Source organism: Nothobranchius furzeri, chromosome 5, assembly GCF_043380555.1.
Source record: "Nothobranchius furzeri strain GRZ-AD chromosome 5, NfurGRZ-RIMD1, whole genome shotgun sequence".
Classification (NCBI taxonomy): domain Eukaryota; kingdom Metazoa; phylum Chordata; class Actinopteri; order Cyprinodontiformes; family Nothobranchiidae; genus Nothobranchius; species Nothobranchius furzeri.
This window is the reverse complement of record NC_091745.1, coordinates 59708383-59780471: the sequence shown is the minus strand read 5'-3', so window position 1 is coordinate 59780471 and position 72089 is coordinate 59708383. Positions and strand designations below refer to the sequence as shown.

General features: G+C 42.0%; 4 protein-coding genes across 5 annotated transcripts in view; 3 read left to right on the top strand and 1 right to left on the bottom strand.

Annotated features, from left to right (window-relative positions):
* Positions 1-2311: 2311 nt before the first annotated feature.
* LOC129156801 (uncharacterized) lies at positions 2312-4046 on the top strand. Its single transcript, XM_054736033.2, has 2 exons — positions 2312-2498; positions 2593-4046. Exons 1-2 carry the CDS (start codon positions 2388-2390, stop codon positions 3160-3162), a joined length of 681 nt encoding a protein of 226 aa, XP_054592008.2. The 5' UTR covers positions 2312-2387; the 3' UTR covers positions 3163-4046.
* Positions 4047-14053: 10007 nt separating this feature from the next.
* Positions 14054-40864, top strand: si:dkey-7j14.6 (membrane-spanning 4-domains subfamily A member 4A). Its single transcript, XM_054740810.2, has 7 exons — positions 14054-14279; positions 32845-33072; positions 33139-33240; positions 33343-33399; positions 35880-36053; positions 36350-36475; positions 40466-40864. The coding sequence occupies exons 2-7, from the start codon at positions 32869-32871 to the stop codon at positions 40517-40519; spliced, it is 717 nt and encodes a 238-aa protein (XP_054596785.2). The 5' UTR covers positions 14054-14279; positions 32845-32868; the 3' UTR covers positions 40520-40864.
* A 5908-nt stretch (positions 40865-46772) lies between these two features.
* On the top strand, positions 46773-49632 carry nudt17 (nudix (nucleoside diphosphate linked moiety X)-type motif 17). 2 transcript variants are annotated; one of them, XM_015949631.3, is made up of 9 exons: positions 46773-46853; positions 47451-47554; positions 47976-48092; positions 48160-48343; positions 48421-48446; positions 48535-48627; positions 48843-48941; positions 49037-49170; positions 49274-49632. In XM_015949631.3, exons 2-9 carry the CDS (start codon positions 47480-47482, stop codon positions 49440-49442), a joined length of 897 nt encoding a protein of 298 aa, XP_015805117.1. In that variant the 5' UTR covers positions 46773-46853; positions 47451-47479; the 3' UTR covers positions 49443-49632. The 2 variants fall into 2 exon arrangements, with proteins under 2 accessions (XP_015805117.1, XP_015805118.1); XM_015949632.3 differs by having other exon boundaries at positions 46808-46889.
* Positions 49633-69059: 19427 nt separating this feature from the next.
* The window catches only part of tg (thyroglobulin), a 19722-nt gene continuing 16692 nt past the window's right edge, over positions 69060-72089 (bottom strand). Inside the window, exons 43-46 of the mRNA XM_054741247.2 lie at positions 71234-71338; positions 70887-71027; positions 70624-70805; positions 69060-69227 (exon numbers count right to left, since the gene is read on the bottom strand). Of these exons, the coding sequence (XP_054597222.2) occupies positions 69160-69227; positions 70624-70805; positions 70887-71027; positions 71234-71338 (496 nt within the window). The 3' untranslated portion in view covers positions 69060-69159. The remainder of the gene's footprint in view (positions 69228-70623; positions 70806-70886; positions 71028-71233; positions 71339-72089) is intronic.

Sequence of the window (72089 nt, the reverse complement as noted above, 5' to 3'; positions counted from 1 at the left end):
ATGTCAGTTATGTAACCTTTCAGTCCTGCAAAACACATCTTTTTACCACTAAATCTTTAGCATTTTTAACTAAATCTGTACATAACAGCTTGAATATGTTGGAACTTTGCCATACAGCTGTTTAGCTGAAATCATCTGGCATATTTCTTTTTCTATTAGTGGGAAACCTGGCATTGCATGCTGTTCACCAGTTTACTGTAATCTGGGGTGTAACTTGATACTGCAACTCTGACTGAGTTGTGTAGATGAGCATCAGTAAGGCGTGTTCTGTGTTTGCTCTTTATGAAGTTCATGTCAGAAAAGGCTGATTCACAGAGATAAGTTGAACCAAACATGCAGGCAACCTTCATAGCTGCTGTGCACACACCTTTGTACTTCTCTGTATACACAAGGCACCAAAAGTTTGGTTCACTTTGATAGGCTTTGAGATGGAGGTCGTTTTGCAGTGTTATAATTTCTATCTCCACCTCCCCAGCATTCAAGCTGAATGTTGCACTTAGCTGCTCAGCAATGCATGCAATGTCTACTTGCACAAAAGGATTGGAGATGAATGACACACATGGCTCAAGTTGATCAAAGTCACGAAACCTATTCTCAAACTCTTGTCCAAGTCTGTTAATGACTTCAGAGTATTTGTCCACAACTTTGTCATAAGTCTCAGATGCAGAAGCATGGTCATTCAGCACTGACTGCACAGAAGAAAAGTGCAGCACCCTTTTTTTCTGTAAATGCAGAGAAAATGTTCATCTTGGCTTTGAATGCATTTACAGCACTCATCATGTCAGCAACAGTTTTACCTTTGCCTTGCAGCTCACAGTTCTAATGGTTAAGTTTCCCAGTGAGGTCTGTTAAAAATGCAAGGTCAAGAATCCATTCAATGTCCTCCAGCAACGAGATGTCTTCACCTTTGGATTGCATGAACTTCTTGATTTCACACAAAAGTGAAAAAAACCGTTGCAAAACCCGTCCCCTGCTGAGCCATCGGATTTCTGTGTGTAGTAACAGGTCGCCATATTCCACTGACAGCTCCTCCAATAGCACTTTGAATATCCTGTGCTGTTTGGCTTTGGAGCGGATGCTATTTATGATCTTCACAACAGGAGTCATCACATGCTCAAATCCGGTCACTTTTGAACATATCGCCTGCTGATGAATGATGCAGTGGTAATGTAGAAATGTTGGGAAGTCTGTGTCACCTTTGCAGTGCGCGATGAAACCTGCATGCCGGTGTTGTGTCAGAACAGCATACCTGTCAGAGGAGCATACCTGCAGATAATGCGCATGTGCGCGCATGCGCATTACTCGACAACTCCAGTACATTCTACAGAGGCGTCAGATGAGCATACGGACTAGAAAAGATCGGCGAAAAAGTTAAACTACGACTAAAATGTAAGTAATTCATTTATATTCTTTAATGTTAACACATTATTTGATATATTTTGTACTTTAGTCACAGTTTTCAGTGTGCAGTGCATTTTTTTGACTGCCAATTTCTGCACGTAATTTAATGAAACAACTAAACTTTGATGCCTGAACGTCATGTAACGGCTATGAAACATATTAATAGTAACAAGAAGTAAAAAAAAACAATACAAGACCAACAATTATACAGTCCGTGAGGAAATTAAAGTCAGCATTTTAAAGACGAAAGGGGCTATTTTAATAGATTCATATAATATGAACATGTTTCTAATTCGGTGTTCCTCCTGAAAAAGTTTTGTTTTTGACTAGAAATATGATGAAATAACATGTCTGACTACTATGTTAGTGAGTTTTTTTATACTTTTTTTCTGCTTGCTTAAACTATTTTGCTACTTGTTTAACACTAGAAGTCCCAAAATTTTCAACATCCAAAAGACCCTTAGTCCACACAGATGACTCTGATAGCTCCAATTAGCATCCCTTCATTTGCAAATGTGGCCATTGCCAGAGGAATCAGCAGGGGGGAGGAGAGATGAATTCACACAAAAGTCACATGATGTTGTACCGCATTATCCAGGTCATTTAGCCAAATGTGAGAGGACTAGAAACATGAGACATGAAAACATAAGAGAAGTTTTCACAGTTTTGGTAGAGATATGGCATTTTGCTGCTGTTCCATGGTGCTTCGCTAAACCATATAGAGGATTTTGCCAAATACACCTTGAATTTTGAGAATGTCATCTCAGTTTCGAGAAATGAGCCAAACTAATTGAAAAAAAACTGTAAATCAACTTAAACTTGTTCAAATGTTGGAGATAAGTTAGTTCAAAATGACAGTGGCTGCTCCTGAGAGTGTCTGCCCATCCCCCAGCAGCATTTTTTGCAGGGCCATCCTGCAACAGCTACAGAAATTTGCATGCAGCCTTTAGTGCTGTGGAGGACCTATTTTGTTGACAAGAAACAAAATGCAAAGGAGGCTAACCACTCAACAGGCATTGGAACTGATCGTGAGCAAGGCCAACCCTTGTGACTCAGAAGGAGAAGACAACCAGATTCGGACTCTGAGCTGTCTTCAGGTTAGATTTCTCAAACTACCTATTTTCATTTCCTTGCTATCTCTTTTTATTTAGAACCAAACAAAAAGTTAATTTAAAATTGTTTATCTTGCAGATGAGGAGACGACTCCACCAAAAAAAGAGAGCTCGGTTGGGGAGTGAGCTGACAGAGACCTCAAAAGATGGCACTGTGTGGTGTGAAAAACAAGTGGGGACATGTCTCCATATCACTCCAAAAGAACCTTACGCCACAGCTGGAGAGCCAATGGCTAAGGCCATTGTGGATGTGATGGACCAAATGGTGCGGGAGTACAGCGTGCGTGCAGGAACACGGAGATGGCCAGTCGGCGTGTTCTACAACATGATTGACATGGCAGCACTGAATGCACATGTGCTTTATCAGGCATGCATTGAGGTGCAGGAGAGACGGGTGGACTTCCTGGTTGAGCTTGCAAAAGAGTTGGGTGACGGTCATGTGAGTGAGAAGAAGGCACGCAAGGACAAACTGCTTTTGCTAAAACCTTCCACACCCAGCCCTGGCAAAAGGGCAAAGTGTCAGGTCAACCATCGTTGCACAAACAATTGTGCAACTGTGAGATGTGCTGGCTGCTACAAATATACATGTGGCAAATGTACCAGAGTCATACCATGGCAGTGCCAGGTATGTTCCGACAGTGCAGACTAATGCACTCACTCGCACGCACACACACACACACACATGCAGCGCCCCACTGCAGCTTAGTGTAAATATGTGTGAAATTGTTTTATTCCTTGTATTTTTTTGTATCATTTTTATGACAAAAATAAAAAGCATGGAAACTAATAAAAGTTGTTCTTTGTATTTTTCTCATGTTGAAATTTCAGTCCTCTTGACTTAGACACAAACGCTTCTGGTCTTTGCTCACAGCTGGACCTGGAAACCCTTATTTACAAAACAAAAGTGGCTGTTCATAACTCATTATACAATGTTAGCTAAAATCCTTCAGGTCACTCGACCCATCTCTGGGTTCCAAAGGTAGAAATGTTAAATGACCCTTCTCTGGGACTTCTAGTGTTAAAAATGCAGGAATGTGATTCAAAATTACAAACCAGGAAGCAGAAAAATATCTAGACATAAACCAACACATAAAAAGATTTGTCTCTGTTAAAGTGAAACATGTTAAAAACCAAATTTCTTTTATGTATCTACCCATAAATCATAATTTTGTAAGGAAGCACACAGATAAGAATGGTATAAGTATGGAAATACCTCACAGACAGAGAGGAAAGCTCTACAAAGAGCCATAAAGTCTGCAGAGAGGATCATAGGAATAACACTTCCTTCCATGGACTATGTGCACATACAACACTGAATTCCAATGTGCAGGGACTGTTGATCCGTGTGCAAATGGCAAATAAATGTCTTAAGTCTTGAGATAAGAAACATTTTAGAAGTAAATTGTTTGAATGCTGCCTCATCATATTTATAATAATTTACTTCCTCAACATGCGGTTGTTTTGAGTGTATATGAACATAATTGACTGTATAATTATTTTTTTTAAATCAGAAGTTTTAATTTTCAAATTACTTCCTTGTTTGCATTTTTTACAGTAAAATGGAAGGCAGATGGGATGAGATATTTAATCTCCTTACCAAGGGTTCCTATCCGCTGCACTACACCAAAGGACAAAGGCAAAGCCTAAGGAAATATGCCTCTAAATTCAGCATTCATGGTAAGTTGTTAAGATTTAAGCATACACCACATTTTCTGATAATACGCCATGTGACTAATGTGTAAATTCTTTCAATAAAGATGGGGGTCTATTCTTTGGACCCCTGCCTAGGCGAAAAGCCATTAAATCAAAAGAGGAGGCTTGGACCAACTTTAGGGAAATCCATTCTTCAAAAATGGGAGGACACAGTGGCATTGTGAAAACTCGCAAATCATTGTGTTCGAAATTTTATTGGCATGGTATGACTGCAGACATTGAGAAATGGGTATGTTCCCTCATTGTTAGCAATCTCTAATATACAATATTTATAAATTTCATAAAACAAAATACCTTTTCTAGCTGTCTGAATGTGACCATTGCCAAAGAGTTGGACCTCCACTGAAGGTAGTCGAAACACTGGATTGCATCAAGGTGACTGTCCATTGTAATTCTGTTGGTTTATTACTTCTATGTTACTTCTGTTCATAAACATTTAATCTATCACCAACAGGTATCTGGTGTGTGGGAGCTGGTCGGAATGGATCTGACAGGTCCGCTTCCCCAGACCCCTTCTGGCTACAAGTATATATTGACAGCCACAGATTATTTTTCAAAGTGGGTGGAGGCTTTCCCTCTGAAAACCAAGTCTGCAGAGGAAGTCTCCCAAAATTTATGCACGATTTTTTATCGGCATGGCTGTCCTCTGCGCATTCTTACAGACCAAGGGCGAGAGTTTGTGAATCAAGTAAGTTGTGTTTAATATAAATTTTTATTTGGCCTAAAAGTCAAATCTGTAAAATAACTAATTATAATGTGCCTCATTGTTTTTTTTAGATCAACAGCAAACTATGTGAGCTCCTTTCAATTGAGAGGAGTGTGACAGCAGCATATCACCCGCAGACTAATGGATTGGATGAAAAAACAAATGACAACATTAAACGGTGAGAAAACAATTACAGCAGTGTCTTGTTTTAACTTCTTTTGACAATTGCTTTGAAGCAAGGTTGAGAAACAAGGGCCCGGGCGGAATTCGATCCCCAGACTCCCGGGTGAGAGTCATGCGCGCTAACCAGTCAGCCAAAGGGACATCTGTTTGGCTGACTGGTTAGCACGCATGACTCTCACCCGGGAGTCTGGGGATCAAATCCCGCCCGGGCCCTTGTTTCACCACCTTGCCACAGCTTAACATGTCCTGTATTTGTACTTTGTAAAGTTAGGTCTCAGACTTCACTGAGTTAAAATAATTTGCATGTATTCATTCATCTATGGCTTTGTGACTAGAAAATGAGAATAAATATTCCAAAGATGTATTGAAATTCAAGTATTTCTTATTGAAGCATGAAACTCTTTTTTTCTAGGGCCCTCAGAAAAGTTGTTAATGAAAGGCAGGATGATTGGGATCTGTATCTAGATGCCACTTTGTTTTCACTGAGGTCCAAAATGCACACCACAACAAAATTCTCACCATTCTACCTAATGTATGGAAGAGAGGCAAGGTTCCCATGTGAACTTCCTGTTGAAATGCCGGTAAGTCTGCCTGTCATGAGTTATGTTGGAATCTTCCTTTGTACTAACATATTAATATACATGCTGATTTTGTAAATACTTGAAATCGTTTTCAGACATAGAATCTTTTGACAGTAATGTTTTTATAACAGTGTCTAAATGTGTAACATTTGTATTGCAAAAACATGATCTGTTTTTGCAATGTAGCTGTCATCTATTATCCTTCCAATGGAATACAGTGAATATGTAAATGAGCAAGAAAAAGTACAAAAGGACCGAGATGAGAAGGTAAAAGAAAATGTGGAAGTGGCTCAACAGAAAATGAAGGAAGCATATGCAAATAGGGCAAACAAAAAATACAAACATTTTACATTCAAAGAAGGGGATGAGGTGCTGTTGTACAATGTAAGAAAAAGAAGTAGAAAAGGAGCCAGGATGGAGCGTGACTATTCTGGCCCATACACAATCCAGCAACTCTTGGGCAAGACTGCTATGCTGACAACTATGACAGGGAAACACTTGAAAACAAAGCACAGCATCACTCACCTAAAGCCCTACAAAAGAGGCAATGTGGGACACAAGGAAGCTGGGCCAGATGAACCACCAACAAAAATTCAAAAACTTGAATCAAGTGAGAATCAAGAGAGGGAGTCAGTTATTAAGTACGTGGGCAAAACACATCTGGTGGGGAAAACTCAAAATCAGCACTCCGACAAGGTGATTCCTCCCTTTTCCAAGTTGTCTCCCTCGCCCCCTCCCAAGACATCTCCCTCACCCCCTCTGAGCATGTCTCCCTCGCCCCCTCCTGAGACATCACCCTCACCCCCTTTAAACATGTCTCCCTCGTTCTCTCCCTGGAGGGTTCCTTCACCCCCTCCCGAGACATCTCCCTCACCCCCTCTGAGCATGTCTCCCTCGCCCCCTCCCAGGATGTCTCCCTCACACCCTCACATAATATCTCCCTCGCCCCCTCCTGAGACATCACCCTCACCCCCTTCAAACATGTCTCCCTCGTTCTCTCCCTGGAGGGTTCCTTCACCCCCTCCCAAGACATCTCCCTCACCCCCTCTGAGCATGTCTCCCTCGCCCCATTCCAAGACAACTCCCTCACCACCTCTTTGCACATCTCCCTCACCCCATCCCAAGACTCCGCCCTCACTCCCTTTCAAGACATCTCCTTCGCCCCCTCCCATGATGTCCCAGAAAACATTGCAGCGACAAGGTGCAGTAGTACTGCAAACCAAAAAAAGTTTTTGGCCCTGTTGGCCATTGGTTCAGACCGGTTGGTCAGTTATTTGCATGTTCGTTCACTGCATGTTTGTTTACTGCCTGCTACTGCTCACAAATTCCCTTTGTTCCTAAAAAATGTGTGTGTGAATGTATATATATATGTATGTATATATGTATATATATATATATATATACATATATATATATATGTATGTATATATATGTATGTGTATATATATATATATATATATATATATATATATATATATATATATATATATATATATATACATACATACATATATATACATACATATATATATATATATATATATATATATATATATACCTTTTTTTTTTTTTTTTTTTTTTTTTTTGCAGTACTTAAACTTTGGTCTTTGAAAGACTCTGGCCAAATAGAAGCCCTGGTTGGTCCATACAAACTGTATGATACATCTTTTCGTACACTATGTGGACATGGGTGGCTGTCAGATGAAGTAAGACTACTTTCTCTTGGAAATACACATTTTTCCAATGCTGTGGATCTAGAAAATAATTTAAAGCTGCTATTTTTTTAAAAGATCCTAGATGCTTATCTCCACCTCATTGTGGAAAAAGGCAAGGTATAGATATTTTGTTCATAAAATATATATCCATTATTTGCATTTTGTAATGATTAAATCATACACAATTATGTTTTATTTCAGATACCAATATACCGCATGGATGCAGTAATTGGATCATCTTTATTTCATCTAGGGCAGCACAGGGTTTTTCGAAAAGTAAGTATTTGCTATGCTATACTCCTGTCTAAGTAAAAATTAATCAAAACTAACAATGTTTTTTGTCATTTATAAAGATGGCGTTCCCAGAAGCCTCGATTTGGTTGTGCCCTGTAAATGTCGGTGGTCATTGGATTTTAGTGGTATGTTATCTTTGTTCCCAGAACTACATCAATCAATATTCATGTGGATACTTTTAAAAAGTAACAGATGTCATACTTAATGAACAGCTTGTCAGGATGGATCACAAGGAGGTTATTGTGATTGACCCCCTTGGCCATGAGAGGATTTACCAAAGAAGAATTCTCCGTAATTGGAGGTAGTGTGAATCGGGTCACCATAAGTCGGTTCCTAAGTTGCTTTTATTGTGCTAACAATGTCACTAATTCAAGTTTTTATGCTACTACATAGGAATTTCTTGAGAGCCAAAGATGCCAGACAGGCCAACTGGAAGGTCAAAACTCTGCCGCATGGCCTGCAGCCCGATGCCAGCAGTTGCGGGGTCTTGATTTTGAGGGTACCAAGAATACAAATGCAATAATTTTTGTAAATAAGATTTGAAATTTAAGATAAAATTTTTGTGTAGTTTGCAGAAAGCTTCTTGCAGGTGGGAGATCTGCAATCTGTTAGTACTGCACCTGCTCAAATGTTCCAGGACAGGATGGACATTGCAACAAAACTGCTGCAATGCAAAGGTGAAAAATACATATAGCATACATTTTCTGTCATTTACACATTCTTATTTTTTAATATTGTCTCTTTAACCCTCTGGGATTAAGCTAAGATGTTTGGACATGGTGTATGGCAGACAAGACTTAGTTTGTGCATGCACAAAGGATACATTTTGAGATGTAATAGAATATTGGATTACAGGTATGGTATATGGATGTGTTAAATGAGGACATGGTAAGTGTCACGATTACTACACATTATTCAAAACGAGCAATTTTTTTAGTTAAAATTCAAGCTAGACAGTTGGGTTGAAGCAGAACAGTTTGGCACTTTTAAATCATGAAGCCCTGGTAATGGGGGGAAAACCCTAGCCTACCAGAGGCATGAACAACTTGCCCTTCATGTAGTCAGTGAAAACAGACATGAAGACTCAGCACAGTCATGGGTGACCTGGAAGCAGTGGCAGCAAGAAGGAGCATGTGCCATGGGGCAAACGCAATACCCTTTGCTGATAATTAGACAATTCATTGAAATCAGGTGTGGGTGAGACCATCCTGCTACATTTACCTAGCTATATTTAGTCTGATTGTGTTCAAAGAAATTCTCATTTGTCTATCTTTATATTACAGATAAGGTGGAAGACTACTGTGTTTCATGCAACATGTTGCACTATGACACATGGTAAAAACACAGCCATAGAATTTTATACTTCCAATGCTTTAAACATGAACTTATAACTAATTTTTTTCCATTCTGCCTTATAGATAGATACAGTGCGACTTCTGTCCAAGATGGACTCACAAAGAGTGTGCCACCCATTTTGTTGACCTTTTCAAATGTAAAAAGTGTGAATTGCAATAAGTGTGTGTGTGTGTGTGTGTGTGTGTGTGTGTTTTACTTGGAAATAAAGTTTGTATTCCCTTTCTTATAACTTAAGTTCTTCATGTTCAGTTTTTTATTCAAATGGAGACTGCTCTTTATAACAGGAATCAGTGAATCAACTATTCTGCTTTCTTTTGCCATTGCACCAACTTGGTGAGCTTCATTGGAAAAAAAAATGTACTGATGAATGTGTATCGCAAATTTATTTTCACCTAATTCTAAAAAAAATGCATTGAGCATCGAGGATGTCATACTGTTGTCAAAAACAAAAGGTATGACATCTGACTGAACAACCCACCCATCAGGGTGCCATACCGTTGTCAAAAACAGAAAGTATGACGATCTGACAGGTAAAACCACCCATCAGGATGTCATACCGTTGTCAAAAACAGAAAGTATGACGATCTGACAGGTAAAACCACCCATCAGGATGTCATACCTTTGTCAAAAACAGAAAGTATGACGATCTGACAGGTAAAACCACCCATCAGGATGTCATACCGTTGTCAAAAACAGAAAGTATGACGATCTGACAGGTAAAACCACCCATCAGGATGTCATACTGTTGCAAGTCCGAGCAATCGGTCAAGGCTTAGAAACAGTGGTCAGAGACAAGGGTCACACAAGGGTCAAGAGGACAATAGTTCAGGACTTGCTGGTGAGGACAGAACTAGGCAAAGGGTCAAAAGACAGCCTGTCCTCTCTGGATCCACCCATGGACACACCCCTGGGCCCGCCCCTAACTCCACCTCTGGCGGGAAAAGAAGGACTGGCATGGAGTGAGGAAGGTCTAACTGGACCCAGAAGCTCTCAGGAATGCTGGAGGAAGATCTACAATTTGCTACCAACATGAAGATTTATGACCTGTGCTCTCATTCCAGGAGTGCAGAATGTAACTTTTGTGCCCTCATGTGAATACTGCATGTATTGAAAATGATACCAAATGTCTTATGTAGAGCTAAAAAAGTGTATCTGGTAAATGACCCCTTGACCTAAACTGTCAGGAGAGAATGACTTGTGACTCTTACATTGTTTAGAGCAGTCTCAGAAGTGATATAAAAGGATGCAGCTCAGATCGAGCGGGGCTTGGTTCTTGGGGAGATTCTGAGAAGACAAGAGCTGGTGTAAACTAACTCTTATTTAATCATTTTGAACTAATTCCTCCGTGGGGGATAGCAGTTGTTTTTCACTTTACCCAATTTTTGTATTTTGATTTTGTAATAAACCTTTTTTGAAAAAGAAACATAATCCTGATTCTTTCAGGTTTTCTCTAAAGCTTCACGTTTGGGGCCCTGACCATAATTGCACAGAGGTAAGCATGTCGAAGATCGGACTCTGAATTATCAGGACTTACTTTACAGTTTATAACAGAATAATATAAAGAAACCTTAAGATAAGGGAAGTTTTAACTTCCCCCTCCTTGCGAGTAACGAGTTGTCTTAAGGGCGATAAAAGCAAAATATTCGAGGTTATTTTGGCTCTGATTGCAGGTTGAAAAAGTCTCTAATCAGCTGGAAGGTTGGATTAATAAATAAATTGATAAACTTATGATAGCCTGATCAACTAGCATAAATCATTTTATAGTTACCAACCTCCCACATAAGCTGTTAGAGGCGCAATTAATTCCGGGTAATCCAAACAATTGCTGAGAGGCTTGGCTTGCCTCCAGACTTCTCTCTAGTATCTTAACCAAAAGGTAACGAGTTTAAAAGAAGTGTAGTACTCTGGGGCTGGCTATTCGTGCAAGTCATTTCACCTTTAAAATAAAAGACAAGATTCTAATTAGGTAGTCCAAACCCGGATCTAGTACAATTATACTCGTCGATACACCCCCGAACCCTGATGGATGCACCGTCTCATAAGTTCTAACGGAACTGGGTTTTAAAGGAACCGGTAAATGGGACGGGCACACGACAATACCGTTGTCAAAAACAGAAAGTATGACGATCTGACAGGTAAAACCACCCATCAGGATGTCATACCGTTGTCAAAAACAGAAAGTATGACGATCTGACAGGTAAAACCACCCATCAGGATGTCATACCGTTGTCAAAAACAGAAAGTATGACGATCTGACAGGTAAAACCACCCATCAGGATGTCATACCGTTGTCAAAAACAGAAAGTATGACGATCTGACAGGTAAAACCACCCATCAGGATGTCATACCGTTGTCAAAAACAGAAAGTATGACGATCTGACAGGTAAAACCACCCATCAGGATGTCATACCGTTGTAGAAAAAAAAGGTATGACGATCTGACAGGTAAAACCACCCATCAGGATGTCATACCGTTGTCAAAAACAGAAAGTATGACGATCCGACAGGTAAAACCACCCATCAGGATGTCATACCGTTGTCAAAAACAGAAAGTATGACGATCTGACAGGTAAAACCACCCATCAGGATGTCATACCGTTGTAGAAAAAAAAGGTATGACGATCTGACAGGTAAAACCACCCATCAGGATGTCATACCGTTGTAAAAAAAAAGGTATGATGATCTGACAGGTAAAACCACCCATCAGGATGTCATACCGTTGTAAAAAAAAAGGTATGACGATCTGACAGGTAAAACCACCCATCAGGATGTCATACCGTTGTAAAAAAAAAAGGTATGACGATCTGACAGGTAAAACCACCCATCAGGATGTCATACCGTTGTAAAAAAAAAAAAGGTATGACGATCTGACAGGTAAAACCACCCATCAGGATGTCATACCTTTGTAAAAAAAAAAAGGTATGACGATCTGACTGGTAAACCACCCATCAGGATGTCATACCGTTGTAAAAAAAAAAAAAAAGGTATGACGATCTGACAGAGTATGCCTGTCTGACTGACAACATCTGTCAGACAGGCATACTGTGTAATCCGGGTATGCCAGTCTGACAAGGTATGGCGACTGGACAGAACACCGGCCGACCATGGCAGGAGCCCCGTCTGTAGTCATGGACACCAGCTTTTCTAGTGGTACTTTTTTTTCCACAAGAAAACTCTTAACTGCGTTGTAGATATCAACCCCCCTTGTAGTTGTCTGAAGGGCAGTAATGTCAGAGGTTCCTCTTTTGTGGAGAAGTCATCAAAAACCATACGAATAAAGACCATCAGCTGTGCTGAACTGCTGCAGTCCACAGACTCGTCACACTGGATGCATGTTGCCAAATCCTGTTGCAGCTGCTCTGTTAAGTTCTCTGACATAGCCGTCACTCTTCTTACCGTTGTACTTGTGCCCAGTTGGACGTTGGAGAGAGTGGAGATGACATCGGTTCCATTCTTCTCATCTTTAAATACAGTCTTTGCGATTATCATCATTGCTTCTTTGAAAACTTCTCCATCTGAAAATGTCTTCTTGTTCTTAATCAAAAAATGTGTGGCTCTAAATGACGCTTCTGTCGTTTTTTGTGACTTTTCCACCGGCTTCTTGAATAAAGACGGCTGTTTGCCCAAAGCTGCCTTTAACTCACGTGCTTTTTCTGTCCGTAGTGCGCTGCTAGGTGGGTAGCTAGCATTGTAGCTTTTATGACAAGTACTGAAGTGTCTCTCCACGTTGTGCCGCTTTGCTGTCGCCACAGTCATTCCACAAATGAGACACACACATTTTTCTCTCACAAGTGTAAAAAAGAACTGCTCCTCCCAGTCACTATGAAAATTATATGTTTTCTTCCATTTTCGGTTGGTATCCAGCTCCTCATTGGAACAGCACCCGCCGCCCGCTAGCTTAACGCCGAATCGAACTAGTAGGTCAAAGAAAGTTCATGTTTACGTCTTCTTCTTCTTCTACGGTTTTTAACGGCAGCTTGCAGCCTGTGTGATTGCACTACTGCCACATTCACGTACGGTAAAGTACTATTTATATGTTGATGGTAAAATATAAAAAAATACAAAATATAAAATATTTTTGTTCTTAAAAATTATTCGTTAATAATTTCATTTTCAAATAAGCATTGATGCAACTGTGACTCAAAAAGAAAAGCAACACACACACAAAAAAGGAGATATCAAGTCAAGTTCAGTGGTGACTAGTGCTATTTTTAGAACATAGCGTGCGGGCACCCCGTGGTTACCCCGAGAGCACCTTGGTGCCCGCGGGCACCACGTTGGTGACCCCTGGCCTACGCTAATGCATTATTAGTTGGAACTCCTGTCTCTGCCCTGAACTGCTTGCAGGTTGTCCAAAACGCCGCTGCTAGGTTTTTAACAAACACAAGTCGACATAGCCATATCACACCAGTCCTGAAATGTCTTCAATGGCTCCCCATCACATTTCGTGTGCGTTTTAAAATATTGATGTTTGTTTTTAAAGCCCTACACGACCTAGCTCCTCCTTATCTGTCCGACCTGCTGACTCCCTATGTACCTACTGTTATGTTGAGGTCAGCTGACCGCCTTCTGCTTTGCATTCCCCGGATGGCCTACAAATCACGAGGTGAACGTGCGTTTGTCCATGCTGCCCCCATGCTCTGGTACTTGTTGCCCATTACAGTTAGGCTGGTATCCTCTCTGCCTGTTTTTAAATCTAGTTTAAATACCTACCTTTATGACTTGGTTATCATATTATAATTTTATAGTTTTTATTGTTGTGTTTTATCTTATTGTTTTTACTTTTGTTTTAATTGGTCCTGCCTGTTCAGCACTTTGGTCAGCTCTCACGCTGTGTCTTAAATTGTGCTATAGAAATAAAGTTGGTATGGTATGGTAAGAAGCTGAAAATCTAGATGGAATTGCCCTTTCCTAAACGGGAACCATAAATGGAGGTTCGTTGGAATGATTTGGGTTTGTGATGCATTCATATACGGTTGGAATTCTAACATTCACTGCAGAATGGCAGTCCCATAACCCACACTGCAACATACGGTCCTCTATTTTATTTCAGTCATTTTCCTCACTTGTATCTTACTTTTTACACGTAAATATTAATCTTTCTTTTGTTTGTTTCATTTTGTGAGTTTCGTATTTCAGTGGTGTTCATGAACGCAGCGTAACTGAAACCAACAAGGTTTCGGTTCGGTGACGGTCCTGAAAGCTGAAAACACCAACGGGTAAGACGACCTAATGTCGATATTTATGTTGTTTTTAAACGTAATACACGGCTTTTGAAAAGTTTTCTGCTTTTCAAAGTTTCACGTTGTTGTAGAAACAGAAATCTGCTTCACAGATTTCTTATATGTCTGTTTTATAATATCTTCAACCACTCTCTTTATTCTGCTCTCCCCACCTATTCCACCTTCCTCATGATCCACTGGTTTCCCTCTTTCCTATTCACTCTCTCTTTCTTAACATTTTTCTTTTAAATCGCAATTGCTTATTCTGGCTCATTTTAAATATATTTTTAAACATTTTCTACGTGCTTATTTATATTTTTACAATTTTTTTATATTTCATGTTTTTGTGAAGCGCCTCGTGATTTTTATCTTGAGAGGCGCTATAGAAATGATATTTTCTTCATCTTCTATTTTATTTCTCAGAACGCTTTGGGCTTGGGGGGCAAAGGGCAAAGGTCAAGAAAAGGACCAGATAATATAAGTGGTCGATTACTAAAGTCTAGCTATTTGTTTTATTTTTAATCATTCCCTAGAAGTCTAGCTTGTTCTCAAAACCCGGAAGTGTTGTTAGATTTAGTTCCTGATGGCATTCTTCCTCCAACGTGAGATGATATCAGTCCAGCAGCTTTAACCAGTTTGAAGCCATACTATACAACGTTTTTATATTTTTAAATACTTTTTTGAACCAGTATGTGCTAAAACGAGCCTTTACAGGGTTAATTATATGTGTCACTCGGACCCCACCATTCTCTGTGGCCCTCACTTGCAACTTCAGAGAATTAAAGTGAAGCTGATGTGCTGGCGCTGCAGTCTGCTTCCAGCACGTTTCCTGCATGTTTCAGATCGTGAACACAGCTGATTTGATTGATTTAGTGAAAACCCACTTCTGTAGAAATGAAAGAAGTCTGTGGAGACATTTCATCAGTTAGATTAAGGTGTTAAAAAGACGAACACACAGCAAGGAGATTGTTTTCACTGTCGGTTTAACATTGAATTAATAACATGCTCTGTGGGATGCTAAAAGCAAGTCAAAACTGTGTCGTTTCCCCTTGAAAACCACTGGAATGGTGAAAAAGGTCTTGGTGGGGCTGATATGCCAGTACTGGTCTGGTTAAGTGCTCTTCAGCATGAGTGTTGAAGGTCCAACATGTCTGTATATTCAGCTTTTAGGTTTTCTGGGAGGAGACCATTTTCATGGCAGACATGTTGTATAGTTGGAGCAAGCCAGGATCTCCAACTCCAACTCTTGCCAGCATACATACATTAATTACAAACTTTATACAGACATAAGAGTTACTCTAACCCAGCCTTTCCACTGGAGGTATAAGATACATGTAACATGATGGATGTGTTTTACCTGCAAGCCAAGCTCTGTCCCACTGGGACACAAAAAGGCAGCTAAAGTGTTTCATGCAACTCATTACGAAATCACTGGAACCACGTGTGATTTGGCAATTTGCCCAACAACAAGCAAGTAGAAACACAAATATCCAAAAAAAAGTCAGGTTTATTTTCTGTTGTTTACCTCGGCCATGGACGTTTCACAGGAAACAACATACGTTTTTTTACTAGTTAAGTAACAGGAAATCTGCACATTACATTAAAAAGTTTTACTGCTTTTGTGTTTGACTTCCTGTCTTGCTCAATCTGAACTGCTGAGCCTAATGCATTCTGGAAGCATAGCACATAAGAAATCAATCAATCAATCAAAGCTTTATTTATATAGCGCCTTCCGCAACCCTGTCGGGTAGCCCAAGGCGCTGAAATAGACTTGATGTGTAAGCAATGTGCGCAAAACAAAAGATCCTGGTGATAATTGAAATTTCATGATTTACTGTCCTCATTCTCTGCCAGCATTACTGATGCAAAGAAAGCTTTCTACACTGACAAAATTCTCAGCTCTACTAACTCTCAGAAACTATTTTCGACATTCAAAACTCTGCTCAACCCTCCATCTCCACCTCCTACCAATAATCTATCAGCTGACACCTTTGCCTTATTCTTCACTGACAAAGTGGCAGCCAGGGTCCGAAATTAAATTTTTTACTCACCGGCCAAGTTGGCTGGTAGATGATGAAAATCTACCGGCCAAGCATATTTTTTACAGGCCAAAATTCTAAATGATTTAGATCTACCTAAAGCATGTTATTCTATATTATGTTGATTCCAAACAGAGTGACAAAATAATTAAAACATCAATTAATAAGAAAAACAACTCTTTTGTCATTTTTACTATTTATTTATTTATTTTTAGAGATTTTTTATGAACTCTTTCATTGAAATCTAGTCAGACTCCTTGTTTTCTCTGTCCATGAAGTCTGGCCTCCTGCTTCTGACACCGTCTTTGTGCCAAAGCATTACAGCCTCATTTGGGTCCTAGTCCTTGATCTCTGGAGAACACAGCTGCACCATAAGAATATCTGAAAGTGTGTCAGGGCTAGGGTTGTCACGGTAACCGGTGTAGCAGTAAACCCCGGTAAAAAAGTTGACAATAATAATAACCGTTTTGTTTTAAAAAAAAATTATCTCGGTGGATTACCGTGGCTGCGATGTAGGCGCGGTGACCCTTACCAGCCACCGTATCATATGCTAAAGTTGCCGGGATAGGCGGAAATGATGTTGGATGCGGCGCTCACGTTTCGCGTACGTTTGTGTTTGTTGCCTGCAGGCGGGAGGAGTATCAGAAATCCATGGAAGATGACTGATAAACATAACTAATTTGGTGCAAACATTTACTTGCTATGTGGCAGATAGAGCTAAAAAATTTACTCGCCAAATGGAGCTATTTGCTCGCATGTGGCGAGTGTTAATTTCGGACCCTGGTGGCAGCTATAAGCAAACAGTTTACTCAACTGGCCACTCCTGAACATTCGCTACCACAAACTCCTTCTAGCCCAACCATCTCAGGCCCTACTGCTTCATTTTCCTCTTTTTCCACTCTCACTGAGAACTGTGTGTCCAAGCTTCTCACGTGCAGCCGCCCTACTACATGCCCACTCAACCCCATTCCGACTAAGCTGCTCCAAGCTATTGCTCCTACAGTAGCCACAGCAGTCACACATGTGATCAACGCTTCCCTGACATTCCCACCTCTCAAGCATGCTCAGGTTAAACCGCTGTTAAAAAAACCCAACTCTTCCTCCAAATCATGTGGAGATTTACCGACCTATCTCTTTCCTCCCTTTTCTGTCAAAAATCATTGAAAAGGTGGCTTTCAAGCAGATCACAGAATACCTCTCACAAAACTGTCTGCTTGACCCTTACCAATCTGGGTTCAAAAAGGGCTACTCCACTGAAACTGCTCTGTTAGCAGTGACTGAATCCTTAAAAGAAGCTAGAGCAACAGGCAAATCCTCAGTGCTTATCCTGCTCGACTTCTCGGCTGCATTTGACACTGTCAACCATGGCTTCCTTTTGTCCACACTCTCTAGCATGGGCATCACAGAGAAAGCACATGCCTGGTTTGAATCGTACCTCACAGGACAATCATTCAGTGTATCTTGGCTTGGACAATCCTCTACCGTGCACCATCTTGCCACAGGAGTCCCCAGGGCTCTGTACTAGGACCTCTTTTTGCCATATACACCACCTCACTGGGTGAGATCATTCGATCACATGCAGATGACACCCAGCTCTATCTGTCATTTCCACCGGATGACCACACTGTCTCTGCAGTCTGCACGAATATCAAACCGTCTCTCTGACATATCAAAATGGATGAAATCCCACCATCTCCAACTCAACCTCTCTAAAACTGAACTACTTGTCGTCCCAGCAAAACCATCCATACAGCACAATATCTCAATCCAAAATGACTTCCTAGCTCTGGCTCCTTCAAAGACAGTTCAAAATCTGGGTGTTGTGATTGATGAACACCTGAGCTTTAAAGATCATGTTGCCTCTGTTGCTCGTTCATGCTGCTTTACGCTGTATAACATACGAAAGATCAGACCATACCTAACACAACATGCCACCCAGCTCCTGGTGCAATCTACTGTCATCTCCCGCCTCGATTACTGCAATGCCCTTCTAACTGGTCTTCCAGGCAGTACTGTGAGACCTCTTCAAATGGTCCAGAACGCAGTGGCACGTCTGGTCTTCAATCAGCCAAAAAGGGCACACGTCACCCCTCTGTTCATTGAGCTCCACTGGCTATCGCTAGCAGCACGCATCAAATTCAAATTGCTAACACTAGCATACAAAGTCTGAGATGGTACGGGTCCCATCTACTAGGGCTGTCGCGGTAACCGCAAGAAGCAAATATCGCGATATTAAGAAACCCACCGCGCTGCATGATGTGCCACCACCATTACTGCACTTGATTAAATCTCACGACAGCGCATGCTGAGAAGGATGGCTGCACTGGTATCAAAACGAAATGTTACTTCGCCCCTTTGGGAACATTTCGACTTTCAGCCAAATGAAAAGGGGGAGCCAGAGAATTTAAATGAGGCAGTCTGTAAAATCTGCGGCAAAACGGTTCAAGTAAAACGAGGAAACGCAACTAATTTAAGGGCTCACCTTGCGACCTACCATCCAGCTAACAAGGCGCGGCTGCCATCGCCTCCTGCCACACAGAGCTGCGGGGCAGCTCATGCCGGTGCCAGCCGACAGCTTGGACTCGGCGAAGCCTTTTCTCGAGTCGGCAAGTACAGCAGAGACAGTGACAGACATAAACACCTGACAGGCGGTGTTACACGGTATCTGGTGGAGGAGATGGTGCCATTTTCTACTGTGGAGAAACCTGCATTCAAGTCGCTTCTTCAGAAAACTGTACAGACTGGACTGTTAAATCACGCTGCCTCGAAACAGTGTTTATGCCCCAGAATCACACATCTGACAACATTGCAGATGCTCTACTCAGCGTGTTTGATGAGTGGTCCCTGGATGAGAAGAAGCTGGCGTGCATAACAACTGATAACGGGGCAAACATCGCCGCAGCAGTGAGACAATTGAGCTGGACTTGGCTGAACTGCTTCGGACATAATTTACACCTGGCAGTGACAAACGCAATGACAAGTGGTAAAGATCGCACATCCCGAGCAATGGGTCTGTGCCACACCTTAGTGGGTGCGTTCTCCCACAGCTGGGTGAAGAGGAGGGATCTGGCAAAAGCACAAGTGGAGCTCCGCCTCCCGCAGCATACGCTCATAATGGTAAAATAGTTTTCAGAAGTTATATTTATGATCTAATTGTATCCCACTGTAATTTCACTTACTAACACAGATAGGCCCAATAAGTCTATGAAAAAATATGAATACTGTGAATAGGATTTATTTTATTTTTTGCCCGAAATTCATAAAACATATATGCAGCCTTAAATAGCAATTGGTGGCTTTATGTGATGCTTAAAAAACATGTTTTGTTTAGAAAGAAATACACTGAAACGAATAAATATTGTTATATATTGACTTTTAATTTAAAAAGAATAGGCAGATTTAATTCATGTTTAAATAATAATATGCCATTACTACGTCCAACCAGGACTGTCCAACAAGATGGGGTTCCAAACAGAAAATGGTGGACCGAGTCTTGGAGCAAATCCCCGCTATTAAAAGGGTTCTGGATGATCGGCGGCATCAGCATCTCATCCCCAGCTGGCAGGACATTGCTGTTTTAGTCAGTGAACGCAGCGTTAAAGCCAGCGGCTGAATTTACGGATCTGCTGTCGGGCGAAAGCTATGTCACGGTTTCATCTATTAAACCTGTCCTTAAACTCCTCACTGAAGAGGTGTTCTAAAATAAAATGTTTTATTTTATTTTAATTACCTTAAAAGACTCAAAGTCTCTTTTTACACTTTATATTTATTTAATCAGGATCGTTGTCAAGTCGACGCCAGAAACAATGAAACACAACTTGAATATCAGATGAACAACAAGGCTTTATTCAACCGGCATTCATACAAGTTATCAATCATGAACGAAACATTTCTCTTACCGTTGCTTATGGGTGGAGAGCTGAACACCCCAGTTAGAAAACGTAATCCATGAACCTCGTCAAATAGAATCCTTCAAACAGCTCTAACAGCTCTGAGCTCTGCTCTGCTCCTTATACATTCCCTGATGTGCGTGCAAAGCTGCACACCTCCACCAAGATTACCTTGATTACATCCTCATGATCACATTATGTTCGGCTCTACCATGATTATCCTCATGATAAGTGTGATTGACAAACAGTAGTGATCAATAACTTGTATAAAGCAATTATACAACAGATGACAAGTTCATTTTTATTACATTCCACTCTTGAACTTTTCATCTAATTTATGTAACATCATGGATCCATCACCATTTCCCCATCAAAACCAACGTCATTTATAACATACCTTGTAGTTCCACTTTAATTTTCATCGTAGTCTTTGCATTATTACCCAATTTATTTCTCTTCTTAATCGAATAACATACACAATGTTAGAATGCTGATTATAATTAATGCTGCAATCATAGGTGGAATTAGCACTTTATTAGCGGTACTTGACATGCCTGTAAATATATCCCACCAATGATGAGCGGAAGCCTGTTCAATCAATGTAGCAACATGTTTTATTTCCCCTTGTGCCACAAGAGTAGACACCATGAGCCTGGAAAGGTTGGACCTATGAGAGTCAATCAATTTTGCCACTTCAGTGGAACCATCCAATGCGCATTTGAATTGTTCCAGTGAGAGTGTCCAAGGGGAGTGTAAAACCTCCCATTGTATCTTAGTCAGCCGACTAGATACAGTGTAATTACTCAACCAATAGGTCACGTTATTCCATTCCCACATATGTATACCCTTGAGACAACCTGAAAAGGGAACTGAAGGTACCTGTGGGGAATTGGTCATTGTAGCCACGCATAAGGTGTTAGGACCCACCTGCCAAAACTGTTCCTCTGGGGGTGTGACCGTCCAATCACAGAGTACGACCCTTGAATCAGTGAAACATGGATTGCTATGTCCTTTTACCAATGGGCAGGCTAAACCCTTATCAGTCTCATCACAGTGTTTTACTTCATATGTTCGATTTGTTTTAACATCCCACCACTCTCCACTAACATGGAGATACCAAAACCCTTTAGTGGTTATCACCGGCAGTATCTGATATCTACACACAGTCATTACTGATGTCATATTATACTGATCCCAGTATCCAGTACACATAGATTTATTACAAATCGTCATTTCTGCATGTAGCTGTAGCCATAATGAACTACTGATGTTCCATAATGTTCGCCATGCATGATAGTTATTACTCATTACCTGTATTTGAAACCTATTTCTCTGTGTCTCAGCATGAATAGTCTGCAAGGAACAGACTGTCCAATTACCTATGTGTGACAAATTATGCAATGCATCATAAGTTTCATTCCAAAGCTTTAGATTCCATTTAAATACACTTTTCCACACATCACTTCCTTCTAACTGACTAGATACAGTCGAAGGCATCCATCTTGCAGTCTTGGTGACAGCTTGTGCGGTGTATTCTCCAGTGTTGGACAGCATAGTTCGTGTCACCTCATTGTCTGCTGTGTTAGCCAGACCATACAAAGTTCCAGTTCCTCCTAGCACGGTGTCATACCATGCTCGCCTCCTCCTGTTACAAGGCGGAATAGGAGGGAATTTCACAGTCCATCGCACATATTCGGCTACCCTTATTTGTCCCATTTGTTGACAAGTGTGAACCAGGGGAGCTACAGCTGTCTGCGTAGCTCTAGCTGTGTCGGGCAGCACCCAGAATATGTACAAATAGGCGTATCCTCCTGTGATTACAGTTCCATTCCTGATCCGGAAATCGCGATCAACCTTCATACTCCAATTTGTGCCATTTTGTATGCAAGTACCATTCCCCTGATGGTATGCACAGATGCGCGCTGCAGAATTAAAGGTTACTGTTGATCCTTGAACCAACACCCCTGGGCTGATCACCCTTCCTCGGATTTTAAGACATCCTCTGCACCGATACATCTTACCGGTAGATGTTAGGTTTCCCAAGTAGCAAGCGTCATTTGCTCTGCATGTGAATGTGCCTTGAGTGCGGTTGGACATACTGCTAACCAATTCCAGATGGCCCATGACCCCTTCTTCCAACACTTGTCCTTCCGTGAGCCCCCAACAGAAATGTGCCCTCAGTGCGATGACAGCGAGGACATGGAGGACGATGACCAAACATCCGACACCACCAGGTCCGTGGAGCCCATCCATCGCCTCGACAAGGGTTCAATCCTTTTGTAGGGGAAGGGGACCCAGTCAACCACCGTCACTCAGACACCCGCCTATGGGATACATACAAAACTGCAGATAGAATGACAAGCATTAATTTTCTCTCCTGTAACATTTGTTTATCGGAATATTAATCCATTTTTCCTCTCCGGGGAACAATACACTTACCACAGCATCTTTTCCCTGTGCAATAATCTCTCCAGCTCTGGGAGGACCATTGAGCTGCTCCACCCACACTTTTGCCCCCGCAGTAAAGTCTGATGATCCAAACCCAGTTTCACCCCTCTGAGTGATAGTGGTAGGTTTAGTAATCTCTTCAACTTTGGACATTACACACCGTTTGATTACTAACTGAGCTATCTTGTCTCCTTTTTCCAGTACCAACGGTTCTTTACCTGTATGCTGACACACCACACCTATTTCCCCTTGATAGTCTGAGTCTATTACCCCAGCTAAAATGGTTAGACCCCTCAAAGCTAAACCACTTCTTGGACACACATGAGCATAAGTTCCTGGTGGACATTGAATTCCCAATCCTGTTTTTACCACTGTCACTTTATTGGTTACTAAAGTGATGCTTTCCAAGATTTTAAGATCTAATCCCACAGAGCCCGCAGTTGCTCTAACAGGGAGTTCTGCCTCAGAAGTTAGTTTCCACATTCGTATAGGAGGGTCAGTAGAAGTTGTTTCCCTTCCTGCCCTGGCAACCATTAGCATCAGTGGAGTAACTCCATCCCCCACGGGTCTGTTATTTAACTGATGTACTGCCCTAGTCAGATTTTCTCTCCATTTGTCCAAAGAATTAGTAACCGATAGTTTCCTTAGTTTCTCTTTCAGTAACCCATTCATTCTCTCAATGAGTCCACTAGCTTTCGGGTGATATGCTACATGATAGATCCATTCTACCGCGTTGTTCTCTGCCCATTCTTTGATCTTATTTCCAGTGAAATGGGTACCATTATCAGTCTGAACCTGCAAAGGTAGTCCATAATAGGTCTCTATTAATGACAGACATTTCAATGTAGCCTCCTGATTGGCGTTATGACACGGATGCACCACCAGTACCCCTGACACCGTATCCACGGCTGTGCATGCATACTTACAGTTTTTACTTTTTGGCAATGGTCCAATGAAATCAATCTGCCAACACTGTCCCGCTTGTTTACCTCGATGTATCTGTCCCTGTATATGTCGAGGGATTCTCTTTTTCTGATGTTGACAAGGTTCACAATCTTCTATGGCAGTTTTAATATCATCAATGATGAGATCTATTCCTCTGTCCCTCGCCCATTTCAATGTTCCCTGCACACCCCAATGTCCAGCAGTAACGTGAGCCCATTTGGCTAATCCAGGACTTGATTGTCTTACAGCCTGAATTTTCACTATCTTATCTACAGTCTGATTATGCAGGGATTCAGGATCATTGTTATTAGTATGAGCATCCACATGTAATACTGACACAGGAATATTTTGGCATTTCTCCCAAATGTCCTTCCATAGGTCAGCTCCCCAAACCTCTTTTGAATGTATCTTCCATTGTGTAGCATGCCAAGTTGGCATCCAAGTTAACATTCCTTGGGCTACTGACCAGGAGTCAGTATAAATACTTACTCCCTGCACCCCAGCCGCCATTATTACCATGTGTACTGCTTTCAACTCCGCCCATTGACTACTCTTTCCTGTCCCTGTGAGTTCCATAACTTGTTGTGTACCAGGGTTAAATGCCCCAGCCTTCCATTTCCTGGTTCCTGCCACATATTGACAGGAACCATCAGTGAACCAGGCTCGCTCCTGCTGCTCTGGGGTGAGTTCGCTCCATCTTACCCCCAGTTTCACAGGAGAATCCTGGATTGGTTTTACCTCAAAAGGCACTTCATCCATTTCTGGAACGTCTGCCACTTGCTCGTGGAGCATTGATACTCCTTTTTCTCCAATGTTTCCCTTTATTTTATCAGGATTGCCATGAATTACCGAGGCCTCCGCCCCAGTGTCAACCAATGCCATTACTGTCTGTACTGATTTTTTCCAATAAATCTGTAATTCCACATGTGGTCTGATATCATTTATTGACCATCCTGAGGCACTGGCAACAACCCGAGCTTGACCTTCATCCTATTCATCATCATGTTCCCTTCGGTGCTGTTTTTTCTTTCTACGCTTCACTGCCGCCACCTGATAACACTCATCTGAACTCTCCTCCTCTGAAGATTCCTTGGGAGGGGCGGAAGGTTCAGCAGGCTTCGACGCCACCTCCCTGATCACATTCTGCAACATTCCAACCAATTCTGACACAGACATCCTGTCGTCCTTTTCAGGACAATGTCTGAACTGACAATGGACCTTCAGTCCCATTTGTCTGCATTTCTCCATCAATGCATTAGTGGGCAATCCATCAATCTCCTCAAACGGCACTCCCGCTTGTCGCAGTGCCCTCCACAGATCTGTTCTAGAGGGGCCCATTGCCCCCCCTTTACGACCCCTTGAATGTGGATCAATCCTGGGTTTATTTTCAGTTCTAGCTCCCTCTCTCCTCGTCTCAGACCAATCACCCAGCGTGGTGAGTTCGCCAAGACGATCTTTTATCGCGGCAAAAGTCTGGTCTGCCGCGCCAAACAACAAGCTGGTCACCATGGGTTTATAATGTGGTGGGGCATGTCTGATGAGGTGATCTCTAGTTGCCTTAGAGATGTTACAGTCCACCACTCCAGCTCCCCCGTTTCGAGCCACTTGCTCTCTAATAGTGAGTCTGGTGAGCCGCTGAATGGCATCTCTCACTGTCTGCCATTGCCCTTTAATCTCAGACCAGTCCGCCGTGGTAGGATAGATTACATGACATGCCAGAGCATATGCATCCCCCACATTGAAATCTTCATCAGCTGGCAATGCCCGGACTGTAGCCCGGTATTCAGCATTTATCTGTGCATCAGTACTTAATCCTGAAAATCTCATGGCATCACCGGCATCTATGGCTATATCACACGCGCCATCCTCCATAAGGCGATTAAGCCAGGAGTCAGTTGGTTCGCCTGGGCGCTGTTTCAGCTTCCCATTCATGTGATTTAACTCATCTTGTGAATAATCCTCTAGCGTTGTTAGCAGCCTAGGGGCGGGTTGTGGCTGCTGTTGTAACATCCTTCTTATATTACCCGCCTCATCGAGTTCCGGCCGTCCCTGATCATCCACCATATCTACCAGTATTGGTGGAATAATTTGCTGTTCTCGCCGACGCCTAGTAATAGGTCTTTGTTCTGACATCTTTATCCCCTGTAATGATGGATACAAGGGCTGAGGTGGTGGGTCAGGTTTAATCGCCCACTCCTCCTCCTCATCATCCCCCCAAAGATCCCCGTTCCATTTCTCTGGGTTCCAATCTTCACCAACATTCTTTACAAACGCCCGGATCTGAGCAGGACCTGCTCTACGAGGTCGCTTCTTTTCCTTCCTTTGCGCTCGAGACACAAAAGTCAGCGTTTTATCCAAAACATTCTGAGCATGCTTTAGCTCTTTCCCCATCACACACACTCTCTGCTCAAACTCTGAGCATGATTTTTCAACTTCTTCAGCATGGATTTTCTCCTGCGCCGCTCGCTCTCTACAACTGCTCAATTCTAACTCCTGTTTTTTCCATGCTTCTGCAAAAAGCCACATCATATCTCTCACTCCTGCCAGCGGCGCTTTTTCTTTAACTTCTATCCGCGTCAAACGGTCCAGCACCACGGCGGGGCTGACCACTCCATTTAACTCTCCCCACGGCCCAGGGCGTCCACCGCGCTGCCTTAACATATCACCAATGGTTCGGAACTCCTCCGTTTCCCAGCCGGGAATCGGCACGGGAATCGGCGTTCCCTCCCCAGAAGCACTCGGCTCCTTTTTGCTTCTCCAAAAACACTTCATTGTTGCTGGAATAGCTTGACTGATCCTGTTCGTGACGCCAAAAAATGTTCTAAAATAAAATGTTTTATTTTATTTTAATTACCTTAAAAGACTCAAAGTCTCTTTTTACACTTTATATTTATTTAATCAGGATCGTTGTCAAGTCGACGCCAGAAACAATGAAACACAACTTGAATATCAGATGAACAACAAGGCTTTATTCAACCGGCATTCATACAAGTTATCAATCATGAACGAAACATTTCTCTTACCGTTGCTTATGGGTGGAGAGCTGAACACCCCAGTTAGAAAACGTAATCCATGAACCTCGTCAAATAGAATCCTTCAAACAGCTCTAACAGCTCTGAGCTCTGCTCTGCTCCTTATACATTCCCTGATGTGCGTGCAAAGCTGCACACCTCCACCAAGATTACCTTGATTACATCCTCATGATCACATTATGTTCGGCTCTACCATGATTATCCTCATGATAAGTGTGATTGACAAACAGTAGTGATCAATAACTTGTATAAAGCAATTATACAACAGATGACAAGTTCATTTTTATTACAAGAGGTTTTAAAACCATCAGACGAAGACACCACTCTGACCTCGGACATCAAGCAGAAGATGTGCGGTGTTCTCGAGGAGAAGTACAGACCAGCAGCTCTACAAAAAACGTTGGCAAGGTCCTGCTTGCTGGACCCAAGATATCGAGGCAACAATTCTGATGATGATGGTGAGGTAAAGTACGCACTGATCGAGGAGATAGTACACATGGAAGATGGAGGGAGCGATGCCAGTGCGTCAGCTGCAGCCCAGCCAGAGACCTTGGAGCAGGCAGTGCTGCCACCAGCGGCAAAGAAAAAAACGCTTGGAGACCTGCTGAAGTCACGGACAAGCACGTCTTCTGCAACCGTCCCGAAGAGAGTTATGGGCCATTCCCATCTGTACCGGGTCGGCCCGGGCCGGATAGTGTAGGTTGTTTACATATCTGGGTGGCCTGGTATTTTTCCGGGCCAACCAAGGCTCATTCTCAGCCCTCTTCTCGAGGGGGTCTGCTTCAGGCCGACCAGGGCCAACACACCCACTGCTGACAGCAAATTCACACCTTCCATTAGAGCAAGCCTCTGATTGGTGGGTAGAATCAGCCCACATGGGCTTAAGGCAAGGATGTGTGGAATCAACCGGGCCATGCTGGGGCCGACTGGGGCTACCCGGCCCGGGCCGACCCGGTACAGATGGGAATGGCCCATTAGAGCCGAGCTGGAGCTCACTCGCTACCTGCAGGAGGAACCCATTGACCCTAATGAAAACCCTCTGACATGGTGGCGCAACAACCATGAGAGATTTCCATTGCTCTCTATAGTCGCACACAAGTACATGTGTATTTGCACAACAAGCGCACCATCCAAGAGGGTTTTTAGTGTCGCTGGAATTGTTGCCACCCCTCTCAGATCCTCTCTCAAACCGCATAAGGTTAACATGCTGGTTTTCCTTGCGCGTAACAAGGACTTGACCGAGTTATAAATCACAGTTATTCTTGTGTGTGAAAGTGAAATGACCGTGCCTGGGACATCTCATTTTGTATACTTTATTTTAAACTACAAAACAAAACGGGCACTTTTTTATTTCTGTTAGATGTTGCAGCCAAATTTGCATTTCAAAGTTAAACCTCCTGAATGTTGTTTTTAAGTTCAGTCAGAGAATGCCGTTACTGCCCTTTGATCTGCATTCAATAAAGTGTTAAAAATGGCCATGTATTTTTTCTAACATTTTTTAAATGTGTAAGCACAATGTTTCAAAGGAAATATTGCCATGAGTTTAGTAATTAACAAACAAATTTGCTAAGTACATTACAGTTTTTCTCGATTGGTTTGGCTCTATTCCTGAAACCGAGATGACATTCTCAAAACCATAAGGTCATTTGGCCAAACAGTCTGACAGTGCTGCCCAACATTATAGCTCACTAGCAAAATCAAATATCTTTCCCCAAACTCTTCGTCCATGCTTCAAAAGCAGATTCCTTTCCCATATAAAAGGTCAGTACAGTCAAAATAGCACAGATCCTTCTCAATTGCCTTGGCACATGTGCATTCATTTAGTGCTTTTGTCAAAATAACCTGGATGGTTTAGCACAACACCATGGATCCCCTGCAAAAGCTCATTTCTCTCCCAAAAGAGTTTATCCATGTGTCAAAACTAAATATCCTTCCCATATAAATAGTTAATGCCCCCAAAATGCATTATACCTTTGGCATTGTTTAAGCACTGCAAGTCAAAATGCTCAGACGTTGTGTCACTGAGGCACAGGTCTAGCAACAGAATACCACTATGAATAAAACCAATAGATTTCACAGTAAAATCGGCCTCCAATTAACCACTCGTACTCAAGGAAACTGTAAACATTTTCATTTGTACAAAGAAATGTTAACATTAGAGAACATACTGTGAAAAGAAAACATATACAGGATTCTGTAAATGTGAACAGTTATAAACACAAACAAAAAACAAAACAAAAAACAAAACAAAAAACAAAAACAACTCTAGCCTACCATACTGTAAATAAGGTTTCAGAACTATAGTACAGTACTATTTTCAGTGGTCGCCATTGTCACCCTCTCTTTCTTGGCCACCATCCTCATCCTCCTGGCCATCGACGCGCTGCTCTCTGTCAGGCCATAAATTCTCATCCACATCACGACAGATATTTTCTCGTGCGATGCAGCGAGGGAAGAAACGGCGTGAATGTCTCAACCATCCCCTAACTGAGATCCCCTGTGATGTCCTCACATGCAGCATCCATTGCATGCAGCAGGGCCCTCTGGTCTTGAGCCTGATGCTCATACACCCTCCACCTCCAAGCTGAAAAAAACTCCTCAATTGGATTTAGGAAAGGAGAGTAAGGTGGAAGAAACTCCTTTAGCATCCGGGGATGGGTGGTGAACCAGGTTCTGATGCGTGGGCCGCGGTGGAAGTTCACATTATCCCACACAATGACATAATGTGGTCGCTGAGGTCCTTCTACACCTCTCTCATTTTCTTGGATCAGATCAGTATAAAGGTGGTCCAAAAAATTGAGGAGCTTTTATGTATTGTAGGGCCCTAAACTGGGAATGTGTGTGGCCACACCTCTTTCTGATATAGCGGCACACATTGTTATATTTGCCCCTCGCTGGCCTGGGACATCCACAGTGGCTCGGTGGCCAATGATGTTACGGCCACGCCTTCGACCTTTGGCCAGGTTGAAGCCAGCTTCATCAACGAACACTAGGGTGTGAGGGCTGTCGTTGCCTTCTAATGCCATTATTCTCTACAATAGAATAGAAATAAATCTAATCAGTCAAGTAGAGACAGATACTGCAGGGAGGATCTAAATTACTGTACAAACAGGGAGTGGGAAACTGATGACAATTTCTAGGCAAAATGCTCTAGTCACACAAAGCTGCATTCTGAAGGTGAAAAGGATACCGCAAAACAAGAAAACAGTGGTAACCATGTCTTACTGTAATAGTGTTACAATGATAGACAACCAGTAGTTGACTTACATGCACATACTGGTACCGCAGCCCTTTCACTCTGTCAGAGTTTCTCTCAAATGGTACCCTGTAAATCTGTTTCATGGTCATCTGATGTTTCTTCAATACCTGGTCTATTGTGGAGATGCTGATAGAGTTCATATTTTGGAACATTACATTGTCTAGCAGGATTGCATTACAAATCTGTCTCAGTGTGATGGCATTATTTGCAATGACCATGTTGCATATTTCCCATTCTTGTTCATTTAGAAGTTTTCTTCTGCCACCCACTTGAGGCTGTCGTCCAATCCTAGACATACAAGTCAAAGGTCAACACTGTAAATTTGTTACAAAATGAGCTACCACTGTAATTGTACTGCTGTCCTATGGTACTAGAAGTGTGATGCACTGCACAGTGACTGGAATACTATTCACAGTATTTTCTCCATTTTTCTGTCTTTGTCATTTTTATAGTATCATATAACATCACATGACGATATTACAGTACACTAGGCCTACACACACACCAACACTGAATAGTTCAATAGCATAGTTCTGTACCTGTTTTCTCTGTGAAAGGTTTGGATGATGGAGGAGACTGTAGACCGAGCCACATTAGGCTGCACTCGGCGACCTGCCTCTGCCATTGTGAGGCTATGGTTTATAACGTGGTCAGTAAGGGTGGCCCGGATTTCATCTGGGACATCATGGTGCCTCCGTGCTCCTCAGCCTCTTCCCCCTATTCCTCCACGCATTCTCACTCCTCCTCTTCCTCTTCTTCTTCCTCCTCTTTCTCGAGCAGGAAGTTGCTGTTGTACTTGGCCAGGTGCTTCCATGTTCACACTGCAAATGAAACTGGCCCCGGGCCAAGCTCTGTCTATATACTTTTGGCAGCAGTCATGATCATAGACAACACCTGTCAGGTATCTGAACAACCTGTTTGATTGGTCATCTGAGATGTGGGAGGCTGCTCTTTCGTTAGTTCTAACTTCACCTGATTGATTGTCAAGTACTGTCATAACTTTATCAAATGTTCCAAGATATTCTTTCATGGTATTATATTTTTGATTAATTTTGACAGTTGAACAGACAATTGTGCATATGATGACTTACACAATGAAACCATGCTGATATGTTGTGGAGTGAGTGACCATTTCACTGACAAATCAACTAATTAGTTTAGATCGGCAAGATCTATTTATTTGGGAAATGTGCTAAATGTGGGCTCATTGTGCTAACTGTAGCTACTTGTACATAATCATTTGAAAAGAAGCACAGAGTCACTTGAGACATGTACTAAAGCATTTGCAATTTGATTAAACCAATGAAAACTGACATTCTGTTGTGAACAATTGCAAGGTGGTTTGGAGATTTGTCCATGTTATTTTTTGAATGTCATCTCGGTTTCAGGAAATGAGCCAAACCAATCGAGAAAAACTGTAATAAAAACAGGGTGCAATAATATCGCATACCGCAAGAGCTGCCCTGACTCACCGCAGGGGGAATTCCTCAACCGCGACAGCCCTACCATCTACCTGAATCCTCTTGCATACGTCCCGGCCGCTCCGGTCATCACAGGATCGTCGGCTAGCAGTGCCTACACCACGCTCAGGACAATCCAGGCTCTTCACATGCATCGTTCCACAAATGTGGAATGACCTACCAAGCACTACCAGAACAGGGGCTTCCTTTTCAATTTTCAAGAAACTCCTGAAGACCCTGCTCTTCAGAGAGCATCTTCTAAACTAGCACCCTCCCTGCACCCGTCCCCCCTCTCTACTGTCCACTCCTTGTTCCCTCCTTTCCATGATGGATGTCAAGTTGTTGTTGTTAGCCTCAAGGGCAACATGCCGATTATCACTTGTAAGTTGCTTTGGACTAAAGTGTCTGCTGAAAACATAAACATAAACGATGTGTATCTAGTATGCTTCCAAAACGTGACCCATTGCAACTGGTGGAAACGCACTCATCCACTATGGCTGTGGCTAATTGCTGCATACTACGTTTTGCGACTGTTACTTGACACTCACTCGCCCGGTTATAGAGTTTTGATTATACTATTGGGTGTGTTATTGGGATTATATTAATGTAATTTTTAAATATATAACCATGGTAACCTCAGCACAGACAAAACCTTTCTAATCATCAGTGATACCCCACAAGGTGAACTCTTGGGTGGAGTCCTCTTCCGAGGGAGACTGTCAGTCTTCTTTAGCCTCTTCCATTTTCTAACAATTACTCCAACATTTGATCTTTTTTTCCCCAAGATGCTTGGCAATCCCCCCATAGCCCTTTCCAGCCTGGTGAAGGTCCACAGTGTTGTCTCTGGGGTCTTTTGAAGGCTCTCTGGTCACGTCTATGGTAGTAGTTGGAGTCAGACTGACTGGGGTGAACAGGTGTCTTTAACAAGCAGAGTAACAGGTCTTTGACAGCCAGAATTCTTGCTGGTTGCCAGGCATTAAAATACTTATGTGCAGCAGCCCATCAGAGGGACAGCTCATGTTAGATGTTTTGGACATAGAGAAGCCAGGCTGAGATGTTTGGACATGTTCACAGGAGAGACAATGATGACATACGTAGAAGGATGCTGAGGTGGGAGCCACTAAGCAGGAGGCTGAGAGGAAGACCAACAAGGAGACTTATGGATGTGATGAAGATGGGCATGAAGGGTAGAGGATGCAGAAGACAGGACTAAATGGAAACAGATGATAGACTGTGAAGATGCCTGAATGGACAAGCCCAAAGAGACAAAAGAAGCTGATCTCAAATACCAAAACCAATGTCATTGTCTTTTTATTTTTAACTTGTTTTTCTTACTATTTCTTTGTTTGAATCTTTTTTTCGTTACATCGGAGAATTGAAGACACGAGGAAACCCAAAAAAAGTTCTGATCCAGATGAGCAATAGATACACAATAGTTTAATTTCCCCAGTTTTGTAGTTTTAATATTATTATGTATTTATTTTTCCAGAAATCCATTCTAACTTTAGTTGTCATGGCGACCACATCCATCACCACCGCCGGTGGAGTTGTGATCGTAACTCAAGTCATCCCCAAAGATGACTCCTCCATTCCGCTCCAGACTCCTGCAAACTCTGCATCAAAGGCTCCACCCACTGATGCAACGACTCCGCCTCCTCCTTCTAAAGAAGTAACAAAGGCCTCCACCTTCCTGCGTGGGGAGCCCCATGGCCTCGGGGTGAGACTCTGGTCTTATGTGACTGGCTGACCGGACTGAACCATTTAACATGTTGTGTGATTTCAGGTTGTCCAGATCTTCATCGGTCTGCTGTGTGTTGTGTTTAGTCTGACCGCTATCCTCTCACCAACCATGATGGTCCACGCCCCGTTTGCCCTCGGAGCTATGGTGCGTACACACCTCAGAGCTCCAGAACACACAGCTTACAGACAGAAGGAAAAGTGACCTTTTAAGTTGTGGGATGAAACCTTTTGTCTCTGCTCTTCTCAGTTTGTTGTTTCAGGCTCTCTGTCAGTGATGGCCAGAAATGGAACTTCCGTCAGACTGGTCAGTTTTTATTTTATTATCCTCAGTTTTTATAAGGCGAATGCTGCTGCTTCTTCTTCTTTCTTTTTTCTCCTTCTTCTTGATGTGGACTTGTTTGAAGTGTGGATCAAGGGTGCAAAAGGGGGCATGATCAAACTACGCACTTGAGAATCGGGACACCCTACATACTGGATCACGCAATTGATCGCGCATGGGTGGAAGTGCGAGTATTGGGACCAGCATAGGCGTCATTTTAACCGGGGACGCCGGGGACATGTCCCCGGCAAAATTTGTGATTGGCAGCTGTGTCCCCCCCCCCACTTTCAAAAAAGCCTGCTGATGAGGATTTTTGTTTTACCAGCTCAGATCTTATACCAGGGGTCGGCAACCTGTTCCCATCAAAGAGCCATTATTACCCATTTCCCACGGTAATTTTGGACGGACCTTAATAAGCAGTGACTTAAGTGAAGCAGGCAGGTCGCGCAAGAAAATTTAGTTTAAAAAGATGTCATAAATGTGTTCCTCCGTCATTTTAATTTATAAAATATGAAGTAAAAACTCACAATTTAATTTTCATTCATTTGTCATTAATATTTAGTCTACACCCGTGCGTTAAGTGGACCATCTTCCAGTAAACGCAAAGCATCCAGTCCACCTCTCCAAATGCGTAAAATGTGCATCAGCCGCTAGTTAGGCGCGCCGCGCACCATCAGCTACGTCAGCCCAGACAAGAGCAGAGCAACTAGAGAAAGAATAGAGGATAATTGTGTCTGGATGTGGATGGAGATTACATTTTACAGCAGCCTGATCATCATTTAAATACGTAACCCATCACCTGTCTTCTAGTCCACGCTATCAGCATTATTTTAATTGGTGTGTGTGTGTGTGTGTGTGTGTGTGTGTGTTTTCCACTTCAAACACTGGTCTAACCAACCAGACCAGCGTGTCCAGTAACATATTAATGTTACAATTAAACAGTTTCACTTCATGTAGGCTAGGAATGTTTCACCTGCCATGGCCCGACCGCTTCTGCTCCACATGAACTTTGTGCGTGATCAAATGTCTCTACGCGTCATGCGTCTCCATATTAGAGACGGGAACAAGCGCTGTTCAGCCAAAGTTTCATAATTTCATAAAAAGAACATTTTTCCAAGTGACACATCCCTCAGAGAGACCGGGTTTCCAGACTGTTTCAGTGGGAGGAAATCTTATCGCATGCACCGTGGTTCTGCACTGCGCTGCGAACCCCAGATCTTCAGCTCACTGTCCACCGTGGGCGCTCCGAGCCGCGCTGAACACAGTGTCTAGTATAAAGCTCTGATGTTCTGATGGGAATCTTTTACCTCCGCGATGTGCGTTAACGATTAAAATGTCAGCTCATCCATGCGCATCAGTGTGCGTCGGGGTAATTCTTTCAAACCAAGCAACATCCTTGAGTTCATCTGTCAAAATAAACAGTCAAATGGAAATATATGTAACCTGCCGTTTAACTGTTTTGCCTTCTTGTGAAGATTGTTGCAAAGAGAAACAATTAAACTTGATTAACCCCAGAGCCACCCAGAGAACCAGAGCGCATGCAGGAAGGTTCCTCCCACTGAAGCAAGTATTTTCCAAACCCTGTCTCTCAGAGAGACTTGTCACTTAGAAAATGTTCCCTGATTATGAAACTTTGGCTGAATAGTGCTTGTTCCTGTCTCCAGTGTGGCGACACATCCAGGAGCCGTCTGAGGAGAATCCCAGAATCTCACATCCTCTTCAGCTCAGAAAGCGCCTATATGATTACGCACAAGCGTGACCCGTCAACCCGGTCTCACAGTAAGACCGGGTTGGACCTGTTCAGGTTTACGCAGACAATCTTTACATAGAATTGGCATACAGATGTAAAATTAATGCAGTAAAATATAAAGCATTTTATTTAAATATCCATTCATTATTCTACAAGCACAGAGAGCCGCATCAGATGGATGGAAGAGCCGTATGCGGCTCCAGAGCCGCGGATTGCCGACCCCTGTGCTAGCCTACTTTATTGTCCCCAGCAATTTTTAAACCCCAATCAAGTGTATGGTTATTGTCCCCAGCAATTCTGACAACAAACTGACGCCCTTGGGGACCAGGACCAGTCAAATGTCTTGACAAGACATTTGTCTTCTTTCTTTCTTTCTTTCTTTCTTTCTTTCTTTCTTTCTTTCTTTCTTTCTTTCTTTCTTTCTTTCTTTCTTTCTTTCTTTCTTTCTTTCTTTCTTTTTCTTTCTTTCTTTCTTTCTTTCCATTTTCTAACAATTTTTCTTTCTTTCTTTCTTTCTTTCTTTCTTTCTTTCTTTCTTTCTTTCTTCTTCCTCCTTCTCCCCCAATAAGTTGTGTGTAACAGTTAAAAGAAGTTTGTTGGACTAAACTAGTAAACCTTTAGTTCTGGTACCATTTATTACTGGACTTCTGAGACATCAGAAAAGGAATTATTAAAGGTTCAGTCAAACAACCAGGAAGTATGTGTGTTTCCTCAGGTGTGTGTGTCTCTGCTGTTCAACACATTCAGCGCCGTCCTTGGCCTGGTGGGTGTGGTCTACCTCTGTTTCCTGCTGGCTGACACTCCTCCCGCTGACAAGATTTGTAGCAGTGCTGATGACAGCAGCACCTTGTACCAATCAAAGTGTTCCAGCAATTTGTGGAGGTTGAATGTAAGTCAAATCTCTGATATTAATCTGAAACTATTATGTTAAACCTCCAACTCTAATCTTTGTCTGATGAATTCATCAGACTGTGGGAGGGGGGTAGACGACCTCCCCTATGGGGGAGTAGGGGTGGACAAGGGGACACAGCATCAGATGACTATCATCGATGAGGAGCAGCAGCAGCTCTCCTCTGAGCTCCTCCGGGAGGATGGAGCTCCTCTCTTAAGGCTGAAACTGGCTTCATTAGCAGCTACAGAACTTTTATTATTCCTCTCTTCTCTCTTTTTAATTTCATCTTTCAGATTATTCTGTACGGACTTCTGGGCCTCTTCCTGGTTCTGTTCATCCTTCAAGTTTGTGTCTCCATCACAATTTCGATTTTCTCTGGAAGATTGCTCCGGAGCTACAAACGTTATTCTCACCTCACGGTAAGAGCTGAATTTCTGGATCATTCCTCCTGGATGCTGAGGCGAAATGATGCTCCGATAATTTATGAGGAAAAAGCCAACAGCTGCATAAAGACCTGTGTTGGTGTGTTTGATTAAAATCAGCAGCAAGTGATGCTCAAGTTAATCAAAAATAGTTAATTTAATGACAAAAACATAAAATACACGAGGGGATAAAATATGCAAAACTCAACTTTGGCAATTTTTTGCCCTGCCATGTGGGTCTCTACTGCCAATCTCCAGATGTTAATTAAAAACTGTCTAATCTGTTTTTGTCTGTGTAGTTTCAGGAACAGGCCTAAAATAAGTTGTTTCAATAAGTTTCTGTTTGTGACATCACAAACAGGGAAATGTGCATAGAACCCCATCCCCATCTGTTGATGCTGGAGGAGCAGCAACTACTCCGAGCTCCTCTTGATATCCAAACTCCTTGCCTCATAGCCTCAGCCAATCGGCATGGGTGGACGTGGCCAGCAACAACTTGTTTATTAACGTAACAGTAAACAGTTTCCAGATCCTTTGTCCTACTGGTTTAACCTAGTCTGATCCCCAATAGAAATGAATGTGATAGGTTGGTGGACGAGGCCTATTTTCTGAAATAGTGCCCCCTAGAACCATTAAAACTGTCAGCCCCAAGCCATGCTTTAATTGAGAACTACGAAATTTGGTACACTAATGTAGTGCCTTGGGACCTACAAAAAAGTCTCTTGGAGCCAAGGTCAATGTCTTACAGGAAGTCGGCCATTTTGGCCCAAGTACTCTATTTAGTGGTTTTCGCACACGTCTTTTGGAAAGTGATGCCCCATCGCCCTTTTCACCAATCGCCTTCAAACTTCTGCTATAGACTCTTGTCATAGGGGGAAAAATTCAACCGTCGGATTTTTCAAAAGTTGAAAGGTATGGGCGTGACTAAGCCTCAAACTTTGACCTGTTGCCACGCCACTTTTTTTCACAGCTCCCTATTGGACTCCTTTCTCCCAATCACCAGCAATCTCAGGCAAATAGCAGTAGATAAGTTGAGGTCACTTGGTCTCCGGTGCTGGCAGGTTTTGAAAAAAGGCGGGCCTTTGGGAGCATGGCGAAATTCGCCATCACGCCATGAAAATACCTTTGCCTCTCATTTCCTCAGTTATCGTTATTTTGCTACGAATTCTCTGGTTGATCCTAGTCTGACCACCAATAGAAATGGACGTGATAGGTTTGTGGGTGTGGCCTATTTTCAGAAATAGCGCCCCCTAGGACCATTAAAACTGTCTGCCCCAAGCCATGCTTTGACTGAGGATTACGAAATTTGGTACACTAATGTAGTGTCTCAGGACTTACAACAAAGTCTCGGAGCCAAGCGCAAAGTCGCACTGGAGGTCAGCCATTTTGGTCCAAATACTTGATTTAGTGGTTTTCGCACACGTAGTTTGGTGAGTGATGCCCCATCGCCCTTTTCACCAATCACCTTCAAACTTCTGCTATATACTCTTAAGACATAGGGGAAAAAATTCAACCATAGAATTTTTCAAAAGTTGAAAGATGTGGGCATGGCTAAGCCTCAAACTTTGACCTTTCGCCATTAGATTACTTGACATAACTCCCTTGTGCATGATCAGATCCATATCAAACATTGTCCGTGTGATCACTGACCACATCTCAAGACAATGACAATGTGGACAGCTGACATCACCTAAGCCCCGCCCCCTGACAACAGGAAGTCGATTGTTTTATGGTGAATTGCCCATATTTGTCCCCTCTTAATTTAGTCAACATGACATTAAGGTCATGCACTGTCTTCATGATGCTGTAATGACCATTCAGTTCTGAGAGCTTTCCAGAAAGGGAGGGGCTTTGATGCCATGGCGAATTCTGGCGTGACGCCGTGACCTTATGTTTGATTGTAACTTCCGCAAACAGCCTCTGATCTGCACGAGATTGAACATGGCAATCAACAATCATGCCCTTTAGCCAATGAGGCGCAAACAGTTGGTGAACGTTGTATATCACCACAGCGCCCACACAATACCTTTAAAACTGTAATAACTCGTACAGATGAGGTCACAACTGCACCAAACTGGCTATGTGTCATCACACTAAGGCACTCAACACAATCCTGTGGTCATTGGTTGATATCGCTTTACCTCCGCCCCTGACAGATATTAGGCTCTGAATAACACATGCATGATGCAATTCACACCAAACTGCACACAGATGATTGTTGTCAACCTATAAACTGCTTCATGGAATATTTCCTAAATTTGGGACAGTGCCCCCTAGATACAATAAAGCCTTTGTAACTTCTGCAAAAAAGCTCCAAACTATATCAAACATGGTGGGAGTCATCACACAACTGCAATCAACACATGTATGTGCTCACTCATTCAAATCACTCTAATTCCACCCACTTACAGCCTTTTGGCTCTAGATGATCCATACAACGTTTGATTGATGCCAAATTAACAGAAACCCATCTTTGATGACCAAAGATGACCTCTATGGGATTTAGTTGTAAATGGTCACAGCGCACCCTAGATGGGTTCAAACTTTATCAACTTCTAAAGACAAGGTCAGAATGGCATTATACTTGGCTTGTGTCATCACGTGACTGCAGCAAACACATTGATGTGGTTGTTGGTTCAAAACCCTTTAGTTCCGCCCTCTTTCAGCTCTTTGGCTCTAGAAAGCACATGCAACATCTGATTGATGCCAAACTACCACAAAACCATCTTTGACTCCCTAAGAGGACCTCAATGAGATTTTTATGTAATTGGTCACAGCGCCCTCTAGATAAGATTAAGAGTTAGTTACTTCCTAATACAAGGTCAGAATGGCATTAAACTTGGCTTGTGTCATCATATGACTGCACCAAACACATTGATGTGGTTGTTGGTTCAAACCCCTTTAGCTCCATCCCCTTTCGGCTCTCTGGCTCTAGTTAACACACACAACGTCTGATTTATGCCAAAATAACAGAAAACCACCTTTGTCAACCAAAGCTGACCTCAATGGGATTTTTCTGTAGTTGGTCACAGCGACCCCTAGATAACTTTAACCTTCAATGACTTCAAAAAAACGTGGTCAGAATAGCATTAAACTTGGTCTGTGTCGTCACACCACCGGTGTGGTAAAGATAGAGTATCCCCTAGTGGTTAGATGTGTAATTTAATGGTGGGCTCAGAGAAGATGCTGAGTCAGGGTGAGGTGCAGACGAGGAGACTGTTCGTGGTTTCTGGTGTCGGGGTGGTCGATGTTAATGTTCAGCAGACGTACCCGGGTGCACCAGACTACCGGCCAGGCCGGAACGGCGCGGAGCTGCGAAGGCCGAACGACGCTGCTTGCAGCTTTAATTTTATTTATTCTTTATTTAACCAGGAAGGTCCCATTGAGATTAAAAACCTCATTTTCAAAGGAGTCCTGGCCAAGGCAGCAAAAGATAGAGCACAGCATGAGAGCAGTTTCTTAGTTATTTCATTCTTGGAATATTCTAATGATTTTTGGTGTGAATTCAGAAATCTGTGGTTTATTTTCCTTTTCATTACCTTATTGTCAATGTTTTATAGAACAATACAAGTGATGTAAAAGTGAAGTCATGATTAGAATAATTTAATAAGTTAAAATCTATAAGTCTTTACTTTCTAATGAACTGGTTATTTTGTAAAATCTCATGGGAAAATATAGTTGCTGCTGATAGTCAGCAAACCCGCGACCATGACAGGCAAAAACCCTGAATCATCTAAACCACTTATGTGAGTTCTGAGATGTTCCTGTGGGACAAAGCTGCGGCGTCTCTTTGAGTGTCACAGTTCACCCAGTTCAATGGCTGTGATGGAGCTGATTGGTTCAACAAAGAAAGTTCCACCTCTGAGTTGTGATTTAAAGGGAAATACAGTTTTATTTATGTTTAACATTTAGTTGTTACAGATAGAAAAACCATGACTCAGCATTTGAACCTGAACTGATTCTGCAGCCTACAATCTTGACCTGCAGGTGGATGACAGCAGCATTCCTGTTGAGTCGGACCTCCAATCCAACTCTCCCTGAGAGGGGATGGAGGGCTCCATCTCCATCCGTCTCTCCGTGGAATCCATCACTGATCTTTATGTATTTCCTGGTTCTAGTGTTGACGGTTCTAAACCGTGTAAATGTGATTTTTAGTGATTGAATCTTGCAATAATAGCTTACTGCCTGTGTGTATCTACCGGTACTTTTTTTTTCTTTGAATTATTCTCTTAAGTGTATCAATAAAGTCTATTCTTTTCTAAACCAGCTTGATCAAGTATAACAAATTCAAATCAGCAGTTTTCAGATTGTAAAGATAAAATTTCTATGAAATGTAACTTAAAACTGGTTTTATTTCAGAATTAAACGGGAGAAAATACTATAAAACCTGTGTTTATCTTTTTTAACCTGTTTTTAAGAGAAGGTTTGTGTGTTTTGTGATCGAACTCCATGTTGGGTTGTGTCTGGTGTCATTGTTCTTATGCTGCCTTGATCTGAGCCATCTTTGGGATCTCTGAATCTATTTGATTCATTCATTACACACAGACTGATATATTTCTAATGTTTTAATTTTGATGATTATAATTGACAACTAATGAAAATCTCACATTCAGAACATCCAAAAATTAGAAAATCAATTTAAGACCTATGCTAAAAAAAGAATTTTAGAAATGTTGGCCAACTGAAAAGTATGAGCATGTACAGCACTCAGTATTTATTTGGGGCTCTTTGGCCTGGATTTCTGCAGCAATGCGGCGTGGCGTTGATTTGTTCAGTCTGTGGCACTACCCAGGTGTTATGAGAGCCCATGTAGCTCTGATAACCCCTTCGACAGTAGGGCCGACCCCATTCCTCCCAGGTATGGTAAGAAGTGTTCACATCTGGGTAGCCTGGTATTTTTCTGCATGCAGCTAGTCGTTTCAGTCCTCTTTTCATGGCGGTCTGCTTCAGGCTGAACTGGTCCAACACACCTACTGCCAACTGGCTGGCTCATTAGGGAGAGCCTCCGATTGGCAGAATCAGCTAGCAGGGGCTTCCCACATGCATGATTCATTTTCATTCTGGATACTGAGGAGTAAAATCTGACCCAATCTTAATACTCGCACTGCACCCTGCGTATTCAGCAAAGTGCACTTGGAGAAAGTTCGCTGTATGGCTTCCGGTGCATGGTACACAAGTGTGCAAATAACTGCCAAATTGAGACAGGGAGCATTGCATCATCGACCGCAATGCATGCCGAGATGCTGGTCGCTCTGATACTTTTTAAAAAATCTTTAACAACGTTCAAACAACCAAACAATTACATTCATTGCAGCTGTGTCCAAAAATTTCAGAGCATCAACTAATCGTCCTAAGATGAACTACTTTCATTAGAAAATACATATTTTCAGAAAAGGCATTTGAGCCCTTTCTGCTGCAGCAATGGATTGTGGGTAGTACACTTCACCCAAGTCCGCATCGATGTGGACTTGGGTGAAGTGTGGATCAAGGGTGCAAAAGGGGCTTGATCAAATTACGCACTTGAGAATCGGGACACCCTACTCACTGGATCATGCAATTGATCGCGCATGGGTGGAAGTGCGAGTTTTGGGATCAGGCCTCTGACTGAAGACGTCTCTGTCTGATGAGCATGCGCAGACTTGAGCTGCCCCACTGGAGGACAGACACAGCAGTCTGTATGTAATAGTCAGAGTATCCAAATCCAACACTGCTCACAGCCGCCTTAGTTTCATTTTATGAAAGTGAACACGGGCAGTAAGTTTCACTTTGTAAACAGAACCAGCTGAGATGATAAACAGGAGGGATGCAAAGCTCCAAGAGCTTCTCTCCATTAGAGCTGGAGCTCAGATAACCAGAGAGGGACTGTGGGGGACAGACAGCTTTAGGAGCAGCTTGTCAAAACACTTAATGAGCACAGCTTTGATCACAATAAAAAGTAAGTTATGTCCAAGCTGAACAAAAGTCTGAGGGAGACACCACGGACTTCTCTGTATCTCATTTGCCCTGCCCACATGCTCAGAGATTTCCACATTCCTGGGGAGTGTGTGAACAAACTACCCGTGCGTGATCTGGACCAAAGCCATCCAGCCCAGACTGGGCCAGCTCTTCCTGGGGAATCCCAAAGTGTTCCCTGCCAGCCGAGGAACATAGTCCCTCCTTTCTTTTGGACTCCCCGTAAGACTTGCTCGGAATACCTCACTAGGGAGGATCCAGGAAGCCTCCTAATCGTCTGGCTCCTCTTGATTTGGAGGAGCTGCAGATAGGAGCAGCAGATATTCTCCGAGCTCCTCTCGGATGGCCGAGCTTCTCACCCTATTTCTAAGGGAGAGCCCAGCCATCCTGCAGAGAAAAATCATTTAGCTTGTATCTGCAATCTCATTATTGCTGTCACCACTCAAAGCTTGTGATCATTATGTGAGCTCTCATTTCACCATGCTAGATCGGTACAGCACCAGCATCACTGCAGACGCAGCATCAATCTGCCTATCGATCTTGCTCTCCATCTTTCCCTCACTCGTTAACAAGACCCTGAGATTCTTAACTCCTCCACTTGAGACAGGACCTCATACCTAACCTGGAGAGGACATTCTACCTTTTTCCGACTTAAGACCATAGTCTCGTATTTAGAGGAGCTGGGGTGAGAGGGGCTTCTCACACTGCTGCGAACTGCTCCAGCAAAAGCCAGAGATCCCTTTCTGATGAAGCCAATGGACCACATCATCTGAAAAAAGCAAAGACCTGAACTTCTTTCAACCAAAACGGATTCCCTCAAAATGTTGGCCCAGACACCCTTCCTAGAAACAGAATCGGCAACAAAGGGCAGCCTTGGTGGTTTACAACTCTCATCGGGATGAGCCCGACTTACTAGGATATATATATATATATATATATATATATATATATATATATATATATATACATATATATATATACATATATATATATATATATAAACATTTAGACTAATGCAAATAAATCTAAATTTTAATGGAATGATAATAGAAGGTTAAAAACAGATAAAATAGATGGCAGATGGGCAGTATGCACTGTCAAGACAGTTTGCTACTACATGAAAGAAAATCATAGGAGAGCCCTTCTAGCCAATCAGAGGCGAGAAAGGCGGGAGCTTCTTTGAACTTCCTACGATTTGAAATTACGCTTCTGGCGACCCATGGCCCGGAAGTGGATGCTTGTAATTGTGCAAGTACAAAAATCCTCTTTTTTCACCTGACAGATTTGTGAGTACTAAAAATTATTGCTTTTACAATCCAACATTGATTATATCTATTTAAAGAGAGCACAGGGTTCCTTTATAAGGTCAAAAGCTAAATGGATGGAGGATGGAGAAAAAAAATTCTGCATATTTCAGTAGATTGGAGAAAAAAAGACAAGAAAGCAAAGCTATAACAAGTCTGCTAATTAATGGTAAAGAATGCAGGGATAGTAAAGTGATTGAGAAAGAAGTTCACTCGTTCTATAGCACTTTATATTCCTCGGCATACTCTCAAACTGATTCATTGAAATATTTAAGCCAAATTACCAACTGTAAACCTTGTATTAATGAATCTTTCAAAACTGTGTGATGCAGAATTAATAATAGAAGAATTAGATGTGGTCCTTTTGAAACTTCCTCTGAATAAATCCCCTGGCTCAGATGGGCTCACTGCAAATTTTTATTGCTTCTTTTGGAAAGACATCAGAATCTTATTGTTTAAAGCTATTCAAGAATGCATTTGTAAACAGGAATTAATGCCTAGTATGAAACAAGGTGTAATAACGCTAATTCCCAAACACAATAAAGATAAAAGACTTCTAGACAATTTAAGACCGACTACCCTTCTCAATACTGACTATAAATTACTTTCAGGTTGTATAGCAACTAGACTCAAACATGGTATATATCAACTTATTGATGTAACTCAATCTGTTTTTTTAAGGGGTAGATCTATTCACAACAACATTCGTCTGGTTTTGGATCTGATAGATTATTTGCATATATTGCTTGAAGAAGGATTCATTCTCTTCCTTGACTTCTTCAAGGCGTTTGATTCAGTAGAGCATTCCTTCAATATTGAGTACTTTAAATTATTTTGGTTTTGGTCAGAAATGTATTAAGTTAGTTAATATGCTATATAAGGATATAAACAGTTGTGTGTCTTTGGAACATGGTACCTGCCCTAGAATCCCTGTTTGCAGAGGCATTACACAAGGTTGCAGTAGCTCCCCTCTTCTATTTATTTTAGTAGCGGAATTATTAGCAAATTAGGATTAAAAACTGTGATATTGAAGGTTTAAATATTATGCATAAAAAGCTAGTTATAAGTCAGTTTGCTGACGGCATGTGTTTATTCTTGCGGAATGAAAGACAAATTCCAAAAGTTGTACATTATTTAGAAACATTTGCCAAAGCATCTGCATGGTCTTAAAATAAATTTTAACAAGTTCAAATGATTTACTCTCCATGATCAAACACCTCCCTCTATATGTAATGTTGCAGTAAAAAGTCAGGTGAAATATTTTGGCTTAGTGATAACAAAGAAATAAGAGAAAAACAAAATATTTGCAAGAATGCGGAAAAATGTAAAAATATATTGAATTCCTGGCTTCAGAGAGACGTTACCATCTTTGGGAGGGTGCTACTTTCTAAAATGGAAAGTTTATCAAGATCCATTTATCCTGCCTTTTCTCTTGATAGCTCTGATAAAATGGTCAATCTTATTAATAGTTTAAATTTCAAATTTATGTGGAAAAACAAATGCCAATATATTAGAAGAGTTGATATGGTTAAGAGTGTTTAAGAAGGTGGATTAAATGCCATTGACTTCTCTGCTATGAATGGTGCTTTAAAACTTATATGGCTAAGCTCTTTTATACTTCAGACTCTTTTTGGTTTACAGTTCCAAATGCAATTTTTCAAAAACTGGGCGGTATTGAAATACTATTAAGCAGTGATTATGATATTTCCAAATTGCCCGTGAAACTTTCTAACTATCACCAGCAAGTTCTTCGTTATTGGAAGCTAATCTATCACCACAACTTCACTCCCCAAAATTCTCCTCTGTGGAATAATAGATACGTTTTGTCCCATAGAAAGTCCTTATTCTTACAATCTTGGTTTAATAAAGGAATTTGGTCGGCTTCACAACTTTTAGATGAGGAAGGGAACTTTTAAACTCATGAAAAGCTCTGTCGTAAGTTTAACTTACAATGTTCAAACAAACAATATGATGCAGTTTTAAAAGCCATCCCTCCTCCCTTCCAAGCCCTGATGCGACAATTGATGCTGCATTCTAGTGTATTCCAAATAAGACCTCTTAGTGTAGAAGGTATCAGTTTGGGGATCAAGCCTTTCTCTAACAAATTTCTAAGAACTCTTTTAACAAATATTTTATATCCTTGTTAATTAAAGAGGAAATATGTATTAAAGGAATTTTCAGTTATAGAGGCTAGATTAATAAGAAAACGGTACTTATCCTATTTCACACAAAGAAGTCACATTTAAAGTTCTAAATGACATTTACCCATCCAACAATTTTTTGTTTAAATGCTTTAATTGGGACAATAACTCATTCATATCTCGAGAGAGACATTGAAACGGCTTAACACATTTTTTAAATTGTGATTTTGCCATTGATTTCTGGTTGTCCTTTCGCAGCTGGATGTTAGCCAAACAAATTCCTTTACAGCATTTGAAATGGACTTGTATTAAAGTTGGTGTACAGCTGAAGGATAAAAACCTGGACTTTTTGGTCAACAACCTGATCACTCTTGGCAAACACTACATCCACAGATGCTGCAAATTTCTCAAAATGAAACCCCACATCAACGGTTGGAAAAATGACTTGAACTGTTATGAAAAAAATCTCCATTTTTGATTAACAATAACAATGCCCTGAAATTACATTCTCTATTTGAACTTCATGGAATCCTTGATTAAGTCCCTCACTTTACTTAATCTTTTCTTTTTCTTTTTTAATGTTTTAATTTTTGTTAATTTTTGTTTTCACTGCCTTTCTACCCCTTGAAGATGAATCTGTAATTCATGCCGTAAATGTTTGTATTGTTTACTTTTGACTAAAAAAAAAAAAAAAGATTCGTGAGTACATGGTGCATTTGAATGTTGGATGAAAGCTGGGAAATCTCAATTTTCTATGGAGTTAGGTTGGGGACTTGTGTTGATGTTTTTCTGTGGAAAAATAGAGTATGCCAGCATCATGTAGTTACAAAAGATCAACCTAAATTTAATTTTTAACATTCTAAAGTTGTTTATATGAGTTAATTAGCCATGAAAACACAAGAGATGACCACTAGATGGCGGAGTGGTTCTCTGAATGGGAAAAGCAGGACTTCAAACTGGAGACGCAAGAAGATAATGGTAAGGCGGCTCTGGTGGTCTTTCCTGTGACCTACTGTAAGTAAAAGTTAGACCTGCACGCTTTGCTGTCTGTTTATAACGAGGCCGCTATAATTATAGACAATTTCAGACGATTATAAACTGTCCAAGTGCCTGTGTTAGCAGGCGCTAATGTCTGTGAGCTAAGCTACTTTAGCCATTTCAAGAACATAGTTTTTTGGTGTGTGTGTGTGTGTGTGTGTGTGTGTGTGTGTGTGTGTGTGTGTGTGTGTGTGTGTGTCGTTATCTCAGCAGCAGAACCTTCAGCACCTCGTGGTCCCTGAAATTCTGGTTTCAGTGTTAAAAATTAGTTTTACTCTAAAACAAACACAAGTTGCAGGGGCGGTTCTAGCATCAGAGGTGTAGGGGTGCTTCAGCAGCCCCCAAAAACAGGCTAGAAATACCCATGCCTCAATAGCAAATAAAGCAACACAAACGATCTTAGTTACAAACAAACAGACATGTTAATGATCAGATCAGAGCTTTAGACTATCTAGTCCTGGTAACTAGATCTGTTTATACACAGGACCAATATTAAAGTTGCTTTATTCAGGTTGTTTTGTGTGTTTAAATCCACAGATTGATATCAGAGATGATGATGAGGAAACATGAATAAAGTCAGGAGGGTTCTGGTTTACGTCTGGAGAGACCAAGCAGCACCACAGCAGGCTCCGTTCCTGCAGGTCAGTCCCAAGTAACACACCTGGTTTCTCATCCTTTCTCGATTGCATCGACACACAGACTCACTCTGTCTCTGGTAAAAATGCATCTGGATGCTTTCATTCTTGATCAACCTGCGCTAACTGGGCAAGACAAGAAGCTAAACAGCTGTCAGACAAAAGAAAAGATTTGCTAAGAAAACATTTTAAATTCGGTCACATTAATATTTTTTTACTTGTACTATTTGTAAAATAATAACACAATAAAACTTTGTGGTTGTCACTTTGCAGATACACAACTCCTCTACATACTGTCTCATCATAATGTGTGAGCACATGTAGTCCTGAATCAGAAACACACACTTGTAAAGGACACTAACAGGGATTCGTTAAAGATGTTTGATTGGTTCTGTCTGATGTGTGCTTCCTCCTGTTGGTGTGTCAGAGTGTAACCGGCTTCTTCACCGATGGCGGGGATGATGAGGTCGAGGTGAACTGCTTGCTTGAGAAAAACCAGTTCATACTTTCTGAAGGAGACAGAGGGCACCGGATCCGTCTGAAGGTCTGAGGATCACATTAATCTTCTTGTTGATGTTTCAGACTGTAGCAGTCTAGTTTTTCCCCATCAGAGACCCTCCTTTTGCCCCATCAAACACCTGTCAGCCTCAGAGTCCGCTGTCATCCCATTGGACGTCGAGCAGCGTGGAGTAGATGTGGGCGTGGCCGTGCTACTCCAGACCGTCAACCAGAGAGTGCTGCTGACACAACGAGCCAAGCATCTCCGGATCTTTCCCAACGTCTGGGTTCCTCCGGGTCCGACACACAGATTCCCGCTGGTTTAACACAAAACATCCTCAGACCCTCAGACTGATGCTTGTGTTTTGTTTTAGGGGGTCATCTTGAGCCTGATGAAACCGTGAGTTATCTTCTGTTTCTGAACTACAGATGGTGGAAACACCTCCTAAAATACACCAGAATTCTGAAACGAATCGTTGTGTTTGCAGCTGCTGGCAGCTGGACTCCGGGAGCTAAAGGAGGAAACTGGACTCAAACTAAAACCAAAGGAATTGTCTCCAAAAATACTGGGACTGTGGGAGGTGAGACGAAGTCGAACTGCACTTTCTAGAAGGTTCCCTAAAGCAAAAAAAAAACATAACAATAAAGAGTCTGAATCTGTAATTTTCCTGAATATTTGATGTGAAAAAAGATTATTGCTTCAAGACCCAGCTGGGTCACTTTGGGCTTCGTGTACAAATGAGTGAAGTTCATGTGATTGGTAATCAGTCCAAATGGTTTTAACCCTTTCTGCTAGTCGGTGTTTCCTGCCATGCTGTCCAGAGGACTTCCTCAGAGACATCACATCGTGGTTTACATGCTGCTGCTCTCTCCCCTCTCACACCTGCACCTCCAGGTAAGAGCCGTCTTTAGATCACAGAACTGCTCGTTGGATGTGAAGGACATATTCAGGACGTGGCTGTAGAGGACCTCGGTTGTCTGTGTCTGCAGGTGTCTCTGAAACCTTCCCCTGCTGAGGTGGCTTCCTGTGTGTGGGTCGACAGCCATCTGGCCAAAGCCATCGTGTCCTCTGTGGACGGAGAGGAGGGTGCGGCTAGTGTGGACGGCCTGCCGAGCAGCATCAGGTGTTGTGGCTCAGTCACTGATATAAACATTTTACAACATTTTCTCTTTGCCGAGAGTGAGTGTTCAGCGTTCGTCTCCTGAGCGCTGTGATTGTGTTTTCAGTGTGTCGCACGTTTCTGAAGACGGAGGTCTGACCGACTCTTTGCTGCCACTGGAGATCTTCACCAATCGAGTGCCGTTCAGCGGCCTGGATGTGGAGCGGGTCAGCACCGGGACCAAGTATGCACTGGACCTGTGGCTGAAGAGTCTGGATACTTGCAGTGACCCCTGACCCCACCCACACCTTCAGGCACCAGGATGCAGAAATGATGCAGCTTTAATTAGACGATATTTAAATCCTGTTTAAATTGTTTGTTGACATCATCTGAAGCTTCAGTTGTTTTCCTGAAATGTCGCATAAGGTTAAAGTTACATGATGTATAGAAGAAATTAAAATATATTATAAACATGTTTTACAACCATTGTTGTGTGCTTCATCGTTATTATTGTTAAATATATTCGCTCTAATATAATAATCCTGATAGAAAGTTTAATGGTGGAGTTCAAACCGGGGTGGGCAACATAAACAATATAAGGTAGAAAACGATATAAAATTGGGTAATGATAAGAGTTTTTGGCTATATTGCAATACCGGGATATCGTGAAAACACGAGGTCACTAAGATGTGCACCCTGCTGACGTTGGGACAACAGAATGGCAATGACTGCAAGCATGGAGTGGGTGGAGGAGGATGCCTATATGCCTCAAGTGGCATATATTTGCCACGAGGATATTTAAAAGCATGTCATTTTGACATATATTAACAGAGGAATAAATATATTGTTACCACACATGCTTCAGATTATATCGCAATATAGATTTGAGGCCATATCGTCCAGCCCTAGTTCAAACAACGGTCACCAAAGACTACCTTTATAAAATTTGGTGAAACGGTGCCACCCCACCTGGCCAAAAGTGGTATTACACATTGCTAGTGTCTGTTACACCGTTAACAATAACCCCCATCAGCTTTATAGTTCAGTTTTTGCTTTTAACTCAGCTTCAAGTTTCAGTGTAGACGCGCATTAAAAGAAAAGCACTCATCTTCTAATGCTCGACTCCTACGCATACTCATACTGATGTCAAAATCTAAGGAAATCCAAAGTGTCCAAAATGAAAGCTAACTTTAAAACAATGAAATATGTATGTTTATAAATACTAGACAATTAGGTCATCTGATAATGAAATTGTAAAATGAACAGAATTTTATGTAAAAATCTAAGCTCAGTATAATGACATGTTTTTCATTCTTCTATTGAAATGTTCTTATCAATAAAATAACTGTTAGAGAGAAAATGTCCCCAAAAATGCAAATTATTGGGGAAATTTTATTAAATTCTTTCCATTGTTATCATACGTCCTTTTCACAAAGTCAGCTTTGATTCCATAAAAGAATTTTCAGATGGCTGAATTTATTTCACAGAGACACATTTTAACATTTCTTGATCCCTCTATCCAACAGTGGGTGTGACCTGCAAAACCTCTGGCTTACCTCTTCAAGTTTTACAATAATGAACACATTTAAAATTTTGAGCCTAGATTTTTACATAATATTCTGTAATTTCACAAATCTATTTATGTAGATACACATTTCATAATGTATTATTTAATTAAAACACTTTGGAAGTCCCTACTCATGAAGGTCCTAAATGCTATTTGTGTTCAGACGTGAGTTTCGGGGATTCTGTTGCTGTCAGACTCATGCCATAAACCTTGGACACCCTACAGCATTCCTTTTTCCTTCAATTAGAATTTAAAATAATAGAAAAAATGTGTTTTGATTTTTAGTGATACAAAAATGTTTCAGTGTTGATATAAAATTGTGTGACCACTTTATGCACGCTCAGCATTGTTTCTGTTTCACCCTCAACTGCAGTAATCTGGCTCTACACTTTCAGTCAGCGAATTAAATCCCAGGAGTGATTTTAGCTTGGACCAGAATTGTGCTGCTGAGTCACTGCTGTCTCCTCTGGGTGAGGAAAAAGGTTTTAATGTCTCTCTAACATGGTTTTAGACTGGTTTCTGTATTGTCACAGTTTATGACCCCTGGCAACAGCTGACATTGTTTGAGAGTCCCTGTGTCAGTACAGAAGGTTTTACTGGAATGAAATCCATTTGACCCACATCATTGTTGGAACAAAATGTTCAAACAATTGCCCAGAATAACCGTTCACAATAGCTGCCGGCAAGGAGGCACCAGATCTGAGGGTGGTGCACTGTTCAGTACACGGAAAACACAAGACTGGTTTTAAATTCCTAAATTAACTGGGTATTTGAGACATTATGAGATATTTTGTGCTGAAGCTTTCAATTATTAAGACCAAAAACATAAAGCAGCATCTGACACCAGATAAATCTGCACTTACTTAACAGGACCTCTCTATCTTAGGGCCTCAGGACCCACAGTGGGGTCACGACCCCACTTTAGGATTGACGGATCTAGACAACTGTTGGTCTGTTTCATTAACAACCCCAGGAAAACCACCCGTGAACTATTCATGATACCTGTTGTAGACAGGTGTAGCCTTGGGTCACGTAGTGTCTGTAGTTGTGGTGCTTGTCAAGTCACCTGTTGGCACACCTGGTGGAAGTTTTTTTTCAGTGAGCAGGTAATAGGTGATGTCAACCTTTAGCTGACTGCTTGAACTTGGAACCCCTTTTTTCTTTATGAATGATACGTTCTTAAAGGTGTTGAACACTTGTTTAATCATTACATGGGCAAACTAGTACCCCCCATCTTGGTGTCTGTATGTTGGGGTTTACCCCGGTGAACGAGAGGGTGGCCTCCCTCTGCCTACGTGTGAGTGGATAGGTCCTGACAGTTGTCTGTGCTTATGCACCAAATTGCAGGTCAGACTACCCACTTTTTTGAGTCCTTGGAGAGGGTACTGGAAGGTGCTCCTTCTGGTAACTCCCTCGTTCTCCTGGGGGACTTTGATACTTACGTGGGCAACAACAGTGAGACCTTGAGCAGTGTGGTTGAGAGGAACGACCCCCTCATCTGAATCCGAGCGGTGTTTTGTTGTTGGACTTCTGTGCTTGTCATGGATTGCCCATAATGAACACCATTTTGAGGCATAAAGGTGTCCATATGTCTTCTTGGCACCAGGATATCTTGGGCCGCAGCTCAATGATCGACTTTGTTGTCGTCTCATCTGATCTGCGGCTGCATGTCTTGGACACTTGAGCGAAGACAGGGGCAGAACTGTCAACCAATCACTACCTGGTGGTGAGTTGGCTTTGATGGTGGGGGAGCATGCCAGTCCAACCTGGCAGGCCCAAATGTATTTTGAGGGTCTGCTGGGAAGATCTGGCGGGGTCTCCTGTAAGGGGCTTCAATTCCTACCTCAGACAGAACTTCCAAAACGATTTGGGGGAGGTGAGGTAAACTGAGTTGAAGTGGGCCATGTTCCGTGCCTCTATTGTCGATGCGGCCTACTGGAGCTGCAGCTGCAGGGTCATTGGTGCCTGTTGTTGATGCTGTCAAGCTGAATAGAGTCAATCAGCGGAAATCAGTGCACTACCAATGCTGTTAATAGTGAGGACAGTATGCTGCTCACCTCTACTTGGTACGTTGTGGATCGGATGCTTGGAAGACTTCCTGTGGTTTTTGTCCTGTCTGTTTAACACTGGAAGAGCTCTATACCCTTAGGGGGGTCCTGGAGGGTGTGTGGGAGTTCGCCCAACCAGTCTACATGTGTTTTGTGTATTTGGAGAAGGCGCTCGACCGCGTCCCTCTGGGGGCCCTGTGGGGGGTACTTTGGGAGTATAGGGTACCAGTTCCTCCGTTAGGTCCCTGTAAGACCTGTGTTAGAGATTGGTCCCCGTTGCCGGTAGTAAGTCGGGCTCGTTTCTGGTGAGAGTTGGACTCCACTAAGGCTGCCCTTTTTCACCGATTCTGTTCATAACCTTTATGGACAGGATTTCTAGGCTGAGGGGATCCATTTCAGTGGTCTGAGGATCAGGTCTCTGCTTTTTGCAGATGATGTGGTCCTGTTGGCTTCATCAGAATATGATCTACAGCTTTCGCTGGAGCGGTTTGCAGCCGAGTGTGAAGCAGCTGTGATGAGAATCAGCTCCTCTAAATGTGAGACCATGGTCCTTAATCAGAAAAGGGTAGAATGCCTTCTCCAGTTAAGAGTAGGGTTGTCACGATACTAAAATTTCAAACTCGATTCGATACTGGGGAAAAAACTCGATACTCGATTTCGATACTATTTAAAAACACCAATTTATTGAACAAGTTTATTCAAAAAATAACATTCCTCAATTTATATTGCAAAAATTAAATGTTAAGAATTAAGTGTATAAAGTGCTTAAACCTTTCAAGTATCAGCATTTTTTAAAAGGTGCATACAAAAACTGGTGAAAGTTAACACTTTAAATCATGAATTGTCTCACTATATATACACTATTTGCAGAGTGATGTTTTGCTGCTTAAACTCTGTTTAAGTTGCATTTTTGTCATAAGATGTAATGCCATATATTTTGTTCTGTACTTTTGAACAACTCTGTTGGTCAATAAAGGGAGAAAACGAATTTCTCCACAGTAGGACAAAGGTACATCTAATCTTAATAAAAACAGACTGGCGCACGGCAGTGACGTCATTAAAAGCGGCGGTTAATTAGCCTGTCACGGTCTGTTGCTTTCCCCGACTCATCAGCCTTGTATCCAAAGTGTTTCCACACTGCACTTTTGCTTTTTTTGTTGTCAATTAAGTTGGGCTGTGAAGCGCCTCCCATATTTGCTGTTGCCATTGTTAACAAAACTTGGATCGGAGACAACTCGCGTGGGAAATTGCGGCGTCTTCTTCTTCTGTTTGTCTGGGAGACGGAGGCTGCTTTACGGCATCTGGCTGTCGTGCGTGTCGGTGTACTTGAAGAAGGCTGTGTATATGTGAAACTCCATAATATCGATACCACAGGGATGCAATATCTAATTTAGATACCACTTTTAGTATCGATTTATATCTAGGTATTGATTTTTTTGACAACAATTTTTTTGAGTGGAGGAGTTTAAGTATCTCAGGGTCTTGTTCATTAGTGAGGGAAAGATGGAACAGCAGATTGATAGGCGGATTATTGCTGCTTCTGCAGTGATGCGGGTGTTGTACCAATCTGTCGTGGTGAAGAGAGAGCTGAGCCAGAAGGCAAAGCTCTTGATTTGCCGGTGGATCTACGTTCCTACCCTCACCTATGGTCATGAGCTTTGGGTAGTGACTGAAAGAACGAGATCATGGATACAAGTGGCCAAAATTAGTTTTCTCCACAGGGTGTCTGGGCTCTCCCTTAGAGATAGGGTGAGACGCTCGGGCATCTGGGAGGGGCTCGGAGTAGATCTGCTGCTCTTCTACACCGAGAGGAGTCAGTTGAGGTGGGTCAGGCATCTAGTTAGGATGCCTTCTGGATGCATCCCAGGTTAGATTTTCTTGTCACGTCCAACTGGGACGAGACCCAATGGAAGGCCCATGACTCGCTGGAAGGACTAGGTCTCTTAGCTGGCCAGGGAATATCTTGAGATTCCCCTTTTAGGAGCTGGCCCAAGTGGCTGATGAGAAGTCTGGGCTTCTCTGCTTAGGCTACTCCTCCCAGATAAGTGGATGAAAATTGATGGAATGATCCAGAACTTATGGATTTTACAGATGTTTTTTAAATTAACAAATAAGGAACTTGAAACCGAAACATGTTCCCCTCATCAGCTGCTCTGCAACTGTCGCCCGTGAAAATGAGTCAGTCTGACATTGATTCACTCACCAGATGGATCGGATCAGCCTAAACAAACATTTCTGTCTGATCTCATTTGACCCAACGATCAGCTTCGTTATGCACACGCCCATCCCAGTTCAGTAATAATCGTCTCTGTAGCCACACCTTCGTCTTTGTGGCTGAGCTGAAAAATTAAACTCGAGTTGGAAGAGAGTCATCAGTTCTACAACAATGAGGATCTGTTTCCAGGAAGATTTTTCCTGCAGCAACAAAATCCGGATCAAACTAGGACAGCATGACTCCACCCCGCCACCGCAAACTTCTAAAGATATACAACTATTTTATCACACCAATCAATACACAAGTCCATTAAAAGCCAAAAACATAAATTATAAATGCGACACAGTTTGATGTCTTTTAATTTAGTTTGTGTCAAACACGTGAAGTAAGTGAACATTTATGTGACTTAAGCTTCTGGATGTTAAAATAAAAAAATACAAGAGTAAAATTATCACTAAGCACCAGAAATGTTCATTTAGTCAAATTATTCAATCATCATTAGATGATTTTTACACAAAACCTATAGTTACGGTATGTTTTAAAAGCTAGATTTATAAGAACATACCGTCCATTTATAGCCAAACAAGTTTAAGAAATCTAACTATTTAGGGTTTCATTTAGAGTGAAATCCAACTGTCATTAATGGACAGTTTCTGTATGAACAGGTAATAAACTCAAATCTGTAAAATTTTATTAATCATTTTCTTTGTTTTCATTTTTGTTCATTTTCTGTTTCATGTAATTTATTTGAATTAGAAGGTTAAACCTCTCATCTAAATATCCTCATCTGCAGCTTTTTAAAACTATTTGTTTGTTTGGCTCAGATGCTGCAACACAAACAAAACAGCAACAATAATAATATTATAAATAATAACATTATTATTATTATTATTATTATTATTATTATTATTATTATTATTATTACTACTACTACTACTACTACTACTACTACTACTACTACTACTACTATTACTACAACAAACTTCCAAAATGTTCCGGGGAAGGCGGGGGACATTGAGTCCGAGTGTGCCATGTTCCGTGCCTCCATTGTTGAGGCGGCTGACTGGAGCTGCGGCCGCAGGGTCGTTGGTACCTGTCATGGTGGCAACCCCCAAACCCGCTGGTGGACACCGGTGGTTAAGGATGCTGTCAAACTGAAGAAAGAGTCCTTTTTGGCCCATGGGACTCCAGAGGCAGCTGATGGGTACCGGCAGGCCAAGCAAAATGCGGCTTGGGTGGTCAAAGAGGCAAAAACCCGGACGTGGGAGTCGTTTGGTGAGACCATTGAGCAAGACTTTCAAATGGCTTCAAGGAGATTCTGGTCCACCATCCGGCTTCTCGGGAGGGGAAAGCAGTGTGCTACCAACACTGTTTATAGCGTGGGCATGTGCTGCTGACCTCTACTTGGGACGTTGTAGAATGGTGGGCGGAGTACTTCAAAGACCTCCTCAATCCCTCCAGCACGTCTTCTAATGAGGAAGCAGAGTCCGGGGACTTTGGGTTGGGCTCTCCAATCTCTGGTGCTGAGGTCACTGAGGTGGTCAAAAAGCTCATTGGTGGCTAAGCCCCGGGGATGGCTGAGATCCACCCAGAGTTTATGGACAGGACTTGTAGGCACAGCCAAGGTGGTGAGGGGATCCATTTTGGTGGCCTAAGGATTGAGTCTCTGCTTTTTGCAGATGATGTGGTCCTGTTGGTTTCATCAGAATGTGATCCCCGGCTCTCACTGGAGCGGTTCGCAGCCAAGTGTGATGTGGCTGGTATGAGAATCAGCTCCTCTAAATCCGAGACCACAGTCTTGAGTCGGAAAAGGGTGGAATGCCTTCTCCAGGTCAGGGATGAGGTCCTGCCCCAAATGGAGGAGTTTAAGTATCTTGGGGTCTTGTTCACGAGTGAGGGAAAGATGGTATGCGAGGTCAACAGGTGGATTGGTGCTGAGTCTGCAGTGAAGAGGGCATTGTACCGGTCTGTTTTGGTGAAGAGAGAGTAGAGCCAGAAGGCAAAGCTCTCGATTTATTGGTTGAGTTACGTTCCCCGACCCTCATCTATGGTCACCACGAGCTTTGGTTAGTGACAAAAAGAACGAGATCATGGATACAAGCGGCCAAATTTAGTTTTCTCCTCAGGGTGGATGGAATCTCCCTTAGAGATGGGGTGAGAAGCTCGGTCATCCGGGAGGAGCTTGAAGACCGGGACAAGACCTAAAGGAAGGCCCAGGACACGCTGGAAGGACTATGTCTCTCGGCTGGCCAGGGAACGCCTTGGAATTGCGCCGGAGGAGCTGGTCCAAATGGCTGGGGAGAGGGAAGTCTGTGTCTCTCTGCTTAGGCTGCTACCCCCGCAACCCGACTCCGGATAAGCAGCCGAAAATGAATGGTTGGATGGATGGATATTAATATTAATATTATTAATATAATGAATTAATTTTATTAGTTTTTATTAGTTTTACATGTAAGTGATGTTTGTTCCCTCTGATGAAAATCCTATTACTATTCTTGTTAATCTCAGTCTAAATAACATGATAATACAAGTAAATAAATGGGTTATTATTACTACAACTACTAAATCAGTTTTATGGTTTAGATTTCTCAGCTTGTCTTTTTTTTTAACAAACAATAAATAAAAGTAATAAGATACAATCAGCTGTGTAGTGTTTCTCTGCTGCTCTCCTCTACTGGCTGATGGCGTACGAACCCGACCGCATCCTCGACGACTTCTCCAGCTCCTCCTGGAAAACACCAAGGAAAACATTGCTGCATTTGTTTTTTAGTCTTTTGTAGAAGATAATTCTGCTTTGGCGTTGTTGTTTTTTAACACTGATGATGATTTAATCAAAAAGTCATTTGATTTCAGGGAAATCTAGAAAAATGTCTCTATTTTCTTTATGTTGTAAATATTAGTTACATGAGGCCTTTATAGCTGCACCAGTGTGATTTTAGCTCTCATTCACTAATTTTTGGTATCAACCTGCTGTGGTTTCTTGAGTAAATGAATGCCTTGTGAGTCGTTTTCTGTAGGGAATAAAAGCTACGGCGCTCCTGTTTCAGGAAGTAGAAGTTTGTCTTTTTTTTCCACTAATAAAAACCTGAACATGCTCCGCCATGTTGTGATGTTAATGTTTAGATTCAACTCGCTCTGCTCTGTCTTTCCCGTGGATGGTGGGCGTGGCCATGAGACTAAGTTTCCCTGTGACATAGAACTAAATGTCTGGTTTTCCCATCTATCCCGTTTCTGCGGATAATGCAGGAAATAGGGGTTGAAGAACATTTTGACATTTAGCATGCAAACAAATTTCAGAGTGACTATTTCTGAAAGAACAAGAATTACAAAGACCTCAGTGAATGAGACCTTTAAAAGTCATTTCTAAGCTTGAAGGAAGGATCAATATAACCTGATAGGAACTTGTTGTCGGTCTGACGTGTAGCTGGTTCCCAAAATTTCAAACAATTTATGGTGACAATGTGTAGTTTTTATCGTTAATCTCTGGAAATATCCAGTGAAATGTTGTTGAAAATGAATACAATTATGTCAAGTAGTTGAAAAATATTGGCAGCTTCTTAACATATAACCATAAAAATTGGGTTTAAAGTACATAAAACGTGGGTCTAAGTTTCTGGGGATGCCATATTAGACGCCATGTTTACTTCTGGCCGGTTTGTGGTCCTGCTCCTGTTGATGACGTCACACTAGATGATTGGCTGGACATACGACTCATGGAAGTTACGTTACCATGTTCATAAACATTTAGGGAGTAACAAACACAAATTTTATAAGAAAACGGCTAAATTATTTTCAAAACCTATGTCAGGGTGTCCGCGGGGTTTTAAAAAGTATTAAAAAGTGATAAATAAAAATAGTCAAATTTAAGGCCATTAAAAGTGTTAAATTTGGTCTCAGAGGTATTATTTTTTCCAAATTAGGTATTATTTTTTCAGACTATCAGATGTCGTATTCTGAACATCGACATAGAAATATATTCCGAATGAAATGTTTTGAACGATTATAAAAACAAAACAAGCCGATTATTTGCTCCTCCCGCTTGCGCTGCCTTGAGTTGCAAATGAAGCGCTCCTCCCAGTGTTGCCAAGTTAACTTAGCGACTTTGACGCTATTTCTAGCAGCTTTTCAGACCCCTTCTTGACTTTTTAAATCGTAAAAGTACCTAGCGAACACCTCAGAAACATCTCTGGTAACCCTTAGCTACTTTCTGGATAACTGTCGTCGACATTTCCTGCAGGTTAGCTAAACACTCCGCCTGCGCTCCGGACCGTTCTTCAGGACATTAGGAAAGGGAATGATGTAGTGATGTGTCAGTCGCTAAAGACAGCTCTCGGAGCCGGCTCCCTGTTGGATTAACCAGAGTGAGTGACACACACACCGTACCTGCGGGCTCCTGAGCCGATAAAAACGGCTAAATGTGCGCGTGCGGCGCGCTAAACACACGTGCAGCGTGCCACTGATTGCTGTGAGACCGGGTTGGGGGTGGGGGGTGCAGCTGTGGTTGAGACAATTATTACATTAACTGATGGACTTGTAAATAAATAGTTTATAAATAAGGTAGAAATAAGTTCCTCACGCTGATAAATAATAACTAACCTCTCTGAGGACACGGTGCTAGTGCACTCTCCTACAGCACCTTGACATGACTCAATAAATGTTATGCAACATTTAGTGAACAGCAATTTGCATGTATTTGTTATAAATGCCACTGTATAATTCTTGCTGTCAGTATTTGCAAGATATTGGTATTTGGGTCTGTACTGGTTAGACTTAAATGAGTTAAACCAAGGTCTATAGCCCTTGGGTCATAAACTATGAGCTATAAGTATATTGGTCTTTTTATACTGGGAATCAGGAGTTATTTTAGTGATCATCTTGTTTCTTGTTTATTTTTGCCCTGATTGTGCCCTGAGCAGTTTTATGACTGAATAAAAATAAATAAATAAAAATCTACATAAATTGAAAAATCGTCTTAAATAATCGAGATCTCAATTTCAGTCACAATAATCGTGATTATTGTTTTTGCCATAATCGAGCAGCCCTACTTTAGCATATCCGGTCACATAATGATGACGTCATATTCAGTGGTCGTTGTGCATCATTTCAGGCCTCGTGGTCAACTGTCTGAACCGCTGAACAGAAGTGCCTGGCTTATTTTCTAAGTAAAATAAATATGTGCAATACATTGTCAACATCAGTGAGTCTCTAAGTCTATTCTTTTTGTATGTTATATATGTTAAAATATGTGTAAATAGGTCGCTGATTAACACTTGCAATTTAGTGTTGTGATGGTTTTAAAAAAATTCTGAAGGTAGTAAAAAAAGTATTAAAAAGTAGTAAATTTTACTTAAGGATTGCTGTATATACCCTGCTATGTGAAAGAACACATTTGGAAAAAGATGCAATGTATTTTGACCACAGTGAATTGCCGTTGTATGATGATGTCATCAACAGGTGCAGGACCCCGAGCAGATCTGGAAACTACAGCATCAGAAAACTAGCATCAGCATTGCATTCTCTCGATGCAATTAATTGAAGGACCATCAAAGTCTGAGGAGTCACTCTGATTTCTCATGCGTTCTGCTCCACAGGTAGCAACATTTGACACCAGTCTGTAGAACCCTTTTCAGATAGACATTCTGGAATATGTGTGGACAATTCAATCCGGTTCTTAACCGGAACTGTGTTTTCAGAGACACCACTTTTGTACCGGAACTTGTCCTTTCGGCTGCCTTCACACAGCAAGGAAAAGTTCCAGATGTCAGGGGGGGATCGGACTTATGTTAAGCATAATTCTGCGCACACGAAGATGCATAAGAGACCTGGATGATGAAGCTCAATGGTTAAAGGAATCACTGAAGCGGTGTGATGCGCTCCGTCGCGTGTCTAGACGGTACCGTAGGAGGAGAGCTGCCATGGTTTGCCGCATGCTACAGCAGCGGGCTATCTAGGTGCGCACAGCGTCCCCTGGTCCCCTCCTCCTCCCCCTCCCCCTCCCCCTCCCCCTCCTCCCTGTCCGGAACTCGACCTCACCAGTCTGAAGCAGCCACCTTGTCCGTAACAAGTCCGGACCTGTTACTAGGGGCTTCGTCCGGTTTAATTACGGAAAACGCTATCCGGATGTTTGTACTCAGTCACAAAGCTCTTACGGAGAGAGTCCGGAACATTTCCGTTTTTCATGGCCTGTCTGAAGGGGGCTTAGTTGTGATGGATCTGCTCTGGTTTTTGCTCCTGCACATCTCACATTGGGAAGCAGTTCAAATCAAATCCTGACGATAGCGTTGGACTTACATAATGCCTGTCATTGTTCCCTTCGAAGCGGATGTGGGTGGTGTACAAGGGAATGTCGTCTCTGCGGTTCAGGTGTTCGTAGGGACTGAAGTTATTATTGGTCCGCCTGCAGCACATCAACCACACCATCTGTAGAGAGGAGGAACACTGTTTAGATGAGATCAGAGTATTTACACACACACACGCACACACACACACACACACACGCACGCAAGCAATCAGACACTTGAGTGGTCCTGAGAAAAGCTTCTGAGTCCAGTGTTCCACCAACTCCTGGTAGGTCGAAATCCTCCAGGAGTTCCCACTGTAATTGTGTAAAATGTACAGAAATGTCTTCTAGAGTAACTTGAGACATTTGAATGATGTTACAGAGCAGTGGTACTCACTCCTGCTCCTGAAGAGCTGGTATCCATCATATTTTAGTTTGAACTCTGCTTCATCACACCTGATTTCAGTCAGCAGGTGATTAACAGGCTTCTGAAAAGCCTGATTGTTGCACAGGTGATTCAAACACTGAATTAGGTGTGTTGGGGCAGAGAAACATGTAAAACATGCTGAACAAGGAGTGAGTACCACTGCCTTAGAGAATCTTATTGAATTACAACCATGGCTGATTAGCACACGCTGCCCCTCTCTCATCCTCCTCCTCACCCAGCTGGAGTTTAATCTGTTTAACTGTAGAGAAATGTATTTGGTCATATTTTGAGCTTAAAGGTGCAAGTTGTAAGAATGACATCCTGTAGTCAAATGTGGTTACTGCAGTCCATTTTTAAGGAAAATGTTACTCTCAGTCCTGTTGGGATTGAGTTTCATGGCTGTTGCCAGTTACTGTTGTCAGCACTAGACGATTCTAGATGACCATCAAAGATGAGCCATACACAGTAAGTTGATAAGTAGATAAATAATAATAATGATGATTATTATTATTATTATCATGGATTTTGTTCATATAGCGCTTTTGTCCTACAACTGTCGTGGTCTGCATCTGGGTCTGGGTGCAGGTGATCAAGCTCGATGCTCTGTGGTGGACAGTTTGCTGACAGAATGTGACATATTATGTTTACAAGAAACTTTTATGGCCAAGCAGGATCTTGAAAAGCTGAACACTCTCAATGATAATTATTTTGGAGTGGGAGGATCAACGACTGATCTTAGTATGTCCATAGTCAGAGGCAGAATTCCAGGAGGGGTCGCTATGCTCTGGGATAAAAGGCTTGGTGATGTGATTAAGCCTGTCAGGCTTGATGTGGACTGGTGTATTGGTATACAATATACTTATAAATGTAATACTTTTATTATTTTAAATATTTATACTCCTTATGAATCTCGGGAGATTATTAATAGGTTGGCTTTTATTAATGCTTTTATACAGGACAGTGGTACCTATAGTGTTTATGTTGTTGTAGGGATTTGAATGCAGATATTGCTGACAATAGTTCTTTATTTGCCAACCATCTTACCCAATTTTGTGCAGAGAACAACTTTACTCTATCAAGTAGAGTTCTGCTACCTGTGGACACTTATACGTACATTAGTGAAGCTTGGCATACCGCATCATGGCTTGACCATTGTTTCAGCACTGCTGATGGACATGCAGCTCTGGGGAATATGTGTGTTAAGTACTGACCATATACCCCTAGCTTTTATTATAAATCTTAATGAACTGCCCACATCCGTTGGGTATAACGAAGCTTCTGTTAGCACCGGCTCTGCAAATGTGAGGTGGTCAACCCTCAATAAAGAGGATTTTATGACCTATCAAGTAAATACTGACCAATATCTAAAAAATGTTTATTTACATAGAGAAGCTATTTACTGTAATGATGTTCACTGTCTAGATGAGAAGCACAAGCGTAGCCTCTGCACTATGTGTGATGATATTGTGGCAGCTCTGATTGAGGATGGCAAACCTTACCATAAACAGCATGGATGCAGCAAAAAGCATAACATGAGACCTGGATGGAATGAGCATGTAGCCTCGTATCATGCGGAGGCTGTTGAAACTTATAGACTATGGGTCCTAGCTGGACGACCTAGGCAGGGCCCTGAGCTAGAAAATAAAAAGAGAGCTTAAGCTAGATATAAGCCTGCTGTTCGTTTCATATTTAGGAATGAGCAAGCTATGAGAGCTGACTCTTAGGCAATAAATAAATAAATAAATAAATAAATAAATTAATTAATTAATTAATTAATTAATTAACTAATGGGAAAAGATTTCTCTGGCTTTTGGAAAGAGGTGAAGTCTCTCAATAATCGTAAACCTCTCCTTCCTTACACAGTTGGAGGACTTTCTGGAGAGGTAATGATTGCAGAGCTATGGAGACAGCACTATAGTTCCCTCTATAATTGCTTATTGACCCATATGTGGTGGACTCTGTCATTAGAGATGAGTCCATAAATATTTGGTCACATGAGGTATATGATGCTGTGCAGAAATTACCTAACAGTAAAGCATGTGGCATGGATTCAGTCACAGCAGAGCATTTGAAATATGCTAGTCCCAGGCTTGCTCCCTTATTAGCAATCTGTTTTACTGGATTTATGTCTCACAGCATACTTCCTACAATGATGAGCACATTGCTTGTTCCAGTTATTAAGGAAAAGGTGGGAAAAGTTAGTTGCCCAGACAACTATGGACCCATTGCATTGACCTAAGGTCATGGAAAGAATCCTCTTGGATAGAATAAGTGAGTATTTATTTTCCTCTGATAATCAGTTTGGTTTTAAGTCCAGGCATGGTACGGACATGTGCATCTATGCTCTTAAGGAAATGGTGAATCTATATAGGTCAAAAATTCTACTATTCTCATGAGTTTTATTGGTGTCTCCAAAGCGTTTGATCAAGTGAATCATAAAAAAAACTTTTTACTAAATTAAAGCAAAGGGGTGTGCCTTGAGGTGTTGTGAGAATGCTTGCCTATTGGTATGCCCACCAGAAGATGCGTGTTAAATGGGGTGGGAGTATTTCTGGTCCCTTTAGTGTGTCCAATGGGGTAAGGCAGGGTGGAAATTTACCTCGTGTTTTGTTCAACTTATATGTTGATGAGCTATCTAGGCGTCTGAGAGCTTGTAACGCAGGCTGTTTGATAGGTGATGTTTTGAATAATCACCTTATGTATGCGGATGACCTCGTAGTTTTTAGCCCAAGTAGTGCAGGACTGCAGCAGCTCCTAGATGTTAGTACTGGGTATGGAATGGAATATGATTTAAGAAATAACTTGTGCAAAAGTGTTGTTCTAATCTACAGAACCACCCAGGATAAAAGCCTTAATTTTCCTATGTTTAAGTTGTCCAGCAACAGTCTTGCGGTCTGTGAAAAGATAAATATCTTGGACACTTTATCACAGCCAATATGAGCGACGATGATGATATAGGCAGTGTTGCAAGCTATACGTGCAAGCAAACACCATTGCACGGAAAGTCAGCTGTTGTTCCACACCTGTTAAAGTGGCATTATTTAAAGCATACTGCACACCACTATATCTGTGGTCATTCTATAAAAAGTCTGGCTTGCACAGGTTACAAGTGGCATACAATGATGCAATGAGAATCCTCCTCAAAATTCCCAGGGGAGGCAGTGCTAGTCAAATGTTTGTTTCTGTGAGAGTGCGCACATTTAAGGCACTTCTAAGAAATTTAATGTTTAAGTTTATGAGACGGCTGGAAGAATCTTCCAATAGTATTATAGTTGCACTCTCAAATCCCACTGTGAGCTGCTCTCGTTATACGTCTAGGCTGAGAATGCACTGGTTAAAATGTTTGGGTAGATTTATCTCAGCTGTTAGTTTTGTTGTCCCTTACCTCCACTGCAGTTATATCCTGTGATTTTATATAGGCTTTTATTGGTATTAATGTTAATTAGTATCCTTTCTTTTCTTGTGTTTTTATTAAATTAAAAGGCATCAAACTGTGTCGCATTTATTTCTTTTATCTGTATGTTTCTTTTAAAATGGACTTTAAGTCTGGCAATAAACTTATTTCAATTTCTAGGCACTCAAAGGGCTTTCCATTATTCATGCACTCTCACATTCACACACTGCCAGTGAAGGTAAGATACTACGTAGCCACAGCCGCCCTGGGGCGGTCTGACATAGGCAAGGCAAGGCAGTTTTATTTAAATAGCACATTTCATACACAGAGTCAAATCAATGTGCCTTCCATTGTTTAGGCGATGCAAGGCAATGCTGCAATTTAGCCCCATCTGCTCCCCTGACCACCACCACCACCAACAAAGACAAGTTAGGTGAAGTGTTTCCTCCTGGTGGGAGTTGGGATTGATCTCAATCCTCTGATCATGAGGCAACCCATTTGCCTCCTGAGGTAAAACTGCCAACAGTAGTCAGCACTGGTTGTTTTTCTTGTGAAATTCCCATTAAGTTTGATGTGTCACATGACCCTCTTCCTATTGAAAAAACAAAAATTTTCCGACTTCAAAATGGCCACCATGGTCACCACCCATCTTGAAAAGGGTTTCTCCTCACATACACTAATGTGCCACAAACGGGGCATTGATATCACTAACCATTCCCATTTTATTAAGGTGTATCCATATAAATGGCCCACCCTGTAGAACCGGGTCATTAATAGCTGAAGGTTCTGTGGGTCTCACCAGTGCTGTGAGCAGCAGGAGAAGCAGCAGGAGAACCAGCGCTGCCAGAACCAGCAGAGCCACCCCCCATCCAGGAACCCCCCACCCGCTGATGGCTGCCGGGGTGGAAGTGGTCGGATCCGTGTTCGGTTTATGGTTTGGGTTTGGGGTAATGGTTCCGTTGATGTGTGAGGTTGAAGGCGGGTGTGTGTTTGTCCTCGATGTTGGGTTCTGCTGTGTGACGGGTCCTTTTGTAGAACCAGAACCTGTAGAGCTGTGGTGCGAGGTGTTTTGGGTTGCTGTGGTGTTTGGAGAGGTGGTTGTCATGGTAACGCTGAGTTCTGTCATGTAGTCGTCTGTGATTGTTGGGTTGGAGGATCTTTTTGAAGCTGCTGGTGTGCTGCTGGTGATACTGAGACTGGTGGTGCTGGGCTCTGAAGAGGTTAACATGGAGACTGTGGTTCTGTTGGGTTCAGGTCTGGTTTCTCCTCTGGTGAAAGTGGGCAGACTGGTGAAGGTATGGGTGACAACAGAACCAGCAGTGGTGGGTTGGGGAGCTGCCGAACTGCTCTTGCTGCTGGTCTGACGCGTGAAGACGGTTTGCGTCGGAGCATCTCTGCTGGTGTTCCAGATGCTCGTCGTGTTTGTCTGAGTCCACGCTGCCAAAACCACAGAAGAAGACGTTAGGTCCTGATCAGACTGGTTCAGTCAACAAACAAGTAGTCAGCATTGGTGTGTACAAAGTTCCTCTAGGTAGGAAACTATCAGAGGTAGAAGCAACTAAACACAAAGTTTACAGCAGAAAAATCATGAAACTGGAGAAAAATGTCACAGTTAAACTAAAGTCCCATCATTCATCATCACACACTACTGAAATTACATCTCTGCATTTGACCCATCCCCGTGGGGAGGGATAGCTGCAGCAGAGGCGGTGCTCGGTGGTTTATCCCCCAAATCCAACACCTTAAAGCTGAAAGGAATTGGGTCCCATTTTTAGAGACCTGGCTGGAATGTGAACCCTGATCTCCCCGTTCCAGGGTGGACTGTCTACCACTAGGCTACTGAGAATGTAACAATAACCAGTTTTATTCTCAGCTTAGTTTTATTTTAGTCAAATCAGATGGTAACAAATGTAAAGTCAGATTAAAAAACACGCAAATGGTTTATTATTACATTAAAATTAAATGATTTTCAGGCACTGGTATCAGAAACTGTCAGTACTGGGACTGGGCCAGAGATGCAGTTGTGACTCCATGGCCCAGTTCCACCCTCACACCCTTGGACCTTTGCCCCACCCCTTTTTCCCTCTTGATCTCCACTTTGCTAAAGCCCGCATCTGTGCAGACTTTGGTGAACTTATTACCCACAACCCCATCCATGTGGTCATTTTGAGAGGAAAGCGGAGAAAGTGATCTCATAGTATAATTATAGTATGATTACCAAAATATTCACTATTTTATATATATATATATATATATATATATATATATATAGTGATATACAATCTATCAATTATCATTGATAGAGAACAATATTTAGAACATTTTGAAAATGATTCAGAACTGTTTGTGTTTACATTACAAAATAATAATAATAATAATAAAATTTCATTTTATTTGTAGGCACCTTTCTTGGCACTCAAGGTCACCTTACAGTAAGACAAAATAGAACACATCATGATAAAACAAAGTAATATCACTTCAATTAAATCAAAGACTAGAAAGCAATAAAAGCAATAGAACAGATAACAGATGACAGAAAACAAATAAATGGATGGATGGATGGATGGAGATTCACAAACAAAAAGCATTTTTGAACAAGTTTTGAGATTTGATTTGAAAATTGAAAAGGAGTCAGTGTTGCGAATCTCAGGTGGAAGAGAATTCCAGAGTTGAGGGGCAGAGCGACTGAACGCTCTGGACCCCATGGTAGACAAACGGAAACGGGGTACTGAAAGATGGATGGAGGAGGAAGATCTAAGACTTCGGATGTGGACGTTAATTCGCAACAGTTCACTGAGATATGGAGGGGCAAGGTTAGGAATGGATTTTGAAAGTGATCCAAAATTTTACAGGAAGCCAGTGCAGCTCCTTCAATATATGATGGGTCAAAACCTCCACCAGCCTGAGCTGAAAGACAACCTCAATGTTTTACCTAAATATAAATGTTAAAATCTACCCAGATGAAGCTGTAAGTGTGATGCCTAAAACCAAACAAATAAACTTTATCTCATTAAAGGTTTATAGAGCAAACTAATTCTGTTTTTAGCATTTGCGATGCTGAAACCATGAGATTTTTATTCAAAAGTTAAAACATTTTCATGATAAAAATGGAAATCTGCAGCAGGCAACAAGAAAATGTTTTACTGGTTTAGAGTTTTACTTTCTTTGAAATCCTGAATGACATCCTGAAATGTTTTCGTCTCATTTCTCACCTGTTCATCAGATCATAAAAACCCAGAAAAGAAAGAAAACCTGAAACTTTTGTTAGTTTAACTTTTTTTTTACCTGAGGCAACGAACATGAGAGCGATGCAGAGAGTGAGCAGCGTCTCCATCTTTCTGCAGGAAATCCGACCGTTTGTGACAAAGATCTCAGTGTGTGAAGCTGCAGGAGTCTGTTTGCAAAGAGAGAAAGACTCCTTTATACACCTGCACAGGTGGAGGAGGGGTTTCTCCCATCATGCTTCTGGGTTGTCAGCAGCCACTGAGCTCCACTCTGTGGTCAAACTGATGTCTGTTGTAAACTTGTTGAGTTTAATATCTAATGTTTCTGCAGGAGGCAGAGGGGCGGGGCTTCTGCTACAGGTGTCCCAGAGGCTCACCTGCCCATCAATGAGTCCATTTTCTTTTCTTTAACCTTTTTGATTTACTTTTCCTCAATAATAAAGTTGTTAGATTTATGTTAATATATTTGTTTTGTAGAAAAGAGAAATGTTCATCACCAAGACGTGTTTAGTTTATTTGGTTTAATTCATTAAAAAAATTCCCCAGCAGCAACACTGGAAGTTTGGGATTTTGGGAATTGTGTTGATCTTTCCACAGAATTAAATAAACAAAATCATTTAGATGTTCCTGGTTCTGTTCTACCTGCAGTTCTGGAAGTGAAGCAGTGAGGAAGCTGGTGATTGGCTGAGACACCTGAGTCCAAGTAGGTACCCCCCCCCCCCCCCCACACACACACACACACCCCAGAAACACATCACTGAGCTTTAGATGTTTTTATTTATGATTAGAGACAGAATCAATCAGCAGAATTTATTAATCAAACTGAATTATGGGCAATGAATCAGTGATGTCATCCTTCTAATTGTAGGCGTCTTTCTCAGTTGGAGATTTCAGTGGGAGCTGCACAGGCTCCGCCCCCAAGGCACCTGGAGATAGAATAAAAGTCTTTAGATGAAACAAACGACATGTTTTTTTAATTTCCTCTGATGTAGAGGATGTTCAGGTGAGATTACTCATTTAACCAACACATTTGCATTGGTTTCTAGTAGGAACGGATGGTTTGTAAGTCGTTCTCGGGGGAAAATATACCGGTGCACCATTTCTCAGACATAGAAGTAGCCCACATCACAGCCGAGCTTCAGATGGCAGGATCTAAAGTCTTATTTTCTGACATTTGAACATCTCGCCTTGGATTGAATAACAGCAACGTGCCTCTTCCCCTGACTTGCAACGTGGATGTTTTATCTCCACAAATAACGCAAGCCTGCAGCAGTTTCTGCCGTGTGGTGGAGGAGATGCTAATGCTAGCGGTTAGCATTAACTAGCCGAGACATCCGCTGCAGTTTCCCAGAGGTTAAACCAACAACAGCCTTCCTTGCCGTGAATCAACATGGGTGAGTCCATGAATGTTAGGATTTTCACATCCTAGAGTTTCACCGTCTATCAGAAGCTAATGCAGGAGATAGGTGTAGGAGATGATTTTCATGCTCAACCTGCATGAAAAACTCAGAGGGACTGATTATGATCAGAAAAAAATCATTTATAAAGGGTTTTCCAGTCATCCACACCTTTAAGAACAGCAGATTAAAGTTAATGGCGAGAAACAAATTGAGTTTGCAGCCCATCGAGTTCGTGTCTGGCTTTTGTGGGACCTGCTGTTGATCTTTTCACGCTGGTGGTTTCTATCAATTCTGTCTTTTCCCGTGATTATCTTTTCATTTATTTATTTATTCACATTTTTTTAATCTAAATCTTTTGACTTTTTACATTTTTACTAGGAAATATTTTAATCATGTTTATTTTTGTTGTGAAGCACGTCATGATCCTTATCTTGAGGGGTGCTATGTAAAAATAGTTTCATCTCCTTCTAAAGAATCTGTCTCTCAGATGTAGTGGACCCGTGTCCTGATCAGGCTGCAGGTCGGACACGTTAGCATCACACCTGTGTGAAACAAGTCACCTCCCTCTGATCGTGTAGCAACACTTGTGTCACTACAGCTTATAAAATCTTTAGTTTATTACCTTCCTCAACATCCCATAATAACATAAGTGTTGCTGAACATCAGAGGGAGGCGACTAACTCCTGCTGTGCATTTATTTGCTGTTGTGTTGTTTATTTTTAGAATCAGCTGACGAGGTTTGATTAGCGGATGTTTGTAGACCCTCCCCTCAGGTGCCTGGTACCTGTGACTTTTCACACAGGTGGGTGTGGCTCACCACGGTCGTACCTGCTGTCGTCAACATTTACTAAACTGATGGAGGGAATTCTGACTTCAAAATTAGCAAATAAATGTTTAACAGAGTAATCAGATTACATGTTACCCGTTTTACTGGCCAGTCTGCTTCCCAGCTGATCCCAGAATGAGCAAGCACTCTGACTCAGGCCCTGCTGATGCTGGAGGGTGGGGCTTAGCTCCAGGTAGGTGGGTGTGGCCTCAGATGACAGGACTGGCTGCCAGCAGGGAAGAACTGACTCCCCCCACACCCGAGATGGGTTTGGGTTCCTGTGGTAAAACAGGAAAAGTGGGCTTTACTGTATGAAGTTTGTCTAGCTGGTGAATTCATGACGGAACCGTGTGTCTGACCCGGTCCGTACGAAGCTGGAGACGTAGGTCATCACGGCGAGTGAGAGGCGTCGGTCGGAGGAGGAGAAGCGCTGAGAGCTCATTGGATGGAGAGGAAACCCAAACAGGAACTGAACGTCAAGAGGAACCGAATTATCAGCCCTACAGAGAAGAGCAGGATATAAATAAATAATCCTGATCCAGTCCTCAGCAGCCAGACGTCCAGGTTTAACTGGTTCTGGACCAACAGCTGAGTCCAGTTTACCCTATTTCCCAGCATGGTGCCGGGTTTTCGCTGATCTCTGAAAACTAGAGCAGGAACTGAGTCGTCCGTCTGCGGGATGACTGTTCAGCTATCAGCTGTTTACCTGTTGTTGGCACTGGAAGCTGGCTGGTGATACAGGAAGACATTGGCATTGCTGTTGGCCCAGTGGGTGGCCATCTTCACAGTGGGACAGATGATAAACAGATCTCTGCAAACAAACAAGCTTGATGATGTCATGATCTGATGTCACATGTAGACCACACAACAGTGAAGTCTCACACACCTTCATGGTTTAGCCCACCTGGGAGTTTCGACTCAGACTCGTATTAAGCTAACTGTACGCTTCAGCTACACCCTGCCTGTCTGTCTTTTATTTTTTGTGTGTCAAATTAAAACTTAACTAATCCTGCTTTGCTGTTTTAGTTCAGCATAATTAATATTTATTGTCATTAGTATTGGTAGGTTTTGATCAGCCTCAGTTTAGAGAAATTATTATCAAAAGTGGGCTCATCAGTTATTATTTAAGCCTGTTTTTATTATTCTGACAGGAAGTGGTTCTGATACTTCCTGTTAGTTACTAGAGTTCCATCTGAACATATAAAAACTTGAGGGAACAAACCGCTCACTTTTCCAAGACCTATTTTTATATTACAGTAGAACTAACAAAAACTAATCTCCATTTCCACACAATGAGGCTCATCAGTGAGAAAGCAAGAAGAGTCATGTGATTATTTAAAAAAACAGCTCTTACCCACAACAGCTGAGATAAACTATAAAGATTGGCACTTTGTCCAGGGTGTACCCCGCCCGACTGCCCATTGACCGCTGGAGATACCCCCCCCCCTCTTCCCGCGGACAAGCAGGTTCAGAAAATGGAAGGATGGGTGGGTGGATTTTAAATCGACTCTACAGACACAAGTGTTCCTTCTGCTTTGATTCTCATTTACGGATTAAGAATT

Coding starts and splice junctions, on each gene's coding strand:
- LOC129156801 (XM_054736033.2), top strand. CDS start 2,388: ATGCAAAGGAGGCTAACCACTCAACAGGCATTGGAACTGATCGTGAGC. Junction 2,499..2,592: donor GGACTCTGAGCTGTCTTCAG/GTTAGATTTCTC, acceptor TTTATCTTGCAG/ATGAGGAGACGACTCCACCA.
- si:dkey-7j14.6 (XM_054740810.2), top strand. CDS start 32,869: ATGGCGACCACATCCATCACCACCGCCGGTGGAGTTGTGATCGTAACT. Junction 33,241..33,342: donor CGTTTGCCCTCGGAGCTATG/GTGCGTACACAC, acceptor TGCTCTTCTCAG/TTTGTTGTTTCAGGCTCTCT. Junction 33,400..35,879: donor ATGGAACTTCCGTCAGACTG/GTCAGTTTTTAT, acceptor GTGTTTCCTCAG/GTGTGTGTGTCTCTGCTGTT.
- nudt17 (XM_015949631.3), top strand. CDS start 47,480: ATGAATAAAGTCAGGAGGGTTCTGGTTTACGTCTGGAGAGACCAAGCA. Junction 48,942..49,036: donor TCTCACACCTGCACCTCCAG/GTAAGAGCCGTC, acceptor CTGTGTCTGCAG/GTGTCTCTGAAACCTTCCCC. Junction 49,171..49,273: donor GGCCTGCCGAGCAGCATCAG/GTGTTGTGGCTC, acceptor TTGTGTTTTCAG/TGTGTCGCACGTTTCTGAAG.